Source organism: Artibeus jamaicensis, unplaced genomic scaffold (genome assembly GCF_021234435.1).
Source record: "Artibeus jamaicensis isolate MK-2021 breed Jamaican fruit bat unplaced genomic scaffold, CSHL_Jam_final contig_354, whole genome shotgun sequence".
NCBI lineage: Eukaryota > Metazoa > Chordata > Mammalia > Chiroptera > Phyllostomidae > Artibeus > Artibeus jamaicensis.
In genome coordinates, this window is record NW_026521803.1 from 39,259,043 (window position 1) to 39,329,543 (window position 70,501).

A 70,501-nucleotide genomic window follows, 5' to 3' on the forward strand; every position below is an offset into this window, starting at 1 on the left:
CATCCCTGCCACCCACTTCTGCTGGTCATAGCGAGTGACCGCCTTCCTAGCTTTGTTGCCGAATTCCAGCACCGTCTGCCACAATTCACTGGTGACAGTCGAGTCTCTTCTGTGTTGCAAAACAGCGTCTCCTGAGTGGAATCCCGTGGAAGCTGGTGGGAATCCTGTGTTTTTGGTGGGCTTGTCTTCCTGCGCAGGTATCATGAGCTACCTTATCACTTGCCCTAGGAATTCCAGGAGATTTTTTTGTGCAGGAGATTCTCCTGAGAGCCTTGTTAAAATGCAGATGCTGTGGCCCCATCTCTGTGGGTTCTGATTGTTACATCAGGCAGGACTCAGGACTGAGCATTTTGGAACAGGCACTGCAGGTGACTCTGAAGCAGGATTCGAGGCTCTGATGTTGAGAAGCTCTGTCATCCCCATGGGGTGGGGCGCCCCCACAGCCCCTCTCTCAGCCTCCTGCTTCCCTGTGCCTGGCTGGACCCCATGAGAGGAAGAAACTCCACACAAAGCTGACCACTGGGAGGTGGTCGCTTATCCTCTGGGGACCTGCTGCTGTCCACACGAACGCCCTCCCACTTCAAGTCTGAGTTCAAGCTCCAGCTCCTCCTCAGAAGCTGGTGCTAGGAGACCTGCATCTTTTAGCAGAGACCTACCTGCTGCACACGGAGAGCTCCGCCTCACCCACCACTCAGGCTCAGGAGTGGCAGAAACATCACCTGTGGAGCGATCACAGCACCAGGGCCACAAGGATGGGGCCATAGCAACAGAGAGGTGTGCCCTCCCAGCCATGGAGGGTGACTGAGGTCTCTCAAGCAACACTGAGGCTGTGGACTGGGGCTGGCTCTGGATGGGGGGGCCTGGACAGCTGCTCACTGGCAAGGGAGGTGCGTGAGCAGATCAGCATGCTGAGAAAAAGGGGGAGACAGGCTGAAATCGAGGGGACACAGTGAGCGTTGACTGCAGGCTGTGGCAGTAGCAGGGAAGGAAAACCAGCTGGGAGAAAATGTGTGGACGCAGGTTCGGCTGTGGAACGTTGCCCACCGGCCTGACCTCAGCTCTGTGACGCACAATCATATACTGGGATATTTTTTTAGAAGAGTAAACAACTGGTAAATACGACCACACAAATACCCAAGGGCCGTGTGTGTGTGTGTGTGTGTGTGTGTGTGTGTGTGTGTTGGGGAACGGGGGCTTGGGCTGGGAGGTGAAGTTCAAATCAGTGAGGGCACAATTAAACTGTTCAAACACAACATCAGGTATCATTCAGCCACTTGCGTCTTGTTCATCAATCTGGGGCACAAAATTAGGATAGTTTCCCCCTCTATTTTAATGCCTTGGTTATTTATTAGTCGTCTGACATATTAGATGCAGGTCATGGTTCCCTTCTTCAGGCACTCCCTCCCGTGATAATGGAAAAACCTGTAGGATGCTTAGGAATCACTGTGGATTTCTGTACTGATGAGGGGAAAAGATGAGAAGCCAGCCAAGTTTGTAGAGGAGTCCCGTTTGACCACGCTGGTCACTGGCCCTGTTGAAATACAGACATCTTGGGGGCCTCATGCTGTAGACGACCTGGGCATGGGGCTTCTGAAGGGTGGGCTGTCCCTGCCCACTCCCACTGAAGCAAGCTTTCTAGTGACCTAAGGCTGCAGCCACCACTGCTGTGCGACAGTATTTTGGGGACAGGGTGCCGGAGGTCTTTGTCCCCTTATTCTTCTCAGTTGTGTGGACTTGACAAGCACACATCTCCACTCCCCCCCAGTTACTCTGCCATTTGCGGCTGTCGTGGTTGCCTGTGTTACTTTACACACACAGCCATTTTTCTCAGGGGTGCCACGGGACAGCCACGTCTGAACCGACCCTTTCCCTCAAACTTCCACATTTCAGCCTTCAAGGCAGAAGATGACCCCCCCGTCCACTTGGATTTAGGGCTTGGTTTTGTGTCTTGTCCCAGGGCAACGGATATGTCTCTGCTCAACTTGTCAGACATCAATCAAGACAATGCTGGTGGAAATCAGAACACTGCCGTCCTCGACATATGTCTTCCCTTCAAAGAGTTGCCCTCAGTGTCCGGTGCAGTCCACAAGCACAGTGCTGGTCAGGCCACAGATTTCATAAACCACGATACTCAGGGACTCAGCCCTCCCCCAAGGAGTCACAGGTGATGGGTGTGTAATTGAGTATATCCTCAGAAGGGCAATAATTAGAAGGATATTTTTAAACGGGAGGAGAGGGTTAGAGAGAGGGTGAATGAGTCAGTGAAGCTTAGGGAGGGGGTAGATTCTGAACCATCCAGAAACTCAGATCACAAATGTAACAAACATTTATTTACCTGTCAGCTGCTAAGAACTAGTTGTGTCTGTATACATGATTTTTGTTGTAAGAAATCGAGTTCATACTTAGGTGCGTGCTGCGTGGTAGGGAGAAACAGCCATTCTTTAGCATTAACAGGGTTCCCCAAGGCACATTAGCCTAAATCTTCCATGGGGTATTGTCACCTGAAAAGCTCATGCTTGCTCAAACGTGGGGAGGTTTGCTGGGGGGGGGTAGCTAAGGTGGGCCAAACCCCAGTTCTTGGGAGAGTTCTGCCAGCTGTGGCTGATAAATCCATGCACACAATGAGATTAAGAGTGTTTCCTTGAGGCCTTTAACTTTCTCTTGGCTCCCTTCTGAATCCTGGGATCTTTAAGCTTGGATGCCCTTCTTAAATTCTAGTCCACAGGTGGGTTAACAATTTGGGCCAAGTTCACAAGGAGGAAGGAAAAGCTGCCAGAGATCTAAGCCAAGTCTGTGGCTTTGAAACTTGTTCAGGGATGGATCACCATACAGGTTTCACCATTCAAGTCAAATAATTTAGTTTTTTTGGGGGGGGGGTGCCACAACACACAAGCATCTAGTTTGGGAGGCAGCACAGACTTCAGTGTTAGAAAGATGTGGGTTCGAGTCACACCGTGTGGAGTTCAGTGACCTTGGGCAATTCACTTAACCTCTCCGAGGTTCCGTTTCCTGGCCTGTAACATACATAAAATAGTCCCTATCTCCTGTTGAGGGTCAAATGAGATAAACCAATAAAATACTGACTTTAACGCCTCATTGCATATGTATTTGTTACCTCTGCTTTATTCATTCTGTTGAATTAAACACCATCTCGTACCTGTTCCTAATATAAGCAACTCACAACAAATGTCAAAGGCTTAAAAACTAAGTTGAAACAATCCTATCTGTGACCTGGAACAAGTGAATCCAAATGGTGGCTCCCAGGACACTGAGGGCCTCCAGCTGGTGTGACTCAGGAATGGCTCTTCTCCATGATGTGGCAGGTGTAGAATCACTTCATGGCCATTGATTTAAAAGGGTGTTTTTGAGACCTTGGGAAGAGTATCATGGTGATGAATACAAATAGATCCTGTAGTCCCCAAGGCCAATGGGACTCTAGTCCCACTTTTGCCCTCTAATTCCCTGTGTTTTGCCGGGCAGGATGGAAGACCTCTTTCTGGTGGCAGACCTCCTGCCCAGCCATCGGACTCCATCGTACATTTTGGTTAGCGACTCGGGGGCTGCTAGTCTCCAGCCTTTACTTACAAGTTTGCCAAAGCCCTGACAGCTTCTTGCACAGGTTCGAAACTGTTCCCCATCATCGTTAGTATTGTCATCGAGGTGAGCGTGTGGAGGTGTGAGGGAGGAGAGGTGGTGCAGCTCGTGCTTGGTAGGGAAGATTCCACTCAGCAGCACGTTGTCAGACCAGCTAGCTGATGCACCTTTCACTTCCAAGAGAAGGACGGAAAAGCCCATTTCTCCCCGAGGCCTGAACGCTGGGCACTGGGAACATGGGAAGAAAGTGCTGATGAAGGAAATGGGTCTCACCAGGCAGAGCCCTGGGCCGAGTGTCCTCAGGAGCGTGGGGATTCTGGAGGTGGAAACGCAGGTCTCGGATGAAGTTTGCCTGCTCTACAGTTTTGTCTTTCGCCCCTCCCTGTACTCATCCCGAAGATGGGGGTTGTTTGAGATGCAGGAGATTGTCTCCACAGTAAATACAGATGACTCCTAAAGGTCAGGATGGAAGAGTTTGCTGAAGTGTTGCTATCATGATGAAGGCTGTGTACTCTGAGGTGTGTCTGCACGTCGGGCGGTGTGAAGGCGGCCCTGGGCGATGTTTGAGAAGGAGGGTGGTAGAGAAGCCAGGAGAACAGCAATGGCAGCAGCCGCAGAGAGTCCATCACCGTTCGTGCTTGTTAGGGACCAGGTTCTATCTGCAGTTTTTCCATTAACCTTGAGCTTCACCAAGTTGACTTTGGAGCAATAGAGCCTCCTTATAAATCCTTCATCTACAGTAACCACTTAGTACACGTTTATTAATTGAATGAATCAAAATCTAAATCCTCATAGTTTTGGGAGTGTGTGTGCTTGCATCATGAGTACGGCATTTAATGGGATCTTTGAGCCTCAACATTTTGGTAAAGTCACCACCAGTCCGTCCAGTTGTCCTCCCATTCAATTAGCATCGGAACAAACATGACACCCCATCATACCTCACATCAGATCTGAAATTGCAGAATATCAGACCTGAGAGCTCCTTTTGTTCAACCCCTAATTTTCAGACAATGAAACAGAGGTACAGTTGTAATCCTTCTGAAAACACGTTAACCCAGATTTTCCTCATGACTATAATAAACAGGTGCTGATCTTCATTACTGACCCAGGGGTGGGGTATAGGGATGAGTTTGCACAATTCCATCTACGATGGCGTATTTGTGACTCTGACAGCCTCCCAGCACCCTCTTTGGTGCACCCTCCCAACTTTTGAATTTCTATGGCCAAATGAATACATCCAGGAGGGGAGAATTGTAAAAGTCTGTATAAAAATGCTCTAAAAAGAGAAAATCTATTTATAAAAAGAAAAAAGGGTGCCCAAAATGTTCACACCTCTTCCACAGAGCCAAGTATGCACTAGGAGGTGCTGCCTGTCACCATGTTTTTATCTCTGTCATCTCCAGAAGCAGAGAGAGAGGCCTGCTGGGCTTGCAAAAATAGAGGGTGGCAGGGAGACAGGTGGGGGGGTCACAGACACTTTGCTTTCTTGCTCAGCTGCACCAAGGAAGTACTGTCTGTCTGCTTGTGGCGAGCAGGACCAATACAATGGCATTAACATAGCACAAAGTATATAAAACAAAGTGGAGTCACTTATGTTAACTAAGATGGCTGTCAGTCAGCCATGACACTTTGGTTCAAGAGGACAATTACCAGAGTTAGAGTAAACGCATCTGGCAAGGAGGCACACTTAAGATACCTGCACATGTGATCAGAACAGCCCTGTCTGCGGAGCGGGACCACCCATGGACAGGCTCCTGAGAAAAATCCACACTTGGCATCAGGGGAACAAGGCACTTACTGTAAAGACCCAGAAGGGTGGTGGAGGACACCACTCTCAAGGTATGACTGAGGCAGCTCCAGACCACTGCTGAGACCGCGAGCTCCACACCCCAGAGGGCTGCTCCACGCCATGCTGATCTTCCTTGGTATCGGCCAAAGAGGCTCTGCCTGCTGGACTGAGGACTTCACCTGCCCCGCTGCGCACCTGACTCCAGAGAACCTTCCTTGTAAGATGCTGACAACTCCTTCACCCACTGTGCTGTCTCCAGGACCTGCAGACCGAGACTCTGGGACTCGGGTTCATTATCCCCCATTGATTGCTCTGTGTGTGTGTTATATTCTCTTAGATTGTTAGAGTGTGAGTAGGATATTAATATATGTTGATGCTCCACTGTGAGTGACCCTGCACTCAATAAAAGCTGAGTGAACGGCACAGTTACCGTGTGTGACTCTTATTATTCCTTGGTTCCAGGCTGCTCAGTGGGCAGCTAGCCCAGCAGTTGCCCAGCTGACTTATGGCAAAGACCGTATCATGAACATATGCTCCAGATCCAGCTCTGTCTTCTCCCTCCTCTCACCAGGTCCCCTTCCCTCAACTTTCAAATAAATCACCAGCAAGCTCCCATCCTTCTATTTGGGTACGCACACCAACGCCTGGTGCAGGGTATTTCTAAAGCACAATGCACCCTCCCAGCACCCTGGGACCCAGATGGTGGTGGGGTGGCCACTGTCCCAGAAACCCCCCTGGTAGAAGGGGCAGCAAGCAGGGCACTCACCAGGGGAACATGCCGCACGGATGACCTCCGTGTGCACCCTTTTATTTGCATCTAATCCTGTGCGCTAGGGTAACAGGCAAATGAAGTTCTTGAGGCTTGTCTTCTAAGTTTCCCAATGGCACATCCTCTGTAAGTCGCTGCTGGGAGCTGCTGGAGAAACACAATGGCCGGATGCAGAGAATTGCATCAGGTGAGAGAGCTACAGGGAAAGACATGAGGAAGGTAGGCTGTAACTTGTCCTTGGTGTTCCCTTAAGAAAACTCAGAAAATGAGGGGTGTCACACCCTGTCCCCACCCCAGGGTAAGAGGCTTCTTGAAGGGCATCCAAAACCTGACTTGAAAGAAAGATGGTCCAAGTTGTGCAAAGTAGTGATTTACGTTACAGGAGTTGCAAAGAGTGCTGATCTTTCATTTCTCTTTCTTTGGAGAGAGGGTTAGTTACCGGGCTTCAGGACAGAAAAAGCTGTTGGGGGATAACTGTGGGAAGGCAGCCCCTCTGCGCACTACTGAGGGATTGCTCTGGGGCACGTTTGACATGACGTAGTCAAGTATGAAAACGTCCAGACGTGTTATCCACTAACTCAGCACCCAGGGGAGGAGACCTCCCGACATTCAGGAAAAAAGGCTAAACACAAAGATTTTAAATAACACTATTAAATAAATGAGAAACCACCTAAATGCTCAATTAATAAGGGAATAGATGAGTAGCTTATGACACATTCACATAATCATTAAAAGTAATCCTTTTTAAAATTACTTTGTTGTTGTTCGATTACAATTGTCTGCATGTTGCCTGCACCACCTCCCTCCCTTGCTTCCCCCCCCCCCCCCCCCCGTTTTGTCCATGCGTCCTTTATATTCCTGAAAACCTCCCTCCCCATTACTCTCACCCCTCTGGTTATCGTCAGATTGTTCTTAATTTCCACCTCTCTGGTTATTAAACAGAATTTTAAAACATGGGGAAATATTTAGGTTGAAGTATTAGATGGAAAGAAGCAGGACACAAAATCACAAATGTCGTGCGAGCTCCAGGATGGGAAAAGAGTGTGTGGCAAAAGAGAAAATTGTGAGTTTTCGTGGGCTTATAGTTATCTCTATTTTTTATTTGTTACTAAATAGTTTTCATTTTCTCCAATGACCTGCCACTATTTAAAATAGCCTACTACCCCAAATTTCTAACCATCTCCCTGCTCAAATCATTATTGCTTCTACAGGTAATTGCTTCTCCGTTTTACGGTTATTCTGCGGGTGAAGTCTGACTTACGGAAAATTAAGCTCACGGTGGCAGGTAAAAGGCTGCTTTCAGTTCCTTTGGGTTTTCGGATTCTCTGGTTGGTGGGTCCGGAGTTCACAGACGACACATTCCACAGAGCAGTTACCATCTTCGCTCCTTATAGGCCGGCAGGCGGCCTGTGCTCCTCCGATCGGGTCCTCACCAGTAGTGGCTGGGGCTCCGTTGCCTCCGACATCCAGTGAGCTGTCCTGAAATTACGGAAAGAGGACGAGACTCTATGCAAATTCGAGGCTGCAAAGTGAATGAAACGGCCTCTAAGTACCTCCAAAATCCTCTGAGGATGTGTTATTCTCCTTAACGATAAAATGTGAAGCATGTTTTGAAAAGGAGCCAATTGCCTTTGATAAGGCAAATTTTGTGGGTTTTGCAGGTGAATGAATTCCTCGGAAACAGCTGAGAGAGAGAGAGAGAGAGAGAGAGAGAGAGAGGTGGGGAATTGGGGAAACGGGTGGGAGACAGCGATGAAGAGAAGGAACCAGGGAGGCAGGGGAAGAGGGGAAATGATTTGTTCACTTGTTAGGTTTTGTCTGAGAAGCCAGAAGGAAAAAGGGGTAACTGGGGAGGAAGCCGAGGCACTTGTCCTGGCAGCCGTGGGGTTGTGGTGGCGATTGGGCAACAGAAGCAGAGAGACAATAGCGTGCAACACCCGGTTCTTTGCTTCACACTTGGCTCCGACCGTGGGGTTCATCAGCGTTCAATCCTTTTGCTGGGAGTGGATTGGGACATGCTATGAAAAGAACTCTTCTTGGGTTTTGTGTGTTTCGTGCAGGAACCGTGACTCATGGGGTTTCGTGGTGCTGGCGGGGACCTGTAGGTGGTTTAGGGGATCAGGGGCAGAGACAGGGAACCAGGGCCTTCCTAGCAGCCCTTTATAAAGGCCTCCCTTGCGCTGCAGTGCGAGCAGGCTGCGGGGCAGCGCGCAAAGAGAGGCTGTGCTCCGTGCTCGGGTCGAAACCGGAGACACGCAGAGATAATTAACTTAACACGGACTACTGAGTCGGGGACCATAACGTAGGTCTTTCCCTGCCACCTTATCGGTTAATTTTCTAATCATGGTCATCATTTAAAAATCACAGAATTTCTCATTCAAACTCTATTTTTACCAGTTTCCACAGGCTGTGAGACTGGGCTGTTCCCTGCTCTGCGCGATACTGAATTGACTTCCACAGGCCACAGTCCGTGGCTGGGAACAGTCCTCTTCGGCTTCCAGGTACGTGCTGGGAGGCGGGCAGGTGCGGTTGGCAGAGGTGCCTGTGTGTGCGGGCGTGAAGCCCTCGGCGTTGCGGGCCTGCGTGCGTGGGGGCTGGGGCGCTGTGGTCCCGCAGCTCCTCCGCGTGGTGATTCTGAGCGACTGGACTGTCGGAGTTGAGTTTTCTGCTTTGTCAGATTGAGACGATGACGCGTCCCTCCCTGACTTGTTGGAGGGACTGAGGGAGACAATGGGCGGAAGGGCCTGAATGCAAGGACAGTCCCACCGTTGTTAACTGCATGGCCAGTGCCAGGCACGTAGTAGGTGTTCAACAGTCACCAAATGAATGTCGGGACTGTTATTTCACAGCAGTGCTCAAGGGGCTTAGAGTTTTGTCTGGGGTTGAGATCGAACCAAAATGCATATTTTTTTATTAAGTGTATTTTAACATTTGTGGTATGACAAAAGTTCTATGTTTAAAGGTGCAAACACTTAATAGGCTTTACGTAGTATTGTTTCGCCATTTAAAGCAAGGATAGGCGAACTTTTCAGTAAAGGGGAAAGGATTAAGAAGTGTAAATACCCAGTTATAGGAACAGTCAGGGGATGTAAAGCACAGAGTAGGGAATATGGTCAGTAACTGTGTGCAGTGTCCGATGGGTGCTCGACTTGTGGGGCTGATCACTCTGTAAGTCGTATAAATGTCTAATCACTATGCTGTTTACCCCAAACTAATGTAATGTGTCAACTGCACTGAAAATTAAGTTAAAAGATATTATTGTTTCAGTATTTAAAGCAAGGATCAGCAAACTTCTCACAAAAGGAGCAGACAGCACATATTTTTGGTTTTGCAGGCCCTACCATCTCTTCACAGCCTCTCAGGCTCTGCCCTTGCAGAGTAAGAGCAGCTGGAGATAGCAGTCAATGAATGGGCATGGCTGTGTGTCAATAAAACTTTATTTATGAAAACAAACATTGGTCTAGGTTTGGCCTGCGGGCTATCATCTGTGAACCCCAGTTTCCAGGATGAAGCCCTGATTACAGTGATAGAAAAAATAGACTTGTCTGAGAAATGACAACAAGTTTATGCAGTAACGATTCTATGTAATTATAATAATAACAGGGACATTTGTATAACACATTGGAGCATGCAAAGCCATATTATTATTCCTAATTTTTTATAGGTGAGAAAATTGAAGTTCAAGAGGAATTTGCTTCAGGTGTCAGGTTAGTAAGATTCATAGCAGAATCCAGACCCTCTGATGGCAAAGGGGCTGCTTTTTCTGCAGTGCGTTCTCCCCGCCACCTCCTAGCTCTGCCCGTCTTGGGTCCCTGTGTCCCCGTCACACTGCAGTGGGCAGTTGGCATGGTTTGCAAGCCTGGAGGCTTCAGTTTTGGATCTGAGAGAACTTTGACCCTTTATGGAAAGGGTAATTGTTATCTTAAGGGTGATTGCAAGCTTTAAAACGAGTGTATTGTGTTATAGTCTTTATTATTGTTGCTTTTCGTTGTTTTAATGGACTTTTTTCCCTTTTGGATTTTATATGTTGTTACCCAGGCTTCTAAATTTGGAGGATAAACTGGTGAATGTCAGCTTGACTGTCTACTTTAGATACATTTTTCATTAGTACAAAAGTCTTTCTGCTGATATTTTCCCCATCAACACATTTGGTTTCCTCAGTATTGTGATGTAAAGTTGGATGAAAAGGGCCTCTTTACAAGAGGATTTTAATCACGTTGTTTGGCAGTGCTTTCTGGCATCCCTGAATTTCTAATTCCTGTCAGAAAAAGACTGGTAACTAATGGGTGAAATGATTAGCTCATCCTCACGCTGAGTTCTAACACACCTAGGGTGGAGTCAGCCAGCTCTGCACTGGATGAAACCCTATTTTCACAGCCTGTTGACACAGAAAAACTTTTTAGCATGCCTTGAAGGGCACTGTCAGGTTGGTGACCTTCAAACTTCCTTCCAACTCTGCTGCAATTCTCTGACGCTTTAAGTCCCCATGGTAGAGAGAATGACGTGCTCCAGTCACGCAGATGAGGTTCTGTACGCAAAGTCCCAGCTGCTGCTCCACGCACAGCAGATGCTCCGTGAAATCTCACGCCCTCTTTAGTGACCTGTCCAGTGACTTTCATATTTGGCTGCACGTGTGGTGGATTTCATCACTACCGATGGGACAATCGCACCACACCAGACTTCAGAGTTGCACGTTGTCAGATGGTTGTTGAATTATCTGGGAGGCTGAACAGATACAATCCTAGATTAGAGATATCCAAACAAGCTTTGCATCTGCTCAGGTATCCAGAAGCCCCAGGCACTGTGAATGTCACCAGCCAAGAACAAACAAACATGACAGCCAGAAATCCAGGGAGGTGACCGAAAATTCCTCCAGTTCTAAATGTGCTTGGTTCTCTTTCTCAAGGGGGTGCTGAATAAAGTGCTTATTGGCTGAGCAGCATGAAGTCTCTTAATGGACTCACGTGTGAAAAATTTCCAACCTTCTGTAAACCATAAACAATGACCAGATACAAGTAAAAAAGGATGGTTTTTAGAATTTGATGGGTAAAAAAACCCCATGAGCATTTTTCAAATGAAGAAGCGAGGTGAAGAAAATTAACAGCCTATTTGTTTTCTATGTTCACTATTGAGAATGGAAGAGCCCCTTGATTTCCAGTTACTGGTTTCCATTGGTTGATATCTTACTTTATAAAAATGATTTTTTACTTGATTTATTTCTACACCAGCTGCATAAACAGCTTATATTCTCCATATAAGTAAACATACAGTAGACTATATTTAAGTGGGTTATATTCTCTATAAAGGCAATATCCCACTTCAAAAAGTTTTCTTTTGAATTCCCTTATGTCTAACTTGACGATATTTGTGGGGTTAGAACTGAGATGATATTGTTGTCTGATGAGTTAGAAAAGGAGAGAAAGGAGTCAAAAAGGGAACCAGGCCAAGAAGGAATCTTCATTTCATCCCTAAATCATGTTGATTCCCAACATTTCCCAACGTTTTTATTCTTTCAAATGCTTGTCTCATCACCTTTTGTGTTCTATTCACTCACTGCCTTGTTCAGCCTCATACAAAAATTAGGGCTGTAGAATGTTAGAACTAAAAGGAATCTCAGAACTTATTTGGATTTGTTTCAAAACTTGATTTTTTCAGTTGTGGAATACATTTGTTCCACGATATCTGTAACAGGAGTTCAGTAAGAAAGAAAGAGAGAAAAAGAGGAAGGAAGAAAGGAAATAAGGAAGGAAGAAAGGAGGGCAGGAGTGGGGAGGGAAAGATAAACAAAAAGGGAGAAAGTGGGAATGTTCAGGGCTCTAAAAGGCTTTTGAGGAAATACGTAGGATAAACAGATGAGCAGGCCACAGCACTGAAAGCTAAATTGGGCAGGTTTTCTGGAGGTATTGGTACAGAGTGCACTATTTTTCTAGTTCCTACCAATTTAGTTCTCTTCTAGAAATTCCTGTCCCCTCTCTCTGCTTGTCTTGATAATTTCTATCTTCTGACTGGCATTCAGCTGTTCTAGTCAGTAAATTGAATAGTAATCCCTACCCCCACGACAAGTCTGCTGCTGGAGAACAAACCCCCAGCTTCGAAACTGGCTTCAAGCTCATTTAATAAACCGGAGGCAATCAGTTAACAAAGTTTAGAAGAACGTAGAAATTCAGGTGTTAGAATGGCCAAGATTTTGCACGTGAAGCAAAATCATTCTCTGTTTCCCTTTATCTAATGGGGGTGGTTTGGGAGGAAATGTGTAGCTCAATATTATTATGAGGGCCTATAAAGACACCCAATTGGAAAGGGGAAAGAAAATATAAATATAGTAAGTAAAATATTTAATTTAGTCAAAAGCATAGAGTATATTTGTTTAAAAACATATATGCCACACATTCCTTTTCTTTTCTTTTTTTCCCCTTTAATCAATCAATCAGTGATAATTTGACCCTGGCTTCCAACATGGCAGATGGAACAGGGCCACGGTGGGAGGGGCAGGGTTCATATATTCCCATCCCTGACAGGGTGTGGATGGGAACTCACCTGGCCAGCTGTTTGCAGCATCTCTGACAGCAAGAAGGTAAATGCTGGTATTGCCCGATACCATTCTTAACGATGAGCCCTGCGCTGGAAAATCATTTTAAATAATAGAAACCCAAAGTAGATTGGATTGAAAGCAAAAGCTATGCTGTTTTTATTTAGTCAAATGCCTTTGGAAAATGAGTGATTCGTTTTATGATGTTTTGAATTTTTTGTAACTGTGGCAATTTTTTTTTTTGTAAACGTGACAGTAGTATCTGTTACCTCCCTCAGCTTCCAGTGCCTGGTCAGCTGTTAGAGATGTCAGATTTCTTAAAAATGTGGATGTTTGAAAAGATTTTTAAAATCTTTACATAGTTGGAAGATTGTATGTTTCTACTAATTTCTGAAAGATAAGATGGTATAACAATTAGAATGTCTATTTAAAAATTTTTTAAAGTTCTTTTTTTAAAGATTTTATTTATTTATCATTAGAGGGGAAGGGAAGGAGAGAGGGAGAGAAATATCAATGTATGGTTGCCTCTCGTGTGTCCCCTGCTGGGAACTGGCCTGCAACCCAGGCATGTGCCCTGACTCGGAACTGAACTGCGATCATTTGGTTTGCAGGCCCCCGCTCAATCCACTGAGCGACACCAGCCAGGGCAGAATGTCTGTATTTTAGATAATGTGAGTTTACATTTCTTTTGGCAACATAAGATGGAAATGCTTTGCTTGCCTCTTTCACAAGCATATCTCTGTTTTTAGATATTGGGTATCATTTAGTTAGTTATAACCAGGTTTGGAAATCAGTTCCAGCAGAATAGCATCTACTTGTGTGAAGTTGAAAGTTTATTCTCAGATTATTAATAGCCTTGTAAAAATTATGGAAATTGTAGGGCATGAAATATTTTGGGGATATATTTTTTCCTACTATATTGAAGAGAACAGTTACTCTTGGAATAGTGTGGATTGTTAGAAAATCTATCTAGTCTAAATTTTTATGTTGTCCCAATAAAGGAAACCATATTTTAGTAACTACATTATTTCTAATAGAGTAGAAAATTGATCCAAAGTTGATTCTACTGTGTAACAGCTCTGTTCATTATCACTCCCTGCAGAATAAAGTTAATACAAAATAGAAATTATCATCTATTATTTCAAATATTAGAATTATTTACAACAAAAGAGGCAGGTGATAGCAAACAAATCCATAAATATTTATTAATGCTCTTGCGTGCTACTGCTTATATTTACTAATGGGATACAAAGATGAATAAAAATCATCTGCTATCAAAAGGATTATGTTTTAGAAGGAATGACAGAAATGTCAAATCAATCACCTTATAAACAGAGTGATAAGGGGCACAGTAATACAAATATTGTCTTTCATATACAGACAAATGAGCATATCTATGAATATATACACTATGACAGCAAGGTGAGAAGGCCCATGAAAAAATAAAGGCAGTAGGTTCGTCAATATTGCGAAAGCAAAATTCAAATGTATTGTACCGGTGGCAGACCTCATTCTTTATATTTGGCCATCGGTACAACAAATTTACATTTGAGAATCAAAATCCTCCTTTCACTTTTTTAGAGGTTAAATGATAAATCATTTGGAAATATTACAGGCAAAATATAACGTTTTTATTGCTATCAAAGTATTTTACTTCTTTTTTTTCTGAATAAAATTATTCCTCAGCGTCTCCCTCTGTAGTTGCGGTGGGTGGGAGGTGATGCCGGGGACTGTGGACATGAATTATGGGGGGGTGTGGCTCTCCAGGGCACCGTGCTGTGGCCCAGGATGGCAGCGTCCTGCAGGGGGGGACGGCGGCTGGAAAATCAGACCCAGATGACTGATTTGCACACCAGCTGTGCCATTTCATGGTTGGGTGTAGAATGAGGCTAATTTCTGACTTATGGGATTGTTTGAAAATTGGAGACAGTATTTGCGAGGTGGCAGGAACGTTGTAGGCTCAGGGTAAATGGTCACTATTATTACAAAGTCATTTATAATTGGGTTTCGTGGATTCCTTGAGCTAAATAGATTTCTGAGGGACCTTACTGTTTTAAAAGGTTATTTCAAGTCTGTTTGAAAATGGTGATTACTGAGTTTTTGTATACAAGTTTTTCAAGTTGTAGCCCTATTAAGAGAGCCTACATCAGCAATCAGAGTTCAGACATAGTCAAATAGTGATTTCTTTGTTTGAAGGATGTTTTCCAGTGTAGATGTAAAGACATATGCAGCATGTTTTTAAAATTCCCTCAGGTTATGTTTTTGAATCACGTTTGAAAGATTAAAGACATCTATTAAAGTGGGAAGATGTTGAAACCAATATACACCATTCAGTTTAAGGCAGTAACTATTTTTTAATGCTTGCTCTGTGCCATCTGTCTGCTGATAAAAACACAAATAAGGGGCCTACATTTCCACCTTGGAAATACACAACATCCAAAAGCAAAAAGACAAGAGGAAAAAATATTTTATGTGAGAGGGATAGGTTCAGAGTGAGATCTAACATAAGATTGTGTTGACCCTTCTGGAATTGATTTTTGGGGTCAGGTGCAAGGGCTATTCTGGGAAAGTCATTCCCTTACCTTGGTTCTGTAGTACCTATGGTTCTACACTGTCAAGAGAAGGTGCTACACCTAATGACTTCCAAACCCTGAGCACCTTTCAAAAACTTGTTGTCTCCTGGACAATGTCAAGGACTAACTAAAGTGCCTCAAATCCTATAGGTTTCACAGGGAATGAATCCAAAGGTGAGAATTTTATCAAAGGACATGACCTGTGACAATTTGAAGGACATATATTCTGTCTCAGAACATTCGGGGAGATGCAGACACCTTTCTGAAGTAGAATCAGCAGAAGGGTTTCTTGGCTGGAACTTGACCGTGGGGACATGGTATCCTGAGATTTTATTTTACCCGAATAAAGGAAGTTCTCCCATGAACTGGGCAGAGCTTTACCATGTGTGACACCCCCTCACCCCAAAGATGTGTTTAAGTCCTAATCCCTAGTAATGGTGAATGTGATCTTATTTGGAAATAGGGTCTTGGTAGATACAGTCAGGTTAAGATGAGGTCAAACTACTGGATTAGAGTGGGCTTTAACCCAATGACTAGTGTGCTCACAGGAAAAGGGATGGTTGGGTGCACACACAGAAGACATGGGGGAGAACACATGTGAAAATGGAAGCAAAGATGATGCCTCTACAAGCCAAGGAGTGCCTGGCAACCACCAGAAGCTGGGAGAGAGCCATGAAACATTTTCCTCATGAGCCTCCTGAATAAACCAATCCCACCAACGCCTTGGTTTTGAACACCTGGCTTCCGTAACTGAGGGAAAAATAAATTCCTGTTGTTTAAGCCACCTGGTTCATGGTAATTTGTTAAGGCAGCCTGAGCAAACTAATTCACACCACCGATGGAAATAGATTCCTCTCTGCATTATTATCAAAATCATTATCTATACACCAGGATGACAAAGACTTGACTTCCCAGGTTTTAATAACATACTGAATAACTGTTTGTGGTTATATCTTGGGTATTTAAAATGAGATTTATTTACCTGTTTTCCTCTGATTACCATTTTCTCTCTCTTGTTATTTGTTCTAGACCATCATCAGTTACACAATGGATTGTCTCATTGCAGCAAACTCCAAATTTTGCTTTGACTTTTTTCAAGAGATAAGCAAAAGTGATGGTTCTAAAAACATCTTCTTCTGTCCTCTGAGCCTCTCAGCTGCCCTTGGCATGGTCCGTTTGGGGGCCAGAAGTGACAGTGCACATCAGATTGACCAGGTGCAGATACGGTAACCCCAGGTCCACCCTCCAAGCCGGACCCTAATCCCTGTGTGTAGAATGAATAAATGGATGGAAGTGACAAGAGCAACTCCCCCTTAAGCTACAGGCTCCCGAGGGTGGTCTTACACTTCCCCAGATCTAGCGCATGGCACAGGGGTCATCTCCGAACCCAGCTGCTGTCTCTAATACAGAGGAGTGACTTCTTGGATTAAGGCAGCATGCGTTTAGGGTTATTCTACTTTCTTGATTTACTTTGTTTTTGGTATATTATTCCTTTAGCAAAACTGAGCTTTAGACTGTAATTGGCATCCTCCAGATCAGGTTTGAGACATATTTTTCTCCAGGCACTGGGAGAAAACCTACCCTGAGCAGGGGTGGATGCCTTACTGGCCTGAGGCTCTGGATAACGCATCTCCTGGTGTCCTAACTCTGTTGATGTGAAGGCCTAGATCGGCACTGTCAGATATGTGTAGGATTTGGTCCACGTGATTTAAAACTCTTCAGCAGCCATATTAGGAAAGTAAAAAAAAGTAGGTGAGACTCATTTTAATAATCTATTTTATTTAACTCAATATATCCAAAATATTATCAGATCAACATTACAGGAGATGTTTCACATTCTTTCTTTTTCATGTTAAGTCTTCAAAATCTGATGTGTATTTTTGAAGTGAGTACACACTGGCTCAGTGACCACACGTGGCTCAGGGACCCCGGACGGCCCTTCAGGCTGGTCACAGTGGTGCTTACATGTCCCAAGCAGGTGGGGGTGGTGCTCCGTTGGCCTCTCCTCCATCGCACCTCACAACCCAAGTCAGAAGAAATACCCACTTTCCTTTCAACTGTGGCTGATTGTTTTGTTTGACCGGAGGTCTCGGTGGTTGTCACAGTGTTAAAACGTCCCCGAAGCTCTCCAGACTTCGTGCTGTTCATGTTGTCTGAGACACCCTGTGCCATCCTCACGCAGGTCCTCCACTTCAACGAGGTTTCCCAGAGTGAAGGCGAAGCGGGGGACCCCTGTCTGAAAGACCAGGAGCGGGAGGTACTGGCCCACAGCTCTCCGGAGGGGTCGAAAGGAGCTGCTCCGCAGGTGAGCCGCGTCAGCCCCTGCCCTGGTCCTCACAGACTGCTCACGCTGGCTGTCCTCTGGGTGCCGAGGGGCGCTTGCTCCTGGCTGTCATCCACTGCTCTGACGACAGCAATTACCCCGGGTGGCCCACAGTTCCTTTCTGTTTATGTGCCTTATTTGTTCTTGGTTGTACGCTACTTCCCTCATGAGTAGGGTCCAGCGGCTTCTGTTCATGGTAAAGAAGCTTAGCTCCAAGCCCCATTATGCACCTGCTTTTTCCAGGCCTGGCTGAGGATGAAAGGCAGGGGTTGGTGGGCATCACCGGCGGGATTCCTACCATCTCCCCTCCACTTTTGCCTGTTATATTTCTTGCTGAAATCTGTACTGACACGCACACCTTTTATTGGTTGTCTCATACCAGGGACAGGAATGCTATTCTCCAGGTTATTAATCCCTCAGACTTAAAAAGTTGAAGAGGAAGGTGGAGAGAAGATGGTTTCTTCCTTGCATCTTTTGAATGCGGAGAAAAAATGGGGTGTAGGGACCTGAAGCAGGAGGCGCCTGGCCCAGCCCTGCAGACCCAGTGCTCACGGAGGACCTCCCACCAGGACCTCCGGCTCTCTCCCTTCTTCTCTCCTCATCTTGTCCCTCACGTGGTAACAAAGCCAAAAGACAATGTGCTTTTAGCTGATTAAGATCACAGTTTGTTTCTTCTTTTGTTAGGCGGGGTCTTCTGAGGATGAAAGTGTGCGTCTCAGTTACTGCTTTGGGCAGCTTCTCTCCAGATTAGATAGAATCAAAGCTGCTTACACCCTGAGCATCGCGAACCGGCTCTACGGAGAGCAGGAATTTCCAATCTGTCCGGTGAGTTGGGCAAGAACGACCTTTTGAGGTCTCCGGGACGTACGGGGCGAAAATCACAGGCCAGCCCCAACGCGGACACTTGGACAGCACACGTGCCGCAGGCTGGTGGGAGGCCCAGGACTCACCTCTTGGCCCACACCTTCTGGGGCCCTCCTCCCAGTTTCCAACTGGAACAGTTCACGAGGCTTCTTGTGAGTGGAAAGAGGGGCACGTGACTCACGGCCTTCAGCGTGTGTGTGGGTTTGGTAATGCTATTCTCTGCTGTGACCTCTTTCCCAGTCAAGGGACCTGGTAGAGGGACTTGGTAGCCCCCCTTTCAGTTGCTCCCCCCCCCCCCCCCCCCCGCCCCGAGAAATGGCACTCCCTTAAGAAGTGGGCTAGTGTAGGAGGAGGAGACTGGATTTGGAGCCAAAGGCAGATTTGTCTCTGCGGCCACAGCGCTTTGTCGCCCGAGCAAGCTTCCTCCGAATCCGGGCTTCAGTCTCCTCTGTCACCACTAGAAGGAGCCACATCCATGGCAGTGACCTGGAGGGGCGTGGCAACGGCGCAGGCGCGCACAGCTGGTTGGGGCTGGCCTGGTAAGGCACGGGGCCCCTGCTTTGACCGAGATAACCAGTTTTCTTACGATGGAAGTGCGATTTTTTACATGCTGTTCTTTGAAAACTGGCTTTACTGAGATGGAAATGCACGTATCATACAATTCACTTAGTAAAAATGTACACATCAATGGTTTGGGCATACCCCATTATTAATTTTTGACAAAATTTTATAATATCTATAATATACACATGTCTACTTTAACTATGTTTAAATCTACAACTCAGTGGCATTAATTACATTCACAGCGTTGAGTCATCGTCTTCGTATTTCTAAAACTTTTTGTCCCCTCAGTCAGAAACTCTGTAACCACTAAACAGTTTTAATTTTTTTAAATAGAAACTATTTAGAGTTAAGTCATCAAGTTCCTTGATCTGTATCTTGCGCGCGACGACACCTGGTAGGGAGGCCATGTGCCATTATAACTCTGGACCGGCCCATAATAAGCTTTCTATACGCTTGGCTGTCACCATAGCAACCACAGAGATTCTGGCTAAGTGGACTGGGGGGTAGACAGAGGCCGACGTGCATCCGGTGTGAACGACGAGGCACATGACTGCTCGACTGCCAACTGTTAGCATAAATAGAGGCTTCTGTCCTTCGATTTATTTTCCTTTTATTCTAATTTGACAGGAGTACTCAGATGGTGTGGTTCAATTTTATCACACAACCATCGAAAGTGTTGACTTCCGGAAAGACACTGAGAAGTCCAGACAAGAGATTAACTTCTGGGTGGAGTCTCAGTCCCAAGGTAAGAAAGCCCCGATGCACTGTCCGCGGCCTGGCTTTCCATCTCACAGCGGAAGGGTCAGCCCCGCTTTCAGGTTCCTTGACTGTCAGGGACCAGACGCCCCCCTGTGCTTCAGGTCCGATAACTGGGTCCAGCGCTTCTTGTGCACCTTTCAAACAGTTAAAATGCTTAGTTACGACAGTCACCGATTGTCACTCTCTATTCCATCGTATAGGTGACATACCTTTCGGCCAAGCACCATGCCCATCAGGACGTTAACTATATCCATTTCTTTTGAAGGGTCAATAAAGAGCTTGTGAGGAGAATCTAGTTATTCAGAGGGACATGGAAATAATAAAAGCTGCATTTGTATCAACTTTTCACTAGAAACACAGGTGTTCTGAGTGAAGGGGGATTTACCATAGGGATGAGCGGTGAAAACTTGAGTTCACTATAAATGCAATTATTTTTAAATATGAAACTCCCCTTCCAACTTTATCCAGCTCCCAGCAAAATGGAAGTCTCTTAAATGGACTGTGTGAACAGGAGCAACACCCCTCCTCCCCCGGTCACGTGTCTCAATGAAATAAAATCGGCCTCCCTGCTTGACTTGCTTGCAGCCCCGCCCATCAAACACTCTTGCCGGGCTACCGAAGAACTCAGCCATGACCCCTCTGAGCACTGAACTTCATCTACCCTCTACTCTTCATTGTCCTCTTTCTAATGTTTTCTTCAGTGTCTCACTTTCGTGGTTGTTCCAAAAAAGACATAAATTGTGCTACATCAGAATAGTATCAATCTCTATATGTTGCCTATCTCTTGCCTCTGAACTTAACTTGGGGAAGTACAGGGTCTTCACTGCTGTGATGTTTGCATTAAAAACCAAAATAGAAACTGCAGGAAACTGGGGCTGACAGTGGCTAAATTAGTTAAATGATCTTGGGGTTGATGAGCTTTCTGGTTCTCAGGAGCCACATCTGTACAATGATGGAGCAAGATGTTTCCCTTCCATAAAATGCCATAATTTGTGTTTTCTTTAGTAAATGGAACCTGTAACTTCATGCTCTGGATAGTTCCTTCTAGTAGGTTCTGTTTCTTGTTTCAATATTTCTGATGCTGCTCATGCTTTCATTAGAGTTTAGTATGTCATTTTGAGAGCATGATCACTTCCATTTTTTGAGCCACGCCAAGGTTTTCAGCACTGAAAACATAGAATCAATAACTCATCTTTCCTCTAAAATACCCACTTACATTGGGATTGGTCTCTCTGTCACATTAGAAATACTTGGGACCCCATCTCCTGGACTTAGAATAACTAGCATACAACAAAAATAACTTAGCACGCTTAGAAACTATTCTTTAATTGAGGCGTAGGGAGCTTTAAATCTACAATATGTTTCAGTGTCTTATGTTTACTGATAATTAATACATAAAGTCACATTGTCTTAGTGAGAACCCACACAAGTATAAAAGTTTTCAGAATGGATTCACACGGTGAACAAAGAACAAAAGGAAGCCAGAGGAGGTTGAAGACAGGGAGCATGTCTTTTAAAAGACATCTCTGATCGTGGACTGGAGGACAGATTGGAGGTGGACAGGACTGGATGGATGTGGGTGCCAATGGCAGAGTGAGAGCAACACTGCAGAAGACTTGGAGGGAGGTGCTGGTGGCTTGGACCACGTGGTGGTCATGGCAATGGTGAGAGGTGGATGGGTGTGAGAGATATTAAGGGGTAGACCAGAAGGATTTTACCAAATGCTTGTACAGAGGATGGATTGTTTAATGAGAGTCCAAGAGTCATCAGGAATGACCCATAGCAATTTAACATGAAATCTTAATTTTTTTAAATGAAAAGCAGCTTTGACCAATGTGGCTCAGTTGGTTGGGTATCATCCCACAAAACTAAAGGTCACTGGTTCGATGCCTGGTCTGGGCACATGCCTGGGTTGCAGGTTTGGTCCCCATTTAGAGCCTGTACGAGAGGCAACCAATTAATGTTTTTCTCTCACATCAATCTCTCTCTCTCTCTCTTCCTTGCCCTCTCTCTAAAAATAAAAAAAAAACCAAACAAAATAAAATCTAAAATGAAAAGCAGAGAGAGTCTCTGAGTGCAAATAAAGAAATCACCTCTCTGACACGCCATTCAGTTCTGCTTACAACAGAGGTCAAAGGTTTAATGTACTTTTTCAAGTGAAGATTCTCCTGCCTGGGGAGATGCCCTATCTCCTGTCTTCCTAACACTGGCTTTGTGCTGGGCTGCCCTTGCCTGGCCTTTCCTTGGGGGACATACCCAAACTCCAAAATTATGCCTCCTCACTTCTTTCCCATGCCACAAAAACTCCATGCCTTCGGGGTTGCACTCAGTTGTCAAGAGGAAAGCCGGTTCACTAAAAAACTTTATATTAAGGTACAACTATCTAGTTTCTTCTTAGTTAACTCCCCCAGAGTAGATGATGACAAAATAAGGTGTTAGTATGAGATTTAAGTGGAAATCTTTTTGAGGTGGAAGGGTTTTCTCATCTTAAGACCTAGGCATGCATTCAAGTAATGGCATTGATGATTTGGTGTTTGGAGGCAGAAAAGGATGCGTGCTGAAAATGAACCATTGCCAGCTAGCCGCGGGCTCGCCCAGTCTGCCTTAGGGAGGGGTTACTGTGGAAGGAGCCCAGAGCTGAGCCAGGAGTGGAAAGGAAGGTTCCAGGATGGATCTCATCCAGCTTTCCTGCTTTGTGGCTGTGTGGCCTCATCTCTCAGGGGCTGTCGTTTCTCCTCTGATAAAGAAGAGATAATAATATCTCTTTTTCATTATTGATGTTGGATGGAATGAGAGAGGGCATGGGAAAGTCCTTGTAAAATAGGTTTTATATCATTGCCTTGTGTTTTTAGAAGCAGTTTTGTTTATATGTAAGCATATGTATGCTGCTCTGATGAGTGTGTGGGACAGAAAGTTTACACAATAGTCCTTTTTCTCCAGGACGTTATAATGTGATCAGGTGGCAGGATCGCTACTTTGAAGGATAAATCAGGGCATACGGCAGCTGAAGCCAAGCTCCACTCATAGTGATAGGGAGAAAGTCCCTCAGCGACTGGTCTCTGAATTGGATCCCTCCCCCTCCCCGGCTCCCAACCTAACCTCCACCCCTACCCCACCTAGGACTCTGGGTGGTTTACTTTTCTGGGGTTAGCTCTTGAATGAGACACTCTCTAGCTCTGGGGATGTTAAGCTGCATGAAAAAAATCTGTCTACATAAATACTTTTGGTGCAATTCATATTCAAGGTATTCTCTGGAAAAACAATTTTCTTAGGTAAAATCAAGGACCTCTTCAGCAAGGACACCATTAACAACTCAACTGTGCTTGTGCTGGTGAATGCCGTGTACTTCAAGGCCAAGTGGGAGAAATACTTTGAAAGTGAGAGCACGGTTGACGCGTCTTTCTCGCTGAACAAGGTACCATGTCAGACCACGTGGCTTCCTAGATGGTCCCCTTGCGGTTTCCATTGAGAACGGTTTGCTGTTTGTACCTGCAAATCTAAGACTTAAGCCTCTGGGTGGCAGCTTACACTGGTGACAAGAACACTTTTGCTATTACCAAAAATCAGTGTCTGAAGTTTATTGAGCATTTGTGCGCCAGGCATTACATGGAGCATTTTCTGTTTTGTTATTTCATTTGTTCCCTAAAATCACATTATGAAAATGGGTGTTATTATTATTACTCCCACTTAGGAGCCGAGGGGAAAAAATGCGAAGGTGAAGTTACCTAGCTAAATCCATGCATTAGGATTCACATCTGTGTGGGCCTAAAAATACCCATGTTCTAAGCCTCCAGGCTGCAGAATAGAAAGAAAGGGAGGCGTCAGTCCCCAGGGTAGCACTTGGCAGCTGTGTCATTCATTCTCAAGGGCTCCATGTCCTCATCTGTAGACTGATGGTTCCCCCCCCCCCCCTGTGAGGTTATTAGGAGGTTTAAGAAGTCTAGGGCTGTGCCCTTTCCTCAGATGGAAGTCTGTGTTGTCATTTACTGTGTAGATAGATGATCATTTAACCAAGGGTCCTGTTGGTCCTGTGGTGTGGGGATTTGGTCCAACGGGGGCAGGAGTCGCATGAGGCCATCAGGTCGGGGTAGCTGAGGAATAAAAGACAGAGAGAGAGCTGCAGGGCTTACTTCTGGCAACTAGGCTGTGGGTAGGCGCCAGGACAGAAAATCTACCAACAAATGGTCCTGAGAACTGAGGAACCATTAAAACCACAGGAAGAGGAGGTGTTGGCAAAGTAAGGGCCAGCTGACCAACAGGCACATGACTCATAGGCTGGGTCACTGGTGTGGCTCAGAACATCTGGTGAAGGCCCTGCTCATCTTAAGGGACCTTTGTTTTCAGGGAGGTCAAGGACCAGGTGAGTTTGTGAGCTTATTGTGGCAGTCCTGTGACTTTCTTCCTTGTTCGCTACAGAATGAAAAGAAGACCGTGAAGATGATGAACCAAAAGGGTGTCTTTAGAGTGGGCTTCATCGAGGAGGTGAGGGCACAGATCCTTGAAATGCAGTACATCCAAGGCAAGCTCAGCATGTTCGTCATCCTGCCGTCTCCCTCTGAGGATAACCTGGCGGGCCTACAGGAGGTAAGCCTTCATTTTCCTGTCTCTCCAGCAGGTCTCATTACAGATCTTTGGAGAGAGCGCCATCTACCACCTACCCTCCTGAGGCAGGGAGGTGCTCGAGCAGTCAGAGCTCAGCAAAAAATACACGAGACTCTGAATCCGATGACCTAGTTACTCCTCATTTGCTAGAAAAGGACAAATGCCAGGCCTGGAGGCCAAGGCTTTCCACTCTAATCTCACTGCATTCCGTATGGATGAGGAGTGACTTGGAAATTGCTATAGATGAAAGAGCTTTTCCTTCCCCTTGAACATCCTGACTGCTGGCCTCCTATGCAGACTGTAGGTCAGTTAAAGACTGTAGCTGAATCCTGCTTCAGGGTGTTTGTGCCTTGAAGGCAGTGGAGGTTCTGATGCTAGAATAGATTCTGTGATGTGGGAATTAATGAAGGCTGTGGAAGCTCAGCTACATGTCCTGTGGGGTGAAGAGAGAGAGAGAGAGAGAGAGAGGCAGAGGGAGAAAGTGAGAGAGAGAAATGCTGGATAGTAATTACAGTAATAACCATTATCCAAAATTTATCATGTGCCTTCACTAGGTTAAGTACTTTAACCACATTATTTCGTTTAACCCTCGAAGAGCCTAATGGTCTTATCTTTGTTTTGTAGAAGAGATTAAACTTCCAATGTCAAGGCTTGGTCATGCTCACCCAGCTTAATCAGCTGAGCTTTGCTGAGCTTTGAACACTAGTCTGTCAGACCCCAAAGAACACTGGAAGTCAAATTTTCCTGCAACTCCTATAGAGAAAAGAAGTTTGCTTGGAGGGGATTTAAATGAAGTCAGAGTAGGTTGAGGGGTAGGAAAAAAACTTGAAAGTTGTTACTAACTGTTGATGTACTCTCAGGCCCTGAGAAGTAATTGGGGCTTTCTTTGCAGGCTGATAATCTGACCCTCAACCATTCTTTTATTCCTCTTGCAGCTTGAAAGGAATATCACCTATGAAAAAATAGTGGCCTGGAGCAGCTCCGAAAATATGTCAGAAAAAAGAGTAGCTGTCTCCTTTCCCCAGTTCACCCTGGAAGACAGCTACGATCTCAATTCTATTCTCCAAAACATGGGCATCACAGATGTCTTCGATGAAAAGAAGGCTGATCTTACTGGAATCTCTCCAAACCCCAGGTTGTACCTGTCTAAGGTCGTCCATAAGACCTTCGTGGAGGTGGATGAAAATGGCACCCAGGCCGTCGGAGCCAGTGGGGCTGTTGGCAGCGTAATGTCTTCACCGTCCTGGGAGACCTTTAACGCCAATCGCCCTTTTCTCTTTTTCATCAGACACAACAAAACCCAAACCATTCTCTTCTATGGCAGGTTCTGCTCCCCTTGAAAGGAACACACTGTCTAGTTCCGGGGAGCTGGAAGAACATGGCAGTGCACTCTGCCCCTGGCCCAACGTGGCCTGTTGTGCTTTTGCTACTATCTAAAGCTGGTGGAATTTCATCACAGCACCACGCTCCCTTCCTCCAGCCACTGGCCTGGGCTTTATCCTGCTCTTTTTCTCACCCTGTAGCTGATTTTCATCTAAGTCCATTAGCATCAAAGGGTCCTTGCTCCTTCCCTCCCTCACCTCTCACCACACTGAACTTTCAAGCATATAAAAAAAGTTCACCCTCTGTGACCTGAAGGTCAACATTGTCATCAGTGATACTGACTTTAAGTCACCTACCTCCTCATGAGGGAACTCTGAAAGTTCAAATCATTAGACCACTTCTAGGAGATGGCAAACTCAGAGAGCACTTTAACACGGGTGGCAAGAGAGAATGTTTAAACTGAATGTGTTTTGGAAATGGGGCTCTGTTTCTATGGCAGTTAAAATTGTGGTGCAGAGTCCCAGTTGGTGTAGCGTCCCAGCTGGTGTAGCTCAGTGGATTGAGCACAGGCCTGTGAAGCAAAGGGTCGCCAGTTCAATTCACAGTCAGGGCACATGCCTGGGTTGCAGGCCAGTTCCCAGCAGGGGACACATGAAAGGCAACCACGCACTGACGTTTCTCTCCCACTCTTTCTCCTTCCCTTCCCGTCTCTCTAAAAATAAATAAATAAAATATTTTAAAAAGTTGTAGTGTGTCACTGGGCAAGATGTGTCTTCCTCTTCTATCTTCTACTGCCTGAAAGATGCCCTGTAAGGGGCTTCTCCCTCGGGAGGAAGCAGGGGATGGGGGTGGATTTCAGTGAGAGCTCAAAGGTGTAAAACTGCACCAACCAGCACCCATTTTGCACAGAGAATATTTCCTGTGCATTTGGCCATGTTTGGGTTTGTATATTCATCTAATTTCTTTGTTTGGAGCATCAGAGTCAGGCCAGAGGCGGAGAAACTCACTGTAACCCTCCAGCAGAGCTACACTCGATTGGGAGCTCTTGATTCCTTGACCTATTCCCACTGGCAGGACTGACCCTTCAATAAGACAGGCAGAGGCGCTGCTGTAACTGCTAGAAAACCAGCCAGAGCGTGAAACTCCGGGGAGAGAACTCCATGTTTAGCTCAGTTTCCTCCTTCCAGCGATGTTGCAGGACAAGCACAGCAAAGGAGATGTCAAACTAGTTGATTCATTTATGCTGACAGGCCAATTCTTTAATTCCCAGGCTCTGGACATTCTGTTTTACCTCAACCCGAGTCCTCCTTATGATTCCATACACGATCTAATACATAACTCCCCTTCAGACTCCACCCACCCCTGCCAGTTTTTCCTGGAGCTGCCCAGAACACATGTGGTTTCATCCCTGATACTGTTTATTTCTCTTCACTACAGTGTCATTAACCTGTGGCACAGGACCTGTACCTGGGGCGGCAGGGGGAAGGAGTGTGTAGTTGTCTTAGTGGATTCCTTTGTTCCACAGCTGAGTGCCAACTTCATCCACGTTGCTCACACTGTATTCTTGTCTTCCCCAAGCCACTGTCTTGGTCTTTTCTTTTCTTCAATAAAATAACACGAAACTTATCCCATAGGTGCACACTTTTCACCAATGTATTCTCTATCCTTAATATTTAATTTAAATATTCTCATGTTCTAATACACCATTTCCCTTCTAAATAATGTTGTCCATAACATGCATCACACAGTGTTTTAGCTGGAGATGGGGAAGAGCGATTTAAGAAGCAACCAAATAAATGTACAACAGTGGGGCTTATAGAAACCTGCAGACCTCCTGTTGGCATAAGTTCTGAACACATCAGCCCATGTCCAAGGTTAATAAATGGGCAAACGGTATAGCATTATGAAAAAATAGTGTCCAATAAGGACCGGATACGTCATGGTACAGACAAAAGACGAGACTTCAGAAAAAGACCTATGGCAAGAATTAGAAGGTCAACAGGATTCAAAAAGCACAAATAGAAGGCAGGTGGCTGTGGAACTGGAAGGGAACTCCATGAAGATAAACTGTGGTAAGATGCGAGAGAATGGAACAAAATGTAAGGAGACTGGTAGGAAACTAAAACTGCAACAGCGGAATTTAAATAGAGTTTAGAGGTAATGAAGAAGCAAAACTGATACACTGGAAAATGTAATTAGTGATGAGCAGGGTGTGGTTGTCTTAGAATGTACAGGAAATAACAGGAGGGGTGTTGGTGTATCCAAAGAGAGAACAGAAAGTACACCCAAGAATTATGGTATTTCTGAGAAAGGAAGCAGAGTGATTGGCATGAAATCAATAATCAAAGATAGAATTGAAGAAAACTTCCTTCACTTGGATAGTAACCTGGTTACACTGATTTCCAAGAAAAATAGGCAGAGATGAACATCCTAAGAACCTTTAAAAATTAATTTTAAGAAGTTGAAAAAATAATTCTATTAGCATTTGAGCATAAAAGAAAATGTGCTTACAAAGGATAAATAATTGATAGGCCTCAGAACTTTGTGTTACATTTCTGAAGAAAATAAAACCTAGTGTAGAAGTTTGAGGAGAAAACACTTGATTAAACAATTTCCCACTGAGCCAATTTGTGAATGTAATGGAAAGTCCTTCTCTGGTGTATTTTTGCATGTGTGAGTGTGATATGTTTAACCCCACTGCCGAGCACGGGGCTGTAAAGATCACAGGGACTGGGATTCAATTCTTGTTGCTTTGAGCAGAATCCAAAACTGTCAAAGATTCCCAAAAATTAGTAAGGAAATTCCACCAGAGGAAATATGATTTCAACCGACAACCAACGGAAGAAGGAAAACTTTTAATTTGACTTCTAATGATGTCCCCAAATAATTGGCAGCAGGGATGCTTCCCTTTAGCAATAATTTTTTTTCTTTTTTTACATTTGGTCCAGGCATGTGGTGAGTTTCAGTATCCAGAATATGGTTCCAGCTTTGAAATCATTGAATTGGAACATAATACCTCATATTTATTGCATACTTCTCATACTTATTGTGAACTGGTATTGATGGAAGACCTTGCTATAAATCAGCCTATTTGATTCTCTCAGTCACTCTGAGAGGTAATTAGTCACATTTAACAGATGAGGAAACCGAGGCACAGAGAGATGAAGCCATTTGTGTGAGATCTCTCAGATGGCAAATGGTTGAACAAGGATTTGAACCAGGCTGTTTGACAGATATTATACCTTGGATTACCAACCATGGCTCTATCTATCCTTCCAAGTAGAAATAAAGAATACCAGAGGTCATTTATGTCCACTTCTTTATTTTGCATGTGTGAACTTTGAGCAAAAAGGAAAATTTACTTATAAAGGGTAAGCTGTGTCAGGGTCCCCCAAGATAAAGTTTTAGGTAGCCAATAGAATTGAGAGTGCAGGAGTTCTTTCAGTTTGGAAGTAGAAAATTCAGGAAGCAGGAGGAGGTATGAGGCAGGTTAACCATCACGAGGACAGGTTCGGGCAGCACTTCAGTGGGAGTAGCTAGGTCAGTAAGGTGTGCACCTTCCTCTCCCTGACTGACGCTGGGCGGCAACGACGAGGTCTTTGTCCCCAGGCGGGAGCAGTAGGTGTGCCTGCTTGAGTCACAGAAGCCTAGCAGGGCCCCAGGTGACTGCCATTACCCAGTGGGGCCAAGTTCCCACGTAGTGGTTATAAGCCACTGGTACCCTTGCCTGGAAGCACCGTGGGTCCTCCCACTCCTAAACTGCCCATGCAGGAGGTGGCAACCACAACACAGCATTCAGAGGCAGTCTAATGGGAATCTCGAAGACAGAGAAACGTATGACCCAGACTACCAAGTGTTGGAAGGAAACATTCAAAAGAAAGGAATCAGCCTCAACAGAGTTAATGGATCAAACAAGAGACAATAAAACATACCATAAGAATAGAGAATTATGAAATATTTATTTAGAGTTTTTAGAAATAAACAATTGTGACAAAAAGTTGGTAAGTTGACTGAGTTGCAGAATGAACACAGCTGAAAAGTCTGCTGGAAGATGAATCGTGGAATTCTACCAAACTCAGAAAAAAAGATAAAGTACTTAAAATTGTTCAGAGCCATGCAGGGTAGTTTTAGACACCCCAACATTCATCAAGGAAGATTTCGGGAAGAGAGTTCTGAGGGGTTGGCAAGAAGTACTCAAAGATGTAAGAAAAGAAAATTGTACAGAACTGAAAAAAGTCATGAAGCCCAAGAGGGCTCCTTAAAAACCTACACTTCCCCACTGTGGCAAGTTACAGATCTCAGAGAAAAGAAAGTGTTCAAGATGCTTTGTGATGAAAACAGATAGACTTTCTACAATGGAACGAGAATCAGAATGGGTTTAGACTTCCGTGTAAGCCGACAAGAAGACGTAGAGAAATAGTTGCCATTCTGAGGGGAAGAAAAAACTATGAAACTAAAACGTATATCCACACAAACTAAACTCAAGTGTGACGGCAGTATTGGTAATCAATAGCCATCCTTACTGTTCACGCCAGCACTTGTGTGTGTTTTGTGTGTGGTCTGAGACAGTAGTCAGCATTTATTCTCACCTGCCTGGGCGCCCTGCTGACCGAGCACGAGGGGTGGGAAGGACCACCTTTCCCCACTGCTCTGCAGAGACGCTTCTCCAAACAGGCTGGCATGCACCTGGTGCAGATGCGTGCCCCAGCCTCTCCTTTGCCGAAACCACACTTAATCACTTAATGACAGGCCAAGCCACACACAGTCATTTAATGACCAGTCTTACTACACGACAGGAACCCTTCCTCCTTCTCTGTGAGTGTTTGGCCTGTGCTACGCTGTCTGCTATTTCATATGCATTTAGAATTGGCTAGTCAATTTTTTTGAAAAACAAAACAAAACAAAACCTCCTGGATTTCATTAGAATTGTAGTGAACAATTTTGAGGGAACTGACATCTTTACAATGTGGAATCTTCCAAACTATAAATAAAATATCTCCATTTGCTCAGGTCTTCTTAATTTCTCTGTACCGTGTTCAGTCTTTTCCTAGGTTGGGACTTGCACATCTGTCATTTAAAACATTTCCACTTTCTAGATGTATGTTGCTAGTATATAAAAAGTATTCGATTTTTTTAATCGACCTTGTATTCATCAGTCTTGGCAAGCTTACTTTTTGATTCTCATAAAGTACGTGTTGATTCCCTTGTGGAAGATAATTTTTTTCATTTGAGTCTCGACTTTTAAGTAATTAACTAATGGATTAATGAATCAATTACCTTATTGCACTTACTCAGGTCTCTGGTTCAATTTGAACGGACGCAGTGACAGTGTGCTGCTTCCTTTGATTTTTCAGCAAAAGAGAAGCCTCTCCATTTCTTTCTACCTATAAATGCTATTGAAGGACTTGAAAGGTGAGCACGTTCCTGGCTCAATATGGAAAGATGAAAATTCCCCCCTCCCCCTTAACATATCAGTTCTAAAGAGTTCCAGTTGAAAGCCCCAGAGGCCTTGATAAACTGATTCAAAAATTTTTCTGGAGAAGAATGAATATATGCAAGAGTTGTAAGGGAATTTCTGGAGAGTACAACCAGTGAAGGGGTCAGGTCAGCTACCCTAACCCAAAGCAGCAGAGCCGAAGATGGGGATTCTTGTTCAGGTATTTTGGGAGGGGGAGCTGAGGGGTTGTCTTTGAGGAAGCAGGACAAGGTAGGGGAAATGTCAATCAGTCACGGGGCTCAGCGACAGATTAGTTTCCATCTGATCCTATGGGGGAAGTTCTGGATGACAAATTGCAATTACAAAATGGGTCCTGTTTTGATGCAAGGGGACTGTTCTGCCTTTGAATAAATACCCTTGCACCAGTGAGTCACTCCTGAGCTGCGCCCTGGCGGGGGTGGGGTGCCCTGTACTTCCCTGGTGGGTGGTTCCCACTTGGCTGAGACTCATTTCACAGAGAGAGGACAGCTGTGAGTTATCAATCAAATCAGTCACTGGATGATAGAAACACTTTGGTTAAGGGTCTCTGGGTGGGACCCCAGCAGCATCCACTACAACATTATAGGTTTGCAGATGAAAAATGTTACAAGCTGGTGTCAGTAACAGACACGCAGAAGTTGTACCAAACATGGGATGCAGTGGGGAATTCCTTGGTGCTCTGATTGAGCTTCATTATTTCCTGTCCTCACTCATAGGCACAGAAACTATTTTTATCGTTTCTAATCATTAACATGTTTTCTACCCTCGGGACAGTTTTAATACCAGAAGGACACAGATTAAATAGAAAAAGGGGAAAAAGAAGGAGGAGGAGGGGTCCAGTGATCGGAGGTTGTGATGACCTTGGAAAATTAGCCTTAGAAAGAACGAGCATGAGAAATCTGTAAGCAGATGGGGACATTCTGCTGTCCAGCAGACTGCCCCAGCAGCAGCTGTCCCCAGTGATGGTGACCTCCAGAGCATGGTCATATATGTGGGCCCCTAGAGGAGAGGGGTGAGGGTCGGGGAATGGGGAGATGCCACTGACCTGGGCTGTGAAGATGTCCAGGGGGGTGGCTGTGGTTAGGGGGATAGGAAGACCACGTGCCAAGTTCGGGGTGGGGGACTGTGATTGGGGGAAGGGTGGCACCATGAGATGTTGTAAACCAGCAAAGGGGACATTGGAAGTGACTGAAGGAAGAATGGCTTGGGAGAAACAAGAGCAGGAGAAAAACTTCAAATGGATACATTGCTTCCTGATCTCAAGATCTGAGTGGCTGTCCCCAGTGGAGACGGTGGGAGGTGGTGGTGTCAGGTGTCCCTGGAAAAGTCAGTGGGAGAGAAAATGCTTTAGACAGAAGATGAGGGCATATGAACATAACTGGGCACTGGAACAGGGAGTCTAGGGTTCTGGAGACAGGAATTAGAAGGCAAGCTGATAGGGATATTAAAACATAGAGCATTACTGCCAGTGCAAGGATTTCATGCCATCTCCTTCCTTTAAAAAACAATTTATTTATTGGGAAGCATTGATTTAAAAAATTACATAGGTTTCAAGTGTAGATTTCTGTGATACCTGATCTGTATATTGCATTGTGTGCCCACCACCCAGAGTCAAATCTTCTTCAGTCACTATATATTCGACCCCCCTTACCCTTTACTCCCCCATCCCCATCCCTCTGGTCACCTCCACACTGTTGTCTGTGTCTATGAGTTTTTGCTTGATAGTTTTTTAATTTCATCAGCATACCTCCATACCTCAATGCTAATTCTTTCCAAACCCTCCTCAGTTTGTATATTTCCGTGACAGAAAGCAGAAGTAATTAATACTGTTGTGAGTTTGCTTAAAGAACAGAGATTAAAATACTTCTTCATTTTTTCAAAAAATGAAAAAGTATTCATTTTTCAAATGCTTCTTCATTTTTCAAATGCTTCAAAAGCAAACTGTGTGTATTGAGATCGATATGGACACTAGTCAGCCCTTGGAAGCTGCATCACCAGGCTGCGCTGCTTCCTTAGGCAGGCATTCAGAGGGAAGAGCAGAGATGTTCGTCTAGGATTCGGTGGTTGGCAGCAAAGATGAACCTCTATGCCTGCGTCCAAGTGCTGCTTCTTTTAATGAGCTAGCAGAGCCTGTAGGGGCGCCTTAAGGTTGCCAGGAAAAACTAGAACGGGGAGGTGGAACTTCCTGTTGAGGTTTTTTTTTAGTAGTGTTTTCCTGAAATCAGTGAGCTGGTTGGATGTTTACGAATCACTGATGCTTAGCGCAATGTCTAGTACATGGAAGACTCTCATTGTTACTCAGTGAATTAAAATGGGATATTTCATAATTAATGGACAGGCTGCTTGAGAACCAGAGCTGGGGTGTGTGTGTGTGTGTGTGTGTGTGTGTGTGTGTGTGTGTAGCTGCCCGCTCCAACTTTCCTCATGACTTTTCCTCACCACTTTTCTAGCAAGTAGTTTTCTTTCATTTCCTTCTTTGGGCTTGGCATCCCCTACATAATATAAGTGCAGAGGTAACATCATTACAGAGACTGGGCTTGTCCGGACGTGGCTCTGTACATCTGTGGTAAGTATGCATTGAGAGCTTCACGTGGCCGTGAACCAGTGGCTCCAAACCTGGGCTGCTAAAACTTCTGATGGCAGGTTCCCATCCCAGAGACTCTGACTCAGTTTTGTGTGGGAGGGGAGTGGGCATTTTTCTTTCTTTTTTAAAGTTCCCCGGGAAACTTTAATGTGCACCTAAGGTGGAGAACCTGTTCTCCTCAGAGGAGGAGATAGCATTACAGTCGAAGGACCTTTTGAGGTCTCCCTCCAACCTGGGTCTACCTTATTCACCTTATTTTGCTGTGTATAATGCACGCGCACGTTTTTTAGCTCAAGCTTTCAGGGAAAAAAAATCTTCCATTTAAAATTTTTAATTCAATTATTTATTTATATTTAGAAACAAAATCGATGATCATATTCTAGGTTATTATTTGCATATAGATATTGTTAGTGCTTTCCAGAGCTACACTTTTAATGCATAAGCATAAATAAAAAAATTAAGAACATTTATATAGATATGGAATCAGTACTACCCATGTATAATGCTTATCCTTATTTTTCCCTGAAAAATTTGGGCAAAAATTTTTTGTATACACAGCATAATATAACAACTTGGCCATTCTATTGTTGCTGGTGGTCCTGAATTGAGCTGCTGCTTTTAGTCTTATTTTGTGCTTTGGTTAATTTAGATTTCTTTATACTTGGATCCCCAAAAGAATTTCTAAGGGATTTGGGGGAGTTAGAAGTTGCAACTCTTCCTCTCTGTCTAATGTGTATACTGTTTGATGTGTTGTAATGTGTATACTCAGTCTAATGTGTATAATGGGTATACTACAGCTCCCCATACAATTGCCGACAACTTCGAGGGCATACCTTCATGGCCACGTATGAATGAAAGAGGAAATTCCATTCTTAATTCTATAGTAAAACTTTCATGAGGGATTTGTGAGGGACATCATCATTGAGAAACCAAAGGTTGTTTCACTGGAAATGCAAAAATGATAATGACTAGGGAGAGGCAGGGAGCCAGAGATAAATTAAAGAGCTCAATTACTCATTTTACACATGCTTCCTAGGTCCACACTCAGCTACCTCCATCTGTCCAAGAGCCAGGTATGTTCCGTCTTCCGCTCCAACCGAAGACATTTTGTGTTTTGAGAATGCTCGTTTGGAAGAAGAACTTCTATTGGGCATAAATTTCCTTGGGGGTGGTGTCATTTAATTCAGTGTCTATACAGCCATGATATTGTGTCTTCTTCATGTTGTTTGACAGTAAGTTGATTCATTGTATTTCTGAGTTAACCTGCAAGGAATCCGTGCCAGGAAACCCAGGGGAAAATGGAAGTTTTAACAGCAGCTGTCGGATGCCTTAGTGGGGGTGGGCCCTTGATTGAAAAGATCCCCTAAAGTATGTAGGCTGTCAAAAAATTTATTCTGCCTTAATCTCATCCTTGTTTTAAAACTTTTTCTTAAAGACTTTATCAGCTAATTATAACATATCTATTTAGAGATGAGGAAAATAGAAAATATGTTTTGTTTATTTTCGGTAACTATTCATTGTTCTTAAATTTCGTTTTTGATGCGATAACAAAAGTAAGGTGAACTCCCTGTACAAACTTGAAACAATACAGACAATCATTTAAAAAAAAAAAGGAAGCCCTTTCACTCTAGTTACTAATCTGTGGCTACAGATGCATCACGTTTAGGAAAAACGAGCCCCAGGGGCAAGTGTTCGCGTGGTCCGGGTCGGGATCTCAGAGGAGGAATTTACTCAACCACCCTCTGCATTTCGAGTCCATTGAAAGTATCAGAGCGGCAGGCACTCTTGGCGGCGCCCTCCACCTTCCCCTTGCCTGGCAGCAGGTCCAGCACCTGGACAAGGCGAAGGTGGAGGGCAAGCCCTGTGCCTGCCTGGGGAGTGTGACTCAGGGAGGGGGCGGTGGGCAGGCAGGAGCGGGCAGGTTCTGAGAGCAAACAGGGGAAGAAAACTATGTAAGGCAGTGACCTTGCCCCTCAGGAACAGGAGAGCTGAGGAGTGCTGGGTGGCACCAGGCTGATGCTCGGCTCTGGCCAAGTGATGGTCAAGGCCAAGTGAAGCAGGGAGAAGCAGGCTGCGGGACCTTTCCCCCAGAGGGTGGAAACCCCTCTTGTTTTGTTTTTCAAAAAAAACACTTTACTGAGGTATGATTGACACGTACGAAGCTTACCTATTTAGTGTACACAACTGAGTTTGGAGGTAGGTGTGCACCCTTGAAATCACTGGTGACCAATGCGGTCAACACAACCCACACCTCCCAAACGGTTTGTGGTCACTCTCGTGGTCAGCAGAGGTGTCATCTGAAACACTCTCTGAGAATTCTGCAGCTCAAATCCAGGCCTAGGTCAGTGTCTGAACTTGATTTGTTTGCTGAAATAGTCTGAAACCCCTCTTTTCTGAACCAGTGCAGGAAGAGGGGGAGGAGGAGGAAAGGTCCCTGGACCTAAAGCAATTCAGACAAGTGAAAAGTGCTCATTCATTTCCCTCCCTCCCTCCCTCCCTCCCTCCCCCCTTCCTTCCTTCCTTCCTTCCTTTTTTCCTTCCTCCCTCCCTCCCTCCCTCCCTCCCTCCCTCCCTCCCTCCCTCCCTCCTCCCTCCCTCCCTCCCTTCTTTCTTTCTTTCTTTCTTTCTTTCTTTCTTTCTTTCTTTCTTTCTTTCTTTCTTTCTTTCTTTCCTTCCTTCCTTCCTTCCTTCCTTCCTTCCTTCCTTCCTTCCTTCCTTCCTTCCTTCCTTCCTTCCTTCCTTCCTTCCTTCCTTCCTTCCTTCCTTTCTTTCTTTCTTTCTTTCTTTCTTTCTTTCTTTCTTTCTTTCTTCCTTCCTTTCTTTCTAATGCTATCCTTCAATTACAGTTTCACATCCAGTATTATTTTGTATGAGTTTGGATTGTTGCTGCTGTTGGGGATCTCGCTGGAATCGTCATGAAGTCACTAGGTGCAGCGACGGCTCGGTTTGGGCTTGATCTTTTCAAAGAGCTGAGCAGAGTGAACAAGGGCAACGTCTTCTTCTCCCCGGCGAGCATCTCCACGGCCATCGGCATGCTGCTCCTGGGGGCCCGTGGGGCCACTGCTGCCCAGCTGCGGAAGGTGAGTAGGGTGGGCTGCCAACCTTGTAAACACGGCCTCTTCTCGGATGGCCTTCTCGAGTTTATTTGAAAATATGCTCCTCTTGGCCTGTGGGCCAGGAGACGAAGGAAGCGTGCGAACGTGGGGCAGTTTCAGGTCTGTCGGTAGAGCCCTCTTCCCTCGCCGCGTTCCACCATGCTGTCTGCTCGAGTTCCACCATGCTGTCCGCTCCCTGGTGCCTGAGATTCCTTTGGGTGAGGGCTGGGTGTGCGGCCCTGTCTGAAGCCGTCAACCTCATAATTAAAGACAGAGCGTGAAGAACCATACCTACTGGGACAAGTTGCATAATCCCTGGGAGGGTAAAACGATACATCAAAGATGAATACAGGCACGGCCCAGCCAACGAGGCTCCTCTGAAGACAGCCAGAGCTTTTTATGATTTCGTAAGGAGACAGATGTGACCTGTGTGCCCCTGAGGCGTCTTTAGCAAACGTCCACTTCCCCCTGATTGATGCCGTGTGAGGTTTTCTCTGCTCTGACTGCCCCCGTCATCATATTTTCTGTCCCTTCCAGGTGCTTTTCTCTGAACAAGACACAGAAAGCTCAAGAATCGAAGCTGGAGAAAAAGAGGTGGGAGACATGTCTGGTCACCTTCACTAAGGTCGCTTTGTAGATGTGGGCTCCCTGGGGAAATGTGTGGGAGAGGTAATACTCAATTTTAAGCAGTAATAATCATACCAGTAACATAATGTTACTAGGGTTGTGCAATGATAAGAAACCCTGAGTATTAAGAAGAGACCTTAACTTCAATTCACGCTAACCATTGTGATGGATGCTGGAAAGGCTAACAGACTGAAAAGTCCCCACAGCCGAGTGGATGGGTTTGGAGTTAAACCGATTGGGGGTTTGAATCCTGGCCCAGTGAGTTAACAGCTGTGCTGCTTTGGGCAAGTTATTCATCTTCTCTGGGCCTTTGGAAAGTGTCCAGCAGTGTGTACAACATGCTGGTGACTTACCCAGTGGCAGTGGTGGTAATAGTAAATGGTAGTGTTGCTACATTGTATTTTTAAGAACCTCACCTCTGCTCTGATGTTTTTTTCGTATTTTTTTTATTAGCATAGGACTAATGACTTCCTGGGGTCTCTTCCAACTCTGGGGCTGATACATTTGTTATTCAAAGGACAGAATGTGCACCCATGGGGGAGAGGTTAAGTTCATAGGTCGGGGCTGGCATTCGGAGGTGGTCAGAGCTCTCAGGAAGGTCACATCAGCCCTGACCATCATCACAGCCCAGTCCCAGACCCTCACAAAGCCAGGGGTCAAGTCACCTGGCCACTCGGCCAGGTTCTCTGGGGTCCTCAGATGCGCACATGGAGAGTTAGGCTTCCTTCCAGGTTTTGTCAGCAGAGTTGGGTCAGATAGGGTTTTGCTGTCCCCCAGTCAATGAGCATAGTTGTTTGAGAGCACTTTTTTTGAGAGAAAAAAAAGACCCTAGATACTAGAAATTTTAAGATAGTATATGTTGCTCCTGTTTGTGGCTCGTGTTTTATTTCTGTGAGACAGCGCTGGTCTATAGTATACCTCTGGGAGGTAGGGTGTAGGCATGTCCCACTTTATTAAATATCACCTCAACATTTGATGAGAGGATGATACCAACATCTTTTCCTCTCAGCAGTGGATACAGACCCATTTCATACGGTTGTACAGGGACAGTGGGACTGGAGATCTCACCGGCCTTATAATCCCCAGCCATCCATTATCATCCATCCATCTTCATCCATCCATCCATCCTTTTATAGTGATAGACATACATATATATTTTTCTGTATCTATTGATGATCAATGCTTTTTTCCTCTATTAACAGAGTGAATTACATTAAGAGTTTCTAACATTAAGCCAGTTTTGCATTTGTGGGATAATCAACTAGATTATGATTTTTAAAAAACATGTATACCTTATTGAATTGGATTGGGTTATATTTTGTTAAGTGGTTTTTAAAAATTTATGTTTTAAACGTGATCAGTCTGTGACATTGTGCTTTGTCTTGTCCTTTCCTAGTTTTGTTATCAAGGTATCACTAGACGATGGTGGGAAATGCTTCCTTTTTTTTATTCTTTGGAAGAGTTTATATAAATTCAGAAACACACCTAATATTCTGCTCAGAATGTGCAGAATATGTGGATGTAAGACTGCCTGGGTCTGGTGATTGATTGATAATTTCTGTTTCTATAATTGTGGTTACTTTAGATACTTCATGAGTGGAAGCTTACACCATTTGTTATTGTGTGTGTGTGTATGTGTGTGACTAGCTTGTTTTGTTTATCGTAATGTCATTGAGATTCATCTATGTTGACACATGCAACAGCATTTCCTTCTTTTCAAAGGCTGCATAATATTCATTGATATGTATAGACCACATTTCCTTTATTCATTCACTTGTTGATGGTCATTTGGGTGTCTTCCAGCCCTTGGCTGTTGTGAATGATACTACAACTAACGTAGATGTGCAAATATCCCTTTGAGATGTTGCTTTGAATTCTTTTGGATATGTTCCCAGAAATGTTTGCTGGACCATATGTTAATTCTATTTTTAAATTTTGAGAAACCTCCATACTGTTTTCTATAACAGCCATATCATTTGAAATTCACACTACTGTGCACAAGGGTTCTAACTTCTCTACATCCTCATTAAACACTTGTCATTCCTTGTTCTTTTGATAGCGGCTATTCTAATGGGTGTGAGGTGATATCTCATTGTGGTTTTGAGATTTGCATGCTTGTGATTAGTGATGTTGGGCACCTTTTCATATGCTGTTGGCTCTTTGTGTGTTTTCTTTGGAGCATTGTTTATTCAAGTCCATTTTTCCCCATGGGTTATTTTTGTTGTTGTTGAGTTATAGAAGTTCCTTATATATTTTGGATGTTATCCCCTTATCACATTTATGGTTTGCAAGTATTTTCCTTCATTATGCAGCTTGTCTTTTCACTCTGTTGACTGTATCCTTTGATGGGCAGATTTTTAATTTGATATAATTCCAGTTGTTTATCTTTGCTATTGTTGCCTGTGCTTTTGATGTCATACTCAATAAATCATTACCCAACCCAGTCTCCTAAAGTTTTCCTCTTGCCTTCTTCAAATAGTTTTATAGTTGTAGGTCTTATTTTAGGTCTTGAACCTATTCTGAGTATTTTTTTTTGTGTGTGTGCGTATGTGGTGTGAGGTAAAGGTCCAACTTCATTCTTTTGCATGTGGATATTAGATTTTCCAAGCACCTTTTGTTGAATAGATTGTTTTCTTCTCATTGTATGGTCTTGGCACCCTTGTTGGAAATTAACTGGTCATTTAAGTAAGGGTTTATTTCTGGGCTATGTATTATTTCTGTTGGTCCATATGGCTTTCTTTAGGCCAGTACCACATCATTGTGCTTATTAGTGCTTTGTAGTATGTACTGAAATCAAGAAATGTGAGACCTCCAACTTTGTTCTTCATTTTCCAGATTGCTCTGGCTACTTGGGGTCCCTAGAGATTTCATATAAATTTTAGGATTTTTTTCTCCCTATTTCTTTAAAAATGCCATTGGGATTTTGATAGGGATTGCATTGTGACTACACATCACTTTGGGTAGTATAAATATTTTAACTATATGACATCCTCCAATCATTAGTATGGGATATCTTTCCATTTATTTATATCTTTAATTTTTAAAGCAATTTTTAAATAGTTTTCAGTGTACAAATCTTTCACCTCCTTAGTTAAGTTATGCATAAGTATTTTATCCTTTTTGAAACTTTAGTAAATGGGATTATTTTCTTCTTTGGATTGGTCATTGTTAATGTATAGAGATGTAACTGGTTTTGAATGTGGATTTTGTATCCTGCAACTTTGCTGAATTAATTTATTAGTAGTAACATATTTTTTTGTGGAATCTAAGGCTTTTTACATATAAGATCATGTTATCTGTGAATAGACATTATTTTACTTCTTTTATTTTTGATTTGCATCTCTCTTTTTTAAAATTATATTTAATTGATTATGCTATAACAGTTGTCCAAACTTTTCCTTCAGAGCCTTCCTCTACCCAGAATCCCCCACTCCCTCAGACAATCCCCCCATTATTGTTCATGTCCATGGGTCCTGTGTATAAGTTCTTTGGTTACTCCATTTCCTATACAGTACTTTACATCCTCATGGCCATTATGCAACTACCTGTTTGTGCTTCTTAATCCCCTCACCTCTTCACATAGTCTTCCCCGCCTGCCTCTCATCTGGCAATCATCAAAATGCTCTCTGTATCCATGATTCTGCCTCTGTTCTTGTTTGCTTAGTTTGTGTTTTTAGATTCAATTGTTGATAGATTTGTATTTTTTGCCATTTTGTTGTTCATAGTTTTGATCTTCTTTTTCTTAAATAAGTCCCTTTAAAATTTCATATAATAATGGTCTGGTGAGGATTAACTCCTTTGGTTTTTTCTTGTCTTGGGCACTCTTTATCTGTCCTTTGATTCTAAATGATAGCTTTACTGGGTAGAGCAATCTTGGCTGTAGGTCCCTGCTTTCCATGACTTTGAATATTTTTTGCCAACCCCCTCTAGTCTACAAAGTTTCTTTTCAGAAATCAGCTGACAGGGAACTGATTTCTTATGGGAACTCCCCTCTAGGTAACTAACTTCTTTTCTCTTGGTGCTTTTACAATTCTCTCTTTTTCTTTAAACTTTCGCATTTTAATTATGATGTGTCTTGGAGTGGGCCTCTTTGCATCCATCTTGTTTGGGACTCTGTGTTTCCTGGACTTGCATGTCTATTTCCTTCACCAAATTAGGGAATTTTCCTTTCATTGTTTTTTCAAATAGATTTCCAATTTCTTGTTCTTTTTCTTCTTCTTCTGGCACCTCTGTCATGTGAATGTTGGACCTCTGGAAGGTGTCCCAAAGGCTGCTTATACTATCCTCATTTTTTTGGATTCTTTTTTCTTCTTGTTCCGATTGGTTGTTTTTTGCTTCCTTGTGTTCCAAATCATTGATTTGATTCTTGCCTTCATCTACTCTACTGTTTTATGTGAATTCTTTGTTTCTGACTAGATCTTTTTTATGCAGGTGAGGTCCTCACTAAGTTCTTTGAACATCCTTATAACCAGTGTTTTGAACTCTGCATCTGATAGATTGCTTATCTCCATTTCATTTAGCTCTTTTTCTGGAGTTTTGATCTATTCTATCATTCGGGCCATGTTTCTTTATCTCCTTGTTTTGGCAGCCTCCCTGTGTTTGTTTCTGTGTATTAGGTAGCGCTGCTTTGACTCTGTGTCTTGGTGGTGTGGTCTAGTGTAGGGTCCAGTGGCACAGCCTCCCCTATCGCCCAAGCTGGGTACTCGAGGTGCACCCTTCATGTGGGCTGAGTACACCCTCCTCCTGTACATGAGCCTTGGTTGCTGTTGGCAGATCAATGGGAGGGATCTGTCCAGGCCAGTCAGCTGCAAGGACTGGCTGGGACCACTTACCACCCACCTCACCCTCTGTGGAGGATCAGCCGTGCAGCAGCAGGGTGGTGGTGCTCCAGTGTGGTCTGTGGCTGTCTAGTGGGTATGTTGGCCTTGGAGTTGCCCAGGTGGTGCAGACCAAGATCAGCCCCAATCTGTGTTTTTCCTGGGGTAGCCTGCATAAGCTATAAAGGAATCTTAGATGGCTGCTACTTATGCTGGGCTTGGAGATTCCTAGGCAAAGCCAAGCTGTGAATCTAGCCTGGCTGCTGCCACTGCTGGGTGTGGTGCACACTGAGGCCAGCTGTTGCTTGTTTGAGAGGATTTAGGAAGTTGTGAAACAAGCACCAGGACCAGTCATTCACATAGGAAAGCAGCTTGGGTGGGATCCTAAGTTGGATGAGGCAGAATCTCTGGGGGTCTCCAAATCAGGTCAAACAGTGTTAGCCAGGTTGGTGGAGTCTCAGATATGGCACCAGCTTGCTGGCTCTGTGGAGGGAGGGTTTAGAAAAGGGACAATGGCCTCTGTTCACCTTGATACCAGACACTTCAGTCTCTCCATGTGTGCCACTGCTGCCTTTCAAGCTGCTACCCTAGTGATGGAGCTCAGTGGGAGAGAGTCTGAGTAGGTGAGTCTTTGTGGGTCCTTTATGAGGAACTGCTTGGAGTAGAAGTAGTTTTTTCTACTGACCCAATCCCTGTTGGTTTTTGCACCCAGAAGTTGTGGGGAACTACCTTTCTGGCACTGGAATTCTGGGATGGGGAGCCTGATCTATGGCTGGTACTCCTTGCTCCCGAGATATGCCTCCTGAATTTTTATCCACCACATGTGGGTGAGGGACCAGCCGGTTCCACATCTGGATGGATGTGGTTTCTTTAATTCAATAGTTGTCAGACTTTCATTCAATTCACTTCTGATGGTTCTGAGCGATGGTTGTTCCACATTTTAGTTGTAATTTTGATATGGTTGTACAAAGAGATGAGCCATGTCTTCCTATGCTGCCATCTTGATTGTCTTTCTCTTATTTTATTTTCTTCACTAGTTTCTATGGGCAGGGCTTCCAGTATTATGCTGAATATGTCAAACAGCAGTGGTGAGAGTCAACATCTTTGCCTGATCTTAGAAGAGAAGCTTTCCTTTCACCACTGAGTGTGATATTGTCTGTGGGCTTTACGTACATGGCTTTCACTATGTTGAGGTTGATTTCTTCTATTTCTAGTTTGTTGGGTGCTTTCATCAGGAAACAGTGTTGGATTTTGTCAAATGCTTTTTCTACATCAGTTGAGATGATCATGTGGGTTTTATTTTTTAATGTTAATGTGTTGTATTACAATGATTGAGTTCAATAAGTTAAACCATCCTTGCATTTAAGTTGTAAACCAACCTACTTGGTTATGATGTATAATCCTTTTAATGTGCTGTTGAATTTGATTTGCTAGTATTTTTTTGAGGATTTTTGAATCAGTATCTATTGAGTATTGGTACCTAGTTTTGTCCTCTTATGTTTTTGTCTGGTTTTGGTGTTATGGTTACGCTGGTCACATGGAATGAGTTTTGCAGTGATCCCTCCTCTTCAAATCTTTGGAAGACTTTAAATATTTGGTAAAATTCTCCAATGAAGCTATCTAGCTCTGGGATTTTCTTTATTAGAGGTTTTTGATTATGGATTCAGTCTTCTTACTAGTTATATCTGATCACTTTTGTCCATCATTCAGTCTTGGTCAGTTGTATATTTCTAGAAATTTGAGATGTACACTTAGGTAATTGATCTAACTTGTTCCTTTCATTGAGTCATGTTTCCTCATTCTTTGGCACTTCGGCATTTGGAAACTCAGCCATATAGGAAACCCTTCTTAGAATCAGTCTGACTAGAGATTTTGGAGATGTCTGTTTTTTAAAAAATTTTAAACTTTATTGCATTTAAAGTCACCATTATATAACTTGATTCTGGCCTCCATGTCCAGTTTTGGAATGAGGAACTGCAAGCAATTAGGGTTTGTCCACACATTTAGGGGAATGAGCCAACAAGGGACTTGAGTAACAATTGCAACTGTTAGAGAAATTCCATTCAAAATCGTACTGGTCCTTGGTTGTCAGCAATTGCTACTTTTTAACCAGGAGAAATACCAGCAGCAAGATAGAAAATCTGGAGAGTGGATCGCAGGGTTGACCGACTCAGAGGCCAGAAAGCTGGATGGCAGCTCAGCCCACATAGAGGATCTAGGGGAAAAACAGTGGGCTGGAAAAGTCTAGAGGCAGAATGGTTATTTTACTCCTTAAGCCCCCCTTTTCCCAAACCTCTTGGATGCTTTCCTGAAACCAAGTAGAGATGTCTTAGCCTTTTCTGCGGGTGCATTTTTCTCTGGGCTCGTGTGCGTGTAGTCTAATTAAAGAAGTTTGTGGTTTCTACTCAGGATCGCCCCCTTGGCGTCTGTGCAGATTCTGGAGTCACTTTTTTTTTTTAATTTGTATTTTTTATTGTACTGATTATACTATTACAGTTGCCCCAGTCACTTTTTAAAAATCCACTGTCTTGAACAGATATTGCTAAACTTAACTTGGATAAAAGCCATCTAAGGATTCATCTGTTTTTCTCAGGTGCTTAGTATTGTGAGAAGCGAAAAGGAAGCATATAAAACGCTTAGTGAGCAATTACACTGGAAACGAAAAATGCAACCCGAACTAGAAAACCAGATCTGTGTTGGTGAGCGGAGGAGCAGGCTCCTGTGTGGAGCTGGGATTGCTCGTGACTTACATTATCATCTGATTTGTGTCCGAGTCACCTGGCATCAGGGCCGCACCAACCTCACTGGCCATCCTCCAGGCTGCCAAGCTGAGGGGAAGAGCCAGCAGCCATGTCCTCTTGGGGCAGAATCTAGGCTTGCTTTTGCTGAGTTTTGAACTCATAACTCACTGAGTTTTTGTTTTGATTTTGAAGATTGAGAAGACAGAAGAGATACACCACCAATTCCAAATGTTTCTGAGTGAAATAAACAAACTCACTAATAATCATGAACTGAAAATAGCCAACAGGTTGTTTGGAGAAAAGACATACCTTTTCCTTCAAGTAAGTGTTGCCGTGTCCACCACCTTGGTGGGGTATTTGTGAGCGGTCGATGGCCCTGTTGGGACTGTGGGCCCTGGAGACGTGTGGCCTATGTGGACTGCCTGGCTTGGCCTGGACCCCTTGGTGTCCCCACTGCCTGTTTTTTCAGACAGCCAGGCCCTTTGAGAGCTCCTTTTTAATCTTAGAAGTTGTATTCTGATTTTTGCCGTAACCCCACTGTACTTGCCTCAACATGTGCATGGAAACACTCAGAATGATTTGCCCTGATCCTCAAAATCCCTTCTTACCACATTAGTGATCTTGATGTACTGCTAAACTTATTTAGAGATGTTGGCAATGGATAAATTGAAATTCAACCTCTTCCTATTCCTTCCCTGTTTCTCCTAAAGAAATACTTAGATTACGTTGAAAAATATTACCATGCTTCTCTGGAACCTGTTGACTTTATAAATGCAGCAGATGAAAGTCGAAAGAAGATTAATTCCTGGGTTGAAAGCCAAACACATGGTAGAGTATGGATGGGTCGTTCATCATAAAAATGCTTCTTGAGCTCCCACTGTGAGTGAAGCCCTGTGCTTGGCGCTGCGTGGGGTGTCGGGGGATGAGCTCTGGGAGGGGACTTGGTAGGGTTTTTCAGGGTTGAAAAGGCAGCCTGGGCATGAGGAGTGGGAGAAGTCACTGCAGATAGTGGAGAGAACTGGAGAGGAGGCCCTAGAAAGAACATGGAAACACTTGGTGGAGAATTATTTATCCATGGTTGTGGACCACAATATCTTGAGGCCCCTAAAACTGGGCTCATGTCTGTCTTGGGTTCGCATCCTTTTCTTTATGTCAGATGCTTTCTTCTTAGTCTGGGTCCTTAAGTGGAAATGTCATAGAGGGTTTCCTTTCTCCTTATCAAGTGAGAATCATTCAGCTCTCCCATCAAGACCTACTTTTGTTACCTACAGCCAGGGCTGCCTAGGGCTCATCTCTGTTTGAGCAACATGTGGGATTGATAACTTTCAGCCCCGTCCACAGCAGAGAACTTGACAAACCCTCCGTGCATCCTCCCCTCCCCTCCCCTCCCCTCCCCTCCCCTCCCCTCCCCTCCCCTCCCCTCCCCTCCCCCCCCCCCCTCCCCCCCCCCCCTCCCCTCCCCTCCCCTCCCCTCCCCTCCCCTCCTATGAGCCAAACGCACAAGAGACACCAGAGAGGAAAGGTAATATGCAAATACACTCTGGGTGAGGGTGATAGCTGATACTTCAGTGTTAGAGTTTTGGATTACACTTTTTATTCTAGTTATCCAGAAGACATCTGTTATTTCAGAATGCATTTTTATTCATAGTTAGTCCAAAGGAAATGAAACGGGAAAAAGCAGGAAAAAAGTGTCTACCAAAAAGCTAGTTTAAGGCAGTGTTCTTTAGAATTTAGTGCGAGATGGGCTGAATCTAGAGACAAAAACATGAGCTCCTTCTCCAATAAAATAAGAATCTGGAAATCTCAGGCAGTAACTCTATGAAGTGGGTAAAAATAATAAGCGCTAACCTTTGTTAAGTGCTTATTGGGAGGCGGATAGGGATCTATGTGCTGTTCACGTATTAGATCATTTACTCCTTTCGACAGCCCTATGGGCAGGTTTCATTCCTGTTCCACAGATGTGGAAACTGAGGCATGGAGAGCTTAAATAACTTGCCCAAAGTTCCTCAGCTGATTAGATGTGAAACCGGACACTCACAGAGGCCATTTGATCTTAGAGCCTGAGCTCTTGACCCTTCACTCCCCAAGCCATCCCATGGGATACCTGGGCAGTGGGCCATGAGGACATTCCATCCTGCGAAGCCTTTGTGGGCGGGGCCTACTGGTGCTGAGCTGGCTGAGGCTTTGGTGACTAGTGAAGTCCAACCACGTCGTGTCTACCATGCATATCACATATAATTTCCAAGACGGGCCAACTTGTTTGTTTGCAGAAAAAATCAAGGACCTGTTTCCAGATGCTGCTCTGAGCAGCTCCAGCAAGCTGGTGGTGGTCAACACCGTGTATTTCAAAGGGCAATGGGACAGGGAGTTTAAGAAAGAACATACCAAGGAGGAGGAATTTTGGCTGGATAAGGTATGGTCCTTTATACCTGGGACGTGCTTATGCACAGAGTGCAAATTCTGACGGCAGACGTCAGTCGCTGCACAGGGCGGACAGCAGATGCTGAGTGGGAGGCTCTGAGCATTAGCATGGTTTAGGTTGAGCGCATGATTTTGGTGAGTGCGCCTGGTCATCTTAGGCCGCTTTTGATATTCAGCGCTCTGCTAACTTGTTGCAGGACACAAGTAAACCAGTGCTGATGATGTCCCAGCGCCATACCTTTAGCTTCACTTTCCTGGAGGACCTGCAGGCCAAGATTCTGGGCATTCCATACAAGAACAGTGACCTGAGCCTGTTTGTGCTGCTGCCCAATGACATCGACGGCCTGGAGAAGGTAAGGCCTCGCGTCTCCCCTTCTCACTGTCATTTTCGGAGCCTTTGTGTCTCAGAGCTTGTTCTGGGTGAGCCTGGATGGGGGGCTTCTGATTTGGAGCAGGTGTCTGGCAGTGCCCAGTGGAACGTGTCGGACTCTGTGCAGGATGTCTAATGAGGAGCCATAAATGACGTCAGGTTTAGGGGGAACAACCAGCACGAGGATATTTGGGAATGAACTGAAATGAGCATTTAAGGTCAGATGGGGGTGGTAAAGATCGCCCTGCATTCTGAGAAATGGTTGACTATCTAGGTACCATTTTTCCCAGAAAAAAAAAAAAAAACCCTCATGTGCACATACCCAGCAAATTTTGCATGCTATTCAGACCTTCTGAAAACTTTTAGACCTTCAATTTTTAAAAAAAGTTTTACGTTTATGACAAAATTGAGAAGATGCAGAGATTTGCCACTCACCTGTGTCCCACAGAAGCACACCCTCCACAGTCAACATCACTTACCAGGAAAGGATAGTGTTATACATATTTAAAACCCCGATGACCCTACATCAACACCCAGCAATTAGACAAAGTCCATAGGACCCTTAACCTTGCACCCCTTGATTTAGTCCTACCCACTTTTCTGTTAAAGCATTTAGTAGCGTTATGTCCTTTGAAGCTAACTAATGCCCTAGAACCTCGATATTTTCCCATCTATGAAATGGGCTTCACAGTTTTAGTGTGTAGTGGCATTGTAATGACTAGTCACCACACTCTATAACACACACGGACAGCATCAGTATTATAATAATATAGCACCTATGATGTATGTTATTATAATACTGGATGCTGTTTTGTTGCTGTAAAACATAGCTAAGAGCCTTCATTATACATCAGAAAATACTGGAGGACAGCAAACTGGCAGTGTGTAGAAAAACTTAGAGTATTCTTCCTCTGACTCAAAAACCCCAGTTGTGGGAATTATCCTAGGGAAATAATTCAGAAGAAAAAAATCACCTGTCTGAGTCAAATTAGTAATTTCTGCATTAAATATACTAGGACATGTAGTTTGAAATTCATCATGATAGTTATTTTTGTATCTATAGAATCTATCATCTATCATAATGTGTGATATGTACTAGATACTTAATGTTGGGTAAAATTGATCAATTTGATGAAAATACCTATCAGTTTGGAGATATTTTGGAGAGATCTGCAGTGGTGTAAAAAGTTTACATTATAATAAGGAAAATAGATGTTCACTGTGATTGCAACTATGAAAATATGTATTTTTATATGTAAATATATTAATTATGATTTTATTAGTATATATTTATACAAACATTTTGTCTTTAAAAATTATATATAATATATTGCATACAAAGACATTGGGGGAATAGTAAACTATGAAATAATATATAGTAGAAGTTACATTTTTATCTTTAAAAATTCTCAAAATGCTGTTGACTTTCATATATGCCCAGTTAATTGAAATAGAGAATTATAAAGCAAGTGCCTGCTATAGAAAGACAAGTCTAGTGAAATGAACTTTCTGCTTTTGTCACTAAAATACGTGATTTCTGACTGATGCAAATCTGTGTTACACTCTTTCAAACTTTTATCGATCATTGTGCCATTCTCCCCCACCTTTTTCTTAACAGATTATAGACAAAATAAGTCCCGAGGAGTTAGAAGAGTGGACGAGGCCGGGGCAGATGGAGCAGAGGCCTGTGGATCTGCGCCTCCCGCGGCTGAAACTGGAAGACAGTTACGACCTGCAGACGCCGCTGGCTGCCTTGGGGATGGGGGAGGCCTTCAACGAGCACAAGGCAGACTATTCAGGAATGTCCTCCCGCTCAGGGCTGAGTGCCCAGAAGTTCCTGCACAGGTCCTTTGTGGTGGTGACAGAGGAAGGGACTGAGGCCACAGCAGCCACCGGGGTGGGCTACGGGGTCTCCTCAGGGCCCAGCTATGAAACTGTCCACTGTAATCACCCATTCCTGTTCCTCATCAGACACAGCGAGTCCAACAGCGTCCTCTTTTTTGGCCGATTTTCCTCTCCTTAGGCCGGTCATCGACTTGGCAGGAAACCAGTGTGGGAGTATCAGTACGACTATGGAAGTAGCCCAAACTTAAAAAAAAAGTTTTGCTTTTCTAGCTTGCATTCTAATATTACCATCAAAATCGATGACTTTATATTTGCACTGAGTGTGTGTGTATGTTTATAATTTTATTTCTAAGTGAAATGTCCTTTTGTTTGTGTTATGTGTGAAGTGAGTTAAATCCAGGCTCATTGTAATATGCTGTTGATTTCTTCTGAAAGTAAATTAATGACTTGTAGTTTTATGCACAAATGAAAGAAATAGCCTTGTCAGTAAAGGCTATGGAATAGTGATTTGGGGAGTCCCTCCGGTTCTAATGTTTTGGCCAATGATAATACACAAGTGAAAAAAAATTACTCAATTTGTGTGTTGTTTTTGTTTCGCAGCAAATAGTATAGCAGACTGCACATAGAAACACAATTTAGAAACACACCGGCAAAATGGACATTAAAACTCAAAAGCCAAAATAAAGTGAAGCCATGTAACAGGCAGAGAGCATGCCGTGTTTCCACCCTCTATTCTGACAGAGCGTACTATTAAATGCCAGTTGCATAAGCATCTTGATAATGTGAAATCAGTGTGAACATAGAATAAGAGGCACTCACTTTAGTCCTAGAACTTGATGAGTTTTTTTTTCTTTTTAAATACCGATTCCAGAGGAGAAGGGAGGGAGAACAGGCGGGAGGAAAATGTAGACCTGAGAATGAGTTTCCTTCCACACACACGCCCTGACTGAGGATCGAGCTGCACCCCGGGCAGTGCCCTGACCGGGAACGGAATCTTTGATGTTTTGGTTTGTGGGATGATACCCAACCAACTGGGCCGCACAGGCCAGGGTGATCTTGATGAGTTTTGATAAATGTGTACACGTGTGCAAATGCCACCACACCCAACATACAGAACATTTTCATCATCCCCCAAGGTTCCCTTGTTCTGTTCCCTGTCAACTACCTCACACGGCCCCAGCTCATACAACCACTGACCTGCCTTCAATAACTACAGGGCAGATCTGTCATTTCCAGGGTTGTATTCGAATGCATTTACATCCTATGATCTCTTTTGTGTCTAGCTTCTTTGGCTGAGCACTGAGATCGTCAATGTTGTTGGGATATCAGTAGTTCGTTACGTCCTATTGACAGACAGACAGTATTCCATTGAATGGATAAGCCACATTTTGTTTATCCATTTACCCATCGATGGGCATTTATGTTGCTCCCAGTGTTTGACTACTATGCATAATGCTATGATGCATATTTGTGTGCGCACATCTTTGTGTAGACACGTTTTCATTTCTCTTGGGTAGGAACCTAGGAGTTAAATTGCTGGGTCCTGTGATACAGTGAAATTTATGCGGAACTGCCAAAATGTTCTCCAACATGGCTGTGCCCTGTTCCACTCTTACAAGCAACCCAGGAACATTCCAGTTGCTCGGCATCCTCACCAGTGGCTGGTGTGGCTGTTGTTCTGCATTATACCCATTCGAGTGGATGCGAAGTTGCCCTCCATTGTGCCTTTAATTTCCGAGTTTCCGTTATGACTGTGGTGTTGAGAGTGTTTTCGTGTGTGTGCTGTCCATGTGCACACCTTCTTTTTTGAAGTGTCTATTCAGTATTTTTGCCCGTTTTTATGAAATTGTTTTCTTATTATTGAATTGTAATTGCTTTTGATGTATTCTGAATAAATATTCTATGTCAGCTTTATGAATTTAATTTTGGTGTCATTAAGCAGTTTTAAATTTTAACAGAGTCTAATTCATTAATTTTTTCTTTTATGGTTTCAGTGTTTTCTCTGTCTTATTTGAAAAATTTTTGCATATCTCAAGCTTGCTAAGTCTTTCTTCTCAAACACTTATGGCATTAATGTTGACATGTAGACCTATGACTTTTTAAAAAAATATATTGTTAAGTGAGTTTTGGGGGCTCATTTTTCTCATGTGGTCATCCAGTTGTTCCAGTGTCATTTGTCAAACAGGACTGCTCTTCCCTCGATGAATTGATTGCCCTGGGGACTTCGTGGCAGGTGTATGTGTGGGTCTCTCTCCGGACCCTCTGTTCCTCTACTGATCTCTATGGCAACGTCTTCCCATCCCTGAATATGGTCCTTCCTGAGAGTTGATTTGTCTAATAATATAGCCATTCAGGCTTTTGTACAACTAGTGTTGGTATGGTATGTCTTCTTCTGTCCTTTCATTCTAACCGAAGTGTGTCCTTATACTTACAGTGAGTTTTTGTTTTTGAATTAAAGTTATTGGGGTGACATTGGTTAATATGATGATATAGATTTCAAGGATACCTTCTATGATACGCCATGTGTTTATTGCATTAGATATCGATGTCCTGTAATGGGATGTTGTGGTCATCCCGTGGAGATGGAATGGATAGACTGATGGTACCACACATGCACCAAGGCGGGAGGACGAGGTTGATTAGTTACATAATGAGGCTTTCTGGGGAGAGCATGGCAGGGCGCCTGGCCTCGGAGCTCTAGGAAGCTTTTATTGTGGTTAGGGTTTGGGTTTGGCTGAGGAGTGTTCTTGTGTCTGGTCAAGACTTTTTTGCTTGGTTTGTACTTCTCCACAGGTGCCAAGGGAGGGAGCCCAAGGGCTTCCTTACCAGCCAGCCCATTGTGGCTCTCTTGAACACCCACGGACCTCTTTGGGTCTGAATTCCCATGTCTCAGGCTCCTAGGGGTTATATACACTGCAGCTACCCACACTTGGCCTTCAGCACTTGTCTGGGGCCCTGTCTTCCTCCTATGTTCTGCTCCAGGCAAGTGAGTGTTGGAGTCCTGTCTCTTCTTGGAGACAGTTGTCTTTCCTTAGATTTCAGGCCGGGCGGTGGCCTTGCACCCACAGCTTTCTGATGGGCTTAAGAATTTGTGTGGTATCCAGATTTTTCTTTCTTTTTTCCCCCTGTAAGCGTGGAATTAACACTCCTTTCAGCTTTCTCCGTCACAGTAGAAGCTGGAAGGCTTTGTGATTCTCAGGTGACTCATGTTCTCTACGCTCCTGAGCTCCCCAGTGCTGGCCCAGAGTGCCCAAGCCCCAGGCCAATTATATCCAGAGAAACTGTGCCATTTTCTGTATTCCTGTGAGAAGTGTGTTTTTGCTGAGACCCTCTGAACTCTGTGGCTGCAGAGCTCTCTCTGGTCAACCCCTTTGCTTTTCTCCTTACTGGCTTCAGGGCCTTCTGTGCAGCCTCGGCTGTTGGGGAGGGACAAGCTTTCCTCTGCCCTCAAGGTTCTCACAGTGGGGCTCATCATCAAATAGACCTGAGACAGAGTGGTGAATAACCAAATTTAGTACATACACATGTGGGAACCCTGCGTACATGGGCTAGGGAGCCCACACAGAGGACAGGTTCAGGACAGGGAGGGACCATGGGACTCTAAGACATCCTGAGCTAGGGATTACATACAGTGAGTTGGGGCTTCAAAGGGTCAATACAGGGTGATAAGAAGCAGATGCTTAGTAAGTAGAAAATTGTCCTACAGACAGGTGAACAGAAGTTATCTCTGACGATATCCCATGATGGACAAGGCCCCCAGTTCAAATCCTCCCAGGCAGCTGAGGGAGGGCAGAAGTTTCTCCAGAGCCCCCAGTTACAGCTGCCTGTAGCTAGTAACAATCCATGCACCACAGAAGCTCATATTTGGATGACCAGCTCTGAACCCTACACAGCCTTTATATGAATTGTAAGACCATGAATTATACCTGCCTTCTAACTTTATTGAAAAGGGAATTTACAGAGATATTTTTCTTCTTCTCTTTCTCCTTCCTCTCTTCCTCCTCTCCTCCTCCTCCTTCTCATCTTCTTCTTGCTTATTAGTATTTGTGAAAGAGAAGAGGAAAGATACTGATACACAGAGCCATTCTCATGACCAAAGCTGTTCTCTCCCAGAGAGCTTGGTGAGACGCGTTCATGCTTCTAACTCTGTTGTATCTGCTTTCTGTCTGCACTGCTCACTGTGGTTATCTTTGCATCCTCAGCATCTAGACTGAAGTCTGAAAATGCAAATGTCCCAAAACCTGACTAGTTTAAGGTTTCTGCACATCTTGTAGACAGCGTTCTAACCATCAACTTATTGAGGGGACATGGGGACAGCATGTAATGACAGTTGTCGATGGGGAATATAAAAGTGGAAATGTTCTAATGCCCATAATCAGTTAGACATGAACTTCAGTGCCATCAGTATTGGGCTTGTTTCTGATGGCCGGGCAAGTGCATCTGGGAATGGGTACCGCCAGGCCTGTGTGGTCAGTGCTCTTGGACAACAACAGATCAGTGTCTGAGGGGCGACATGACAGGTGACATTAAGTATCAACCTGTATGGGGAATGAAGCAAAGTAAAGAGCGACAGGTGTACAGTTGGGAAGCTAGTGTGTCTGTCCCAGCTCCGCCCTAACCTAACCGTGATCTCAAGAATGGCAGTTAATTTCTTTGGAATTTTGTTTTTTATTGCTTAAATGAAGAAAATTGTATAAATGACCTCTAATATCACTTCTGACATTATATTGGTGACTACTCCTTGAAATAGTCCACTATCTAATTATAATGGAAAATAATTAATCCAAACATACAGAGGGAATTACGGTCAACTACTTTAGCAACAACATAAAAATTTCATTCCTGTCCATTTCTAAATGTTCCTTCTGTGTGCCAACTTTAGAGTTGGACAAACCAAATATAAATCTGGGCTTTGGAAATAGATATATGGCCTTGGTTAGTTTAATCTTCCTGAGCTTCCGTTTCTTTGTGTTAAACATTGGCTTTATAAGAGTTCTTTTTTTTTATTGAGCTGTTGTGAGGATAAATAGAATGCATATTTATTAAAGAAACTGGAGCAGCATATGATAAACGCTGGCTGCCATTTTCTTTGCCATTGCCATCATATTGCTGCCATGGTCATTACCACTGTCATCGTCACCAATAGCAACAGTAGCATCCTCTAACAAAAACCAAATCATGGCCATCCTGTCCTTAGCCACCATATTGGACTCGGAGCTGTTATTTCATCAGTCCTAAACTGTTAGTGGATTCCTGGTGCGAGAGGCATTGTCCTCACTGTTTGGTTTACATTTCCACACCAGTATTTAGAAGTGAGTGTGCACAGCGTGTCTGTCGGGCCCATCGAGGGTGCTCAAAAGCTCTGACTCACTAAACTCACTCTGACTAATCCCTGGGTTTTGAAAATATTTACTTTTGATCCTGTATTTGTTATGCCTTCTGCTTCTCCAAACAAATTGTATCTCAATGCCACACCCAACAGCTTTCACTGCAAGAGGCATGGGCAGAATAATTGCTTCTAAAATGAACATCCTTTCCATGCCTTCCTCTGGGGATCAGCAGAACATTCCAGGACCTCTGAGCTCTGGCCTAACTGCCTTATTTGTGCAGATGTATATTTGGAGGGTGTGGTTTGGGGATGGCAAAAATGACTTTCTCAGTGCCACCATTGGTGCAATCTGGGACATGCTTTGAAGAACGAGACCAGCGCTGTGACGGGCTTCGTCAGTCCTGGGATGTGGAGCCCAGACCTCCACAGCAGCTGCCTTGGCATTGCCTTCAAGGTCACTGATGCGCAGCCCCTGGAATAAGCACTACTGCAGGGCGGTGAACATGCAGACAACCTTCCATTTGTCATGTGCAATTCAGCTAAAGGTGAATTTTGTTGAATCACTATTGAACTTAGAGTGTACTAAAAAAAAAAAATGCAAGCTTTGCTTTTCTTAAAATTATTGTTAGGCATGAAATACCAGTGAAAACTTCCTTCTCAGAAAGGAAGCAAGTGCATTCTTCATCTCAGATGAAATGTGAATCATCTTAGGTGCTATTTTGGAGCGTGAGTGTTCCTGGTTTCCACCCATTAGGGCCATCATTAGCAGGACAGAGACAACAAACAGCCTCGGATGTTGAGACTCTGGAAGATGAGGGCCTGGCCCCGGGTTTCTACGCCCTGGGACAGCCCGACCTCTGGGAAGAGCACCCACAGCCACTTGGGAATGCAGAACCTTAGTGAGTCCTGGTCTCTGGGTCTGGTGCAAAATGTCTTCCTGAATTTCTGAGGTTTTTTTTTTTCTTGTATAAAATACACATTTTATCTCTTTGTTTTTTCCCATTTACTTTTTTATTTTTGATGTAATCTTTATTGTATTTTTCCCCATTACCATTTAGTCCTCTTATACCCTGTTTCCCTCAGAAACGGTTTATGGCAGAAGTGTCCAACTCATTTTCACTGGGGGCCACATCAGCCTTCAAAGGGCTGAATGTAATTTCAACTCCTTAATAGTTAAGGAGTAGTTATATTTATACAGTCCTAAAATTATTTCGGCCCTTTGAAGGCAACCTCGAGGCTGATGTGGCCCCCAGTGAAAATGAGTTAGACACCCCTGGTTTATGGGATCCTTATGTTTTGTGGAGTTCTAGTTTTCTGACTGCTCACTAGCTATTTCCTGACCGACGTTAGGTGCTTACATGCGTATGTTACATTCATATTGCTACTACAGTTCCAGACCTTGAACTCTGTCTTGGTCATCAACATTAGGGCATTTTTTTCTGAATTCTGGCCTGCTTGTGTGCTGAATTTGGTTTCCCTAGTTTGGCCTTCAGGAGTCTTCCTCCCTTCCTCCCTTCCTTCCTTCCTCCCTTCCTCTCCACATCTACAACCTACTGCCTAAACCAGCATGGTACATATTAGGTGCAGAATAATTGTTTATTAAATGGCCTATACTACACTACCCAGAGTGAGGCAGATGATAAATATGCTCTTGGATTTTTATGTCTGTTATAGTAGAAATAGAAATGAGTCCCTGTAGAAGGAATGAGAGGCTCCTGGGTGACTTAAATGGAGTGACTGGACATTCGGTCCTTTGTCACAGAGTGGCTGACCCTGCATGTGCTGTGGGTACAAGGCACGCATGGCTCTGATGGAGCCCCCTTCTGATGGAGTGATGAGATTATACATGGAGGGTCTTCCCGAAGAGGGTGGTATCTTTTCACGTATGTCCTTTCATTGGTACCAGTGGTCCCCAACCTTTGTTGCACCACAGGCGGGCCAGTTTCGTGGAAGATGGGAGATGGCCAGGGGAGCTGGAGCTCAGGTGAGCTTCCCTAGCTTCACTGTGAAATGGCCGGGGTGGGGTGGGTGGAGGGGGGCGACCATCAACGTGGAGACAGTAGGTGGAGCTCAGGCGAGCTTTGCTCACTGGCAGGTTCCTAGCAGGCCAGGGACCCATAGTGGTCTGTGGCCAGGGGTTGGGGACCCTGATTCATACAAGGAGACAGTTTGTGGGGCTTAACTTTCATCTTTGATGAAGAAAAATCAACAAATAATATAAACAAGTCATCATTTTATTGGTAATGCATTTCATAAAATAAAAGAAGATTAATCAGGCAAGGGTCCCAGGTATCCCCTGCATTCAAACAAACATAGGTGTAAGGTTAATACATTTGAATAGCAGATATAATTTTTGCGATAGCAGACATGCTATTTTAAATTTAGAAGCTAGTGCCTTGAAATATCCTTCTGGTCCCAAAGGTGGAATTATCACAGGGGAAAAATACATTTAGATGCCATTTGTGGCGGGGGTGGGGGTGGAGAGAGAGAGAGGGAGAGAGAGATTATGTTTCAAGCATCCCATTCTCAGTGATGCGGGGGAGGTGGGAGAGGAAACCCGCAGAGCCCCGGTTCCCTGCACCTGGGGGCTGCCTGCGAGGTCGCAGCAGTGCAGACGGGTCTACGGGGACGCAACTCTGCCAAAGAAGAGGATGCTATTGGTTTTGTTGTGCTTGATGAAGAACAGGAAAGGATGGTCGCAGTGGAACGTTTCATAAACTGGCGATGAATATTTTATCATTGCTATGCCGGTAGCAGCTGCGGCCTCTGTGCCCTCCTCCGTCACCTCCACAAAGGACTTGTGCCGGATTTTGGACAGCGAGAGCCCCCGGCCTCCTGTCATGCCGGAGAAGTCGGCGTCCAGCGGACTGAAGGCGTCCACCACGCCCAGGGCGCCCACCACGTCCTCCAGGTTGTAGCTCTCTTCCACCTTAAAGCGAGGGAGGTGCAAATCCACATGTGTCGTCCTCTTATTCTGTGAGCTCGTCCATTCTACTAATTTCTCAGCGGTGAGTTTATCTTCCAGCTGTAACGATGAAAAATGTAACAGATGACTGACTGGGTTCTCAGTGGACACAACACCATTCAACACTGGATTGAAATGTTACAGCAAATGTAAACACAGGCGACTCCATTACATATGTAATAGACAGCAATACATTGCTATATATTATGCCTAATAGGCTGAATCCTCTGTATTTTATATATTTGTATATATGTACATGTATATATCTACATATGTGTGTGTATATATATATATATTTATATATGTAAATGCAACAGGACCATTAAATAAAATTATTTTGCAAAAGATGAACTATACATCTCCATTTCTTAACTGCCTGTCACTGCCTGTTTCATTTTAAATAGTCTTTTCTCGTTAATGTACTTTTGTATGTTTTTTACAATTCATAACATATAACTTATTTTTATTCGTTTTTGTGTTGTTTGACTTATTTGTGAACATTTTCCATATAGCTATATGTTTCTCTAATCAAGTTTAAATTGTTACATAATACTACCATCAAATTGATAGTCAACATATCTTTTTAGGGAATGAATATTTTTTAAGCAATCACTATGTGCCAGTCCTGAGCTAAACTATTGGCAATGCGAAGACATGCCATTGTTTCTTGTTTTGATTTTTTCATTATTTTGAGCTACTTTAATCCCAAAGCTTTTGCCTTGTTTGGATTCGTCAGCGCGGGATGGATCCCAGGACAGGGTTCCTGATGTCACTAGCGAGGAAGATTGTGAGTGGGGGCCCCACGATTGTTACAGCTGTTCACATGTCCCCCCACAGGGCGGTCCCTGCGGGCTTCCCCTGGCCAGTGTCACCACATGATATGTTATATTTTGAGTGTGGCGCATTGGCTGCAATGTCAGCAGCATCATTGGCTATTGTAGTAATTGCAGGTGGCCGTTTTTGGAATGTCCTCCATACACCAGATGTTGCTACTAATATTTTTACACATTCTCTTAAATCATCCTAAAAATGCTAAGAGAAAAATACCCTTTTTTTTCCCCCTCACAAGAACGAGACTCCAAATGACATTGAGCTCCTCCTAGGGGTAGACCACTCCTAAACTGAGAAGCGAACATCAAGATAAACCTCCTTGTCTCTGGCCCACGAACCCACTGTGGTTCAGGATGCAAAATGGTACCCGCTGGTGCTTTGCTTTGCTTGCTTTTGTTTATGGGCACTTGCATATATTCTCTACGCGTTCCCTGCATCAAAGTCTTAGTTTCTGGGTCTTCACATGGACAAACTGGAACACAACAGTGCTTCTCATGGTTATGAAATAGTCTGTCTGTGTGCCAAAGAATGCATATATGTATTTTTCTGAACTAACACTCATGGTTTCATCGGAACATGAACAGGATCTGTGATGCGAAACTTTCTATTACCTTCCTCCACATCACGGAGTGATACTTTAGATATTTATTCATTTGTTTTTTACTTTGGGACATGACAGAATGCCAGGTCCTCCTTGGGCTGTATGCTGAAAAGAAACAGTGTAACAGTTCTTGAGCCCCGCTGGACACCACCCACGAGCTGTGGGCACGGCCTCCACGAACAGCCCACACGAGTGCCGTCCTACTAGGATGGTGGGCGATAGAAGGAAGAATGGAAGGCACCAGATCTTACCTGCTGAAGACCATCTCTTTCATTGGGCAGCAGCAACACCATGCTCAGGTCTTTGTCTTTGTATGGTATCTCCAAGATCTTAGCTGGCAGGTCCTCCAGCTTGGAGAATTTAAAGTGACCGCCTCGCTTCATCATCTGCACAGGCTTGCTTGTGTCCTGCCGTGAGTGAATGTGGCGAATAAATGCCAAGGGAGACGTCAGTTAAAGAAGAAGAAATCATAGTATTGAGATACCAAAATCATCCTTTTCTAAGAGATAACCTGGCACACTTGTGAATTGGAGAGGTGAGTTTTTTTAAGTGTTCCTCGCTAAATAAAGTAAAAACAAAAGCCAGCTGTGACAAATTCTATTTTCTACCTGCAGCTGTACATTAATCAAATATGTGTTGAAATGGAACATGCCATGGAGAGCTATGTTTTGTTCTAGAAATAAATAACAGGCAATACCTTGTTCAGCCAAAATTCACCCTGCTCAGTTAATTTTGGATCAAATTTTTCATTCCACTGCCCTTTGAAATAGATGGCATTCACCAGAACTAAAACAGTGGCGCTGTTAATAGAATCTTCAGGAAAGAGGTTCTTGATTTTTTCTACAAAAGAAAGAAAAACAAAGGTCTGTCATGAAAAGTACACGTGATTTATCTGGAAGAGGTTTTGAAAGTTAAAGTGGTCATTAGTTATATACACAAGTCGCCACGTCCAGGATTCCGTGGCCAAAGACCACAAGGTACCCCTCTCCTCATGGCCCCAGCCTGATGGGGTCTTCCCCATGGAGGAGACAACGCCCCTTCTGATGATTCGGAAGGTGCTCAGGGTCTCTGCAGGCACCTTCGGTCTTCTCACACTGAATACCGGTGAGTTGGTTTGAGCTGCACAGACGTTGCCTGCCTTCCTTCCCTTTTCCTTTTCTTCCTCTGTCCTTTCCTCCACCTTCCCATTCTGTTCTTCTCCTTTTCTTTCTGCCTTCCTTTCTATTTTTTCAAATTTCAGCTCACCACTCAGAGGAAGTAGGGCTTGAATGTTCTTTAGGACGAAGGGCATGAGCTTGGTAATCTCAAACACATGCTCTGGACATCAGCCACCATCCCCTGCTGGTCCCCTTCCTTTGCCATGTTGTATTGCTGCAGGTTTAGCCTTGACTGCAGGTGGCATGGAGGACAGGGTTCATAGGATGGAGCCCTTGTCAAGCTCTCTGCTGGGGTCGGGGAAGAAACAGTGGGGGAGGCCAAGTGGGCTAGGCAGGCGGCAAAAGGAAACTTATGGGAGAGCCTTTTGTTTTCCAGTTAACAAAGGACGAGGGCTCCCTTTCTAATATTTTCCCTTAAGGATCATAATCCAGAAGTTAAGCTTCTGGCTTTGAAGTAATAGATATGAACCCAAGATGGGACCCGAGCAGAGACCTGGAGACCACGAAGATCTCCAGCTGTCAGTCTCCAGCTGTATTTCCACGTAGCTGGTCCTATGGGCTCTCTTGGGTCGCCTCGTTTCTCTCCACATGAACTTGGACCATCCCACCATCTGCAGTGCCCTCCTGCAGCCTCTCTGTGAACTCACTGGACCCCCCCATCTTGGTACCCCACGTAGTGCCAGGTACACGGTTCATGTACCCTGAGTGGAGATGCAGAGTGGCTTTTCATGGGTGACCCTCTCATACTGTACCTTTTGTTTGGCTTTCCGTCCAGGAATTAATCTTCTTTCGGCTTTCATCTGCAGCATTTACAAAATCAACAGTTTCCATACCGGCTAAGTAAAATGTGTTAACATGGTCCATGTATTCCTTTGATGTGGGAAGGAAGAAAGGGGGGATTAACTTATCAGGAACTGTGCATCCCCAAATTGAATTATGTGTAATCATGACCAAACACAGTACATAAATTCACCCCTGAACCCACACTCTACTGGCAAGTTGTCAGGCTCGGGGACACTCTGGGGGACAGGGCCGTCTGTGGTGAGGGTCCACACATACCCTGAGTAAATGATGCCCGGGGGATCAGCCAAGCTCAAGGGACTCAGTGTCCCCAGTTTTGGGGACAGGGACCCAAGACACAGATGAGAGTTGCGGCGGACCCGTGAAACTTACCTGAAGAAACGAGAACTTCTTTGCTGCGAAGAGCCTGTTGGCCAGGTGTAGCTCATAGGCATTAGTGGGTTTATTTAGTTCAGTCAGAAGCTTTTGAAATTGCTGGTGCACATTCCCCGACTTTATAACCTTCAAACATCAAAAAGTGAGCATGCTGAATTCTCTGTCAATCCAAGTACTAAACCCATGTACTTAACTCTGTTAGAGCCATAGCTAACGTTTGACAGCCCCAGGGGTGACTAGGTTGTTATCCTCTGATATTCAGTGTATGGTACCTCAAATATCCTTCCTAATCCTTCCATTTAATCATTTGGAATTTTTTTCTTCTGCCTCTTTTCTCCCTCGAACTACAGAGGCAGGACCATTTCACCATGGGGCTGTGTTTTGATGGGTTCAGTGGTTCAGCTCAGCTTTCCAGCTAAACCCGAGCTCCTTAAGGACTAGACTGTATGCCATTTCTAATAGCCCTCAGTGGTATGGGAATGCTAACCTTGTGCTGATATGCTCTAACATAAAGCCCTATTACACTGCTTGGCAGTATTAGCTCCTAAGACCCATTGACTGTGGTCTATGCTCTCGGCTCATAATGGTCATAGCCCAAGACTGGAATGGTGTGTGCCTGGTACATGACTAAGGGCTTTAACTGTCTCTGAGTCTTTAGTCTAATTCAGCTGAAAACAAGAAGCACAGAGAGTTAAATAACTTCTCTAAGGAGACGTAATGTCACAGAGCCAATTTTTGAAACTAGGCTTATCTGAATCCAGAACCTTCTATTTGCTAGTTTAGAGCTTTAAACTAATAGGGCTATGAGCCATATATCTCATGCAATCATTTCCCAAAAATACTCGGATGTACCTTTATTTTCTTAATCCCGTTTATGAGTTAATTAAAATTGTTATTTTTAGCGATGTTATTGTGATTACTAGAATTGTTATTCTATAATAGTAATAACACATTTCTACCAAGGTTTCTTATCCTTCAGGTGTTGTTGCAATGTTTTGAATATATTTTCATGAATAGAGGCAGATCTTTTATTGCTGCTCAATTCATGGCTCAGAGTAGTTGCACTTTGCCAACAGCCACCAGGTGTGAGGAGCAGAGCAGAAATGCAAGGCTGGCATTTCATACTTTGGTTGCAGAACCTATGCTCTTAATCACCCCTCAGGAAATCAAAAATATGAAATAAATAAATATGTAATATGAAATAAAAAGCAATGCTGCTTGTCCAGTCTGTTTTCCCAAGGTTTCCCCTAAAAATGGATTTTTGACAGTTGATGTGAAATTCCCAGTTTAAACAATGATGCTCTTGGATAGTTCATGCTCCTTCTAGACCCAAGTGCTGAGTGACTCACATGAGCCGTTGTGGCTCCTCCTTTTGCGTCCTCTGTGACTTCATTAAAGTGAAGAACCTGGAACAGACAGCAAGTGGGACAATAAAACTTTACTCAAGCGATCTGTCTACATCAGAGGAAATGAAGAGAAGAAAACAAAAACTAAACTCTGAACTAAAAAATAAAACAACCCCCAAAACAAACCAAGAAAAAAGAATAAAGAAAATGTTAGTGTAAGAGTTTGCTCCTTGAGAAAATGCAACCAAGCTGGGTTATAAACAACCACTTCAAAGAATCCAATTCACATTCATTCATTGCTGAAGACACATGTGATGATGTTTCCCATGGATTTGAGTCAATGCATCCATTCTACCCATAATTATCCATTTAAGCCTCACCTCCGATTGTTGGGCAATGGTAGGGGTCTCATCCCAGCTCCCAGAGGAAGTCTGGGCATAAGGAAGCAGTTGGACCAGTCATGGGAATACTTGCTGCTCCTGTGCTACTCATGGGGACAGCCAGACCTGTGGCCATCTCTGTGCACAAGCCAACAGCGTGGAGAAAGCTGACACATACCTTCTGAATTTCTGATGCAGTGTTTTCTTGGGCCCCTAAGTAAGTCATGGCTATGGCTGCTGAGACACTGAGTGGAGAATAGAAGATATTTTCCTTCTCTGATTTTCTCAGCTGTTGGAACAGGTCATATGCAAAGCGGGTATTTGCTTCACTGAGGGATGTCATGGTGGTGTTGGTGTGAACCGGCGCTCCTGGGAAAAGCAGCAGATTTATTATAGAGTGACTTCACCAAACAGAGGGTTTCCATGTGTGATGAATTTTTTCTTAAAGAAATGACTTATATTTGGGTTTTAGGATTCTGGCAACTCAAGTTGCTCTTTTTACTTCTCACACCTTGTATAAAGTACATGTATTAATTTCATAATTAGAAGACTAGCACAATGATTACTTTGAGCGTTTTGTGAGAAAGTAAGAGAACATCTTTATCTTTCCTTTGTAATTGGCTACACTGTGTCTGTGTAGAAAAGGCTTCATAATGGGGGCCAAGGTCATGGTCCATATGGACAAAGTCATGGTCCATGTGGACAACATCCAGGCAGCTCTCCCGAGGCACCTCTCTGCCTTTTCTTTCGAGGCTATGTGGTTGCCACTCTCCACAAATGCTCCGAAGAGCATGTTTGTTTTACTGGGAAATACATTTGTTAAAGGGCAAATCAAGATGAAGAAGGTGTTGGCATTTTTCCCTGGCAGAAGTAAAATCCCCTCATCCAGAATGAAATATTTCAGTGCATGCATAATAAGAAAACACATGATTGCTATTATTTCCCCAAACAACTTGTGTTGTTAAGCTGGAGCACTTACCTGTGTTCCTGGAGAAAGGAGGTGGGCAGGGAGTCTGTTTGTGGTGAAGGATGAGATCCTGAATATATATATACCTCTCCTGCCCCGCCTTTGAATAGTTGCTATTGCAAATAACCCAACACTGGTTTCTCAACCAGAGCAGCTCTTAGGCACGAGTATGAAATCTTTCTGAGTAAAGACACGATCACTGTTCTATCCTACTTCCTTTTTGTGGGCCTGCAGTCATGGACACTTCTGGATTAGGACATGCACACATGTCAGCCTTGATCATAGGACACGCATACATATCAGCCTTGCTGATACCAATGAGAATAAAGTTCAAGTCCCAGCTTCTTTACCTTCCCCCAGCTACACCCACTCAGAACTAACCCTTATAAAACCCCTTTCTCCTGTTGGTGGTGAATTCTTTCAGGCCCATTTCAAACACCAAACAACCAAAAACTTACATTTGCAAGTTGAAGTTGTGAAAGGGCTTGGGCAACCCAGCTCTTCCCTTGGCAGTTGTTCTGCATAACGGAGGAACAGCTCGAATTCTGACAAGGTGTTGAGCAATATGTGGAGGGCAGCAATGCTCTTCCTTCCCCTGAAGGCTTTAGCTTCCTGTGCCCCCCCAAATTTCATTCCAAGTTTCTCCTCTTTTCCCAGGTTAGTGGGAAACTCAGTGACCTTGCAGGGTTAGCGCACTCCCAATGACAACAACCACTGATACCAATGGACCATTTTATGTGCTATTTCTGATACAGTCATGAAAGAAAAACAAGTTGCTTCAGCCTCCAGAATCATGACACTTCTCTGTCACCCTGCCCTTTAGCACACCAGCTCCAGATCCATGGGCTGGAGAATGGAGTCCCCTGCCTATCTAAGAAACGGAGAAAAACCTATTCATTGGATGACATGGTTAATTTTGTTGTCGCCGGAGCCTTATTGTCTTTGTGGGTATGGTGTTCTCAGAAGCAGGATCATATTAAAAATTGTTGATGTGTATGAGCTGTGTTATGTATTTTCCCCCTTAGGCCTTTGATAACCCATGGAGGCAGGTCTCTTTGTAATACCCATTTCACAGATGATAGCACTGAGGCACAGAGCAGTTGAACAGAAGCGCAGGTTTTTATGGGTGGTGACCTGCCCAGGTGAGATACCTAGGCAGGTAATCTGGCTCAGGAATGGCATGTGTATCCACTACCCACACTATGTTGAACAGACCTGGGGCTTCAAACGAGGTATTGCCTTGTGTTTCCGTAAAGAAAACTCTTTTCTTTGGCACTCACAATAGAGAAAATGTCTTCACACAGAATCTGAAAAGGCCAGGCACGTGTCAAATACTAAGCCCCCACTTCTCCTTTGGGCCCCATAGTTACCAGGAGACAAGGCCTAGTTTTCAGTCGCCCTTTTAGGGTTCCAGCTGGAGGCAACCATGAGCAATGTGTGCTGAATGGAATGGAGTGACCCCTCTGGGCTCAGAGAGAGGATCAAATTGTGCCTAACCCTCCCATTCCCCACACAGCTCTGTCCAGCTGGGGTTCAGTAGAAATGAATGACTTTGAGAGGGAAGGGAATGAAAAAGGAAATTGTTTTTTCCCAAAGCACACTGTGCCCGAGGCCTGGCTGTGGCCAGAGGCTGCTGTTCTGGGCCTCTGGCTCACATCCCATGGGGGTAGTGATGTCTGTTCTGTGGACTGACTTTTCAAGACATTGCTCACATAGCATAAGGCTTGCCTTTAAAAAATGTACGACTCACTGTTTTTTGCAAGCTTGTGCAAGCATCACCACAATCTAATTCCAGCACAGTTTTATCACTCTTCCCAGAAACCCCACACACAGTTCTTCTCCCAAATCTATGAATTCATTCATTAATTTATTCTGTTCATATAGCATAAGGCTTGCCTTTAAAAAATGTACGACTCACTGTTTTTTGCAAGGTTGTGCAAGCATCACCATGATCTAATTCCAGGACAGTTTTGTCACTCTTCCCAGAAACCCCACACACAGTTCTCCCAAATCTATGAATTCATTTATACGAATTGGATAGTATGTGGCTTTTTGGATCAGGCTGCTTTCATTTAGTATATTTTCAAGGTCCACCAGGTTTTAGCATGTATTAGTGATCCCTTTCTTTTTATGACCAAATAAATTTCCTTTGTAGGACATAACACAATTTTTTAACCATTTATGAATCAATGGACATTTTTGTTGTGTCCACATTTTGGACATTGTGAATTATGCTCATATGAGCTCTTGCGTACAAATTTCTTTGTTTACGTTCTTTAAAAAAATTGAGATATAGCTGATATATAACGTTGCATTAGTTTTAGGTAACCACACACAAAGGTTTGCTGTATGTATACACTGCAAAATGGTTGTTGTCACCGGAGGGGCAAGGTCAGCTGCGGTGTGTGGGTTCCCGACTTAGTGTAGGGAAGATTTCACAACACGAGTCCAGGTGATTTTGAGAGTACGTTTTTTAAAGCTAAGGGCAGTGAGGGAAGGAAGGGCTTAGCATAGAAGAAACAGCAGGCAAGAGCCTAGGCAGGGCTGCTTTGCTCTCTAGAAATGTTATACGAAAGAGGTGAGCCAAGGCAGGGCTGCTGTTAACTCGCTGGGACGTCAGAGGAAAGGGGGACTTAGACAGGTTCAGGGGGATTAGCCCAGGATGAGCTGCAGCTGCCCACTGCTCCCCTTGTTTCAGGTCTCAAGTGTAAGAGAAGGGAAATTCACTCTAACAAGAGATTGGAGTGGGTGTGCCCCCCAAGGAGAGTGAAAAGCTGGCCTCTTTGTCTTGAGGGGTTTTATGAGCTTTCCAAAGGTGGGGATTTTAGGGCAGGTCTCAGGGGAGATCCCAATAGAGTCTGCATCAGCTCTCCCAGGTGTGTCCTTTCAGGGTCATGGTCAGCCGGGGGTGGGGAGGCGGTCACGAATCATCACTGCTGGTCCTGGCGTTGCCCACTTGATTTTGCTGCTTTTCTTCTCCTGGAGTTGAACTAACAGCTGAGGCCTAAATGTTATCTCCGGGGAGGAAAGGTCAAGGTAGATATATAACGTTGCATTAGTTTTAGGTAACCACACACAAAGGTTTGCTGTATGTATACACTGCAAAATGGAACCGCATGACCCAGGATATAAAAGGTCAGGGGCTCTATGCCAGGTGACCAGCAATATTCCAGGCAAGGACTGGCCACCCTGGGGGTGAGGTCGGACACAGTTTTGCCCCTTGCTAAGCACCTGGGGCCTTTCACCATGGTGACCTGTGTCTGGCTGTGCACTGCCTGGCCAGTTTGTTTAGCTGCTTGTCTCAGTTTCCCCATCCCCCTCGCCAGGGAATTTTTCCAGCTTCCTACTCCCTTGCCTCAATTGCCACAATAAACTTAGTTAACATCCATAACCACAGAGTTATAATTTTCTTATAATGAGAACTTTTAAGATGTACTCTCTTAGCAACTTTCAAATATACCATGTAGTGTTATCATTAGCTATAGTCATCATACTGTCCATTAAATTTCAGATTCTTTCTTTCTTTCTTTCTTTCTTTCTTTCTTTCTTTCTTTCTTTCTTTCTTTCTTTCTTTCTTTCTTTCTTTCTCTCTCTCTCTCTCTCTCTCTTCCTGTTTTGAGACAGAACAACTGTTTAATGAAATGTCAAGAGACGTTGGGGAGGAGAGACTTGGGGATACTTCTGAGGCCACACGATTGAGTTATCCAGAGTTCAAGAAGCTCTTTCATTATGGGCCCTCCCATCCTGATGTTTGTTATACCTTCCCAAGAAGGAGATAAGGCATGTGGAACTTGCCAAATGTTTCACACTTTTTACAAAATTTAATTTATTAGTCTAGCTGTCCCTGGGACACATTCAGGAAACACTGATTTTGACAAGGTTTTCTTTTTCTTATAACTAGGAGTTTATACCTTTGGCCACCTTCACCCCATGCCCCACCTCTGGCAAGTTCCAATTTGTTCTTCATTATCTCTGAGTTTGGGTTTTTAAATTTTTATTTATTTAACAAATTGTCATTATTATCTGATGCCATCCGCGTGGTCATAGCGCAAAACTGCCTCGAAGTCCCACCAGAGCAGTATGGGAATGTGTACGAGGGTCCTGATTTTTCTTCCTCCCCCCGACATTCGTGCCTGCTGTGGGTTCCTCAGGCATCAGCCAGGAGCAGAGTCTCCAGCCTCAGGGCATCAGGAATGCCGCCATCACGACAGCAAGGCTGGATCTCGGGGGTGTTAAGTGAAAAAAGGCGCCCAGAGAAAGACATATGATCTCACTTATGTGTGGAATCTAAAGAAAGAAAGAAATGAACAAACAAAACGGAAACAGACTCATATAGACACAGAGGACAGACTGATGGTTGCCAGAGGGGAGGAGGTTTAAGGAACTGGGTGAAAAAGTGAGGAATTGAGAGGTAGAGACTGGCAGTTGGAAACATGGAGACGTAAAGTACAGCAGAGGGAATATAGTCGGTAATGTAATAACTATGGATGGGGCCGGGTAGGTGCTGGAAATATCAGGGGGGACACTTTGTAAAGTAGATGATTATCTAACCAATATGCTGTGCACCTGAAACTGCTGCAAAATAATATTGAATGTAAGCTGTCATTTAAAAAAATTAAAACAAGTCAATGTAAAAATGAGAGAGAGAGAGAGAGAGAGACAGACAGACAGAAACACACACACAGAGGAATTCATGGAAAGATGAACCTACAACAGGGTCGCAGAGGCAGAGAGGATGAAGGTAGGAGGCAGGGAGAGAAAAGGACCTTTGTAAAACTGCTTGATTTCTACATCACCCCCCTTGCTGCTCTTAGGTGTCCTCTGTCCAGGTGGGCACAGTGATCCCTGAATGACACTGTCACGTGAATGATCCCTGAGTTCAGATTGGGTGGGGTGAGAGGGCCTTTGTAGAGGAGTGGAATTTCGATTAAGGAGTAAGTCCAAAGATAGAAGAAAATGACAAGAAACAAAAAATGTCACGCATGAAGAATATGAGTTTTCAGTCAATGTTGTATCATAGGCCACTGTCACCAGATAGCGCTGAAGTTCCTGGAGCAAGAGCAGGATGAGTTTATTTGGGCTCAGAAAAAGGGGGACCTGACTCCCATAGGACAGAATAGCTCAGTCTGGACATGCAGGAAGGAACAGTGTGACGAGGGAGGACAAACTGGGAACCTCTGACTAGTGCTGGCTTCTCCTGACACTCAGCTGTGAAGATTCCTCATGCGGAGGTCAGGTCTGAGGAAGAGGCACCGGTGGATAAGGACCAGCTGTTTGTTTAACTGTAGAGTTGGGTCAGCTCGAATAAGCAACCATTTCATACTTTTTTTCCTGTCCTTGAAAAGTGCTTCTGGCCTATAAGGGACAGGATTATGACAACCTGATCTTAGAGTCACAGAAGACTCAGCAGTTCTCGGAAGTTCTTGCATGTGAATACTTGCCGACATATGTCTTTGGGTATTTTTGAAATATACACAGACAGGAATCCGGGAACCCAATAACACCCTAGAGGAAATTACAGCTTCAGGTGCTAACCTGCTATTTGGAATATATTTGCTGGTTGGTTAAGAAATACTTCCCAAAGTTGTGAAGGGTGTGAAGATAATTTGAGAGCATTGTGAAGTTGTAAATTATAGGGGACATTTTATTTTCTCCTTTTTACTAAGAATGTGGTTGTGCCGGTCTGCAGGGTGACCCAGGAGTGGAGAAGATTCCTCAAGTATCAAATAATAGAATGTCTGCCAGTCACTGTGTTCCCTAGAATCTCTATGGATACAGATAGAGCTATAGATTTGGGCGCGTTGAATAACGTTGGGACAGGGTTAATTAACTTGCTTTAATTTTCCCAGAGGAAAACCGACTCCAGTAAGATGTAAAAAGCTGATAGGGAATTGGTCTCCTGTGTGGGTATGTTATGGACGACTGAGACAGATTCATACCATCTCCACCACCACCCAGGACAGTCATTCTGTTTCATACTTTCAACTAAATCCAACCCTGCCTCTGGTGATCTGTTAGAACTCCCTCTCTGAATCATCCTGATATTTCTGCTCTGTTGTCTAGAAACGCCAGTGTAGGCTCTTC

At 44.1% G+C, this 70,501-nt stretch overlaps 3 protein-coding genes across 4 annotated transcripts; 2 read left to right on the forward strand and 1 right to left on the reverse strand.

The window, feature by feature from the left end:
- The first annotated feature begins 16,286 nt into the window (after positions 1–16,286).
- On the forward strand, positions 16,287–25,706 carry SERPINB12 (serpin family B member 12). Of its 2 annotated transcripts, none has more exons than XM_053664126.1 (7): positions 16,287–16,469; positions 17,437–17,568; positions 18,262–18,402; positions 19,633–19,750; positions 23,037–23,179; positions 24,181–24,348; positions 25,302–25,706. In XM_053664126.1, exons 1-7 carry the CDS (start codon positions 16,302–16,304, stop codon positions 25,704–25,706), a joined length of 1,275 nt encoding a protein of 424 aa, XP_053520101.1. In that variant the 5' UTR covers positions 16,287–16,301. The 2 variants fall into 2 exon arrangements, with proteins under 2 accessions (XP_053520101.1, XP_053520100.1); XM_053664125.1 differs by having other exon boundaries at positions 16,302–16,469; positions 17,437–17,511.
- Positions 25,707–36,602: 10,896 nt separating this feature from the next.
- Positions 36,603–51,492, forward strand: LOC119057579 (serpin B13). Its single transcript, XM_037156427.2, has 7 exons — positions 36,603–36,829; positions 37,382–37,438; positions 45,222–45,350; positions 45,740–45,857; positions 47,300–47,442; positions 47,648–47,803; positions 49,439–51,492. The coding sequence occupies exons 1-7, from the start codon at positions 36,665–36,667 to the stop codon at positions 49,841–49,843; spliced, it is 1,173 nt and encodes a 390-aa protein (XP_037012322.2). The 5' UTR covers positions 36,603–36,664; the 3' UTR covers positions 49,844–51,492.
- Positions 51,493–57,227: 5,735 nt separating this feature from the next.
- SERPINB3 (serpin family B member 3) lies at positions 57,228–64,494 on the reverse strand. Its single transcript, XM_037156425.2, has 8 exons — positions 64,430–64,494; positions 63,629–63,819; positions 63,074–63,130; positions 61,722–61,850; positions 61,301–61,418; positions 60,089–60,231; positions 59,643–59,798; positions 57,228–58,019 (listed from the first exon to the last, which is right to left on the reverse strand). The coding sequence occupies exons 2-8, from the start codon at positions 63,791–63,793 to the stop codon at positions 57,615–57,617; spliced, it is 1,173 nt and encodes a 390-aa protein (XP_037012320.2). The 5' UTR covers positions 63,794–63,819; positions 64,430–64,494; the 3' UTR covers positions 57,228–57,614.
- Between the last annotated feature and the right edge of the window lie 6,007 nt (positions 64,495–70,501).

Excerpts from the sequence above, each read along its gene's own strand:
- SERPINB12 (XM_053664126.1), top strand. The coding sequence starts at position 16,302 with ATGGATTGTCTCATTGCAGCAAACTCCAAATTTTGCTTTGACTTTTTT. Across the intron at positions 17,569-18,261 it reads CTGCTCCGCAGGTGAGCCGC|GCGGGGTCTTCTGAGGATGA; the intron begins GTCAGCCCCTGC and ends TTCTTTTGTTAG. Across the intron at positions 18,403-19,632 it reads AGGAATTTCCAATCTGTCCG|GAGTACTCAGATGGTGTGGT; the intron begins GTGAGTTGGGCA and ends CTAATTTGACAG.
- LOC119057579 (XM_037156427.2), top strand. The coding sequence starts at position 36,665 with ATGAAGTCACTAGGTGCAGCGACGGCTCGGTTTGGGCTTGATCTTTTC. Across the intron at positions 37,439-45,221 it reads TCGAAGCTGGAGAAAAAGAG|ATTGAGAAGACAGAAGAGAT; the intron begins GTGGGAGACATG and ends TTGATTTTGAAG. Across the intron at positions 45,351-45,739 it reads AGACATACCTTTTCCTTCAA|AAATACTTAGATTACGTTGA; the intron begins GTAAGTGTTGCC and ends TTTCTCCTAAAG.
- SERPINB3 (XM_037156425.2), bottom strand. The coding sequence starts at position 63,793 with ATGACATCCCTCAGTGAAGCAAATACCCGCTTTGCATATGACCTGTTC. Across the intron at positions 63,131-63,628 it reads CTGCATCAGAAATTCAGAAG|GTTCTTCACTTTAATGAAGT; the intron begins GTATGTGTCAGC and ends TGTCTGTTCCAG. Across the intron at positions 60,232-61,300 it reads GACGGAAAGCCAAACAAAAG|AAAAAATCAAGAACCTCTTT; the intron begins GTACAGTATGAG and ends TTTCTTTTGTAG.